The sequence below is a fragment of the Sarcophilus harrisii genome, chromosome 5, assembly GCF_902635505.1.
Source record: "Sarcophilus harrisii chromosome 5, mSarHar1.11, whole genome shotgun sequence".
NCBI lineage: Eukaryota > Metazoa > Chordata > Mammalia > Dasyuromorphia > Dasyuridae > Sarcophilus > Sarcophilus harrisii.
The window spans coordinates 91,898,472-91,959,419 of record NC_045430.1 but is presented as its reverse complement, the minus strand read 5'-3'; the positions used below and the strand labels follow the sequence as shown (position 1 = coordinate 91,959,419).

Here is a 60,948-nt window from a genome sequence, read left to right as displayed (position 1 = left end):
AGATAGATAGGTTGATATAGATATTAAAGATATAGATAGAATCTCATTTGGTCCTCAAGATCTCTCTATGAGTTAATGCAACTTTGCAGATAAACTGCTGTGACTCTCAGGGTCACACAGCTATTAAGCACCTACTAGGTGCCAAATAAGAGGCTCAGTGAATGGAGCACTGGGTGGCCTGGAGTCAGGAAGATCTGAGTTCAAATTTAATCTTTCTCTGCCTTAATCCATTGGAGAAGGAAATGACAAACCAGGCTAGTATCCTTGCCAAGAAAACCTCACAGACAATATTAGCCTCTCTGGGGCTCAACTATATTGGGGTTCCTTGAAGCTCAACAAATGTTCCAAACGCTGCTAAGTGCTATATATATATATATATATATATATATATATATATATATTACCTTTTTTGGGGAAGGGAATTAAAAGGAAATCAACTTTAATGGAACAAGGATTTGGTTTATTCTTTTCTAGTCATTCCATAGGTGCCCTAAAATCTTTCCACAAAACCTGGTTGAAGAACCTTTCAAGTAGAGGTGATGTAAAGAACTGTGTCCTCCTAATCTTTTGGGGGGAGGGTGTGTGTGTAATGTTCTGGCTAGCTTTCTGGAGGTCTTGAGACCAGCCTTTGTTTCAGCAGAGTAATCACCATGAGAGTAGCCAGGGATAAAGTCCAAAAGTCCTTATTTTCTCCTTCCCAGTCTGTCTCCTTGCTTGGGGCTGGGCTATTTTCTGGAGGCCCTCTGGAATGGGTTTCAATGGAGGAATGTAGGAGAGCCACCAAGCCTCCCCCTGGCTGAGTTTGTCCCCAGTTTATATGCTCTTTACAATTACATCATTACAGTGTACTGAGTATATAAACCAATCATTATATCACTAGGGAACCATTATTTGTTGTAAGATTAAATCAATCATGCTGAACTAGAGAACTCTCCTGCTAAACTAGACAACCGTGGTCTTACCAATTCCACTGAGTTAACACCTTGTTTAAATTAATCCTACTGAGCCTGAAGTATATTTCTCCAAAGTACCTGCCCTTTACAGGGATGGACCTGGAACTCCCCCCTTCAATTGATCAGGGAATCACTCTGGTCTGGAAACAGTCCCCACCCTTATTGATTTGAAAATTATTCTCTCAATCAGTCCTACCCCCAAGCCATAGAAATTATCCTAATCAGGAAGCAGCCCCTGAAAGCTGCTCGGTGAAAATAAGCCCATTTTTTGGTCAAAGGATATGAACTGACAATTCTCAGATGAAGAAATTGAAACTATTTCTAGTCATATGAAAAGATGCTCCAAGTCATTATTAATCAGAGAAATGCAAATTAAGACAACTCTAAGATACCACTACACACCTGTCAGATTGGCTAAGATGACAGGAAAAAATAATGATGATTGTTGGAGGGGATGTGGGAAAACTGGGACATTGATTCATTGTTGGTGGAGTTGTGAACGAATCCAACCATTTTGGAGAGTAGTTTGGAACTATGCTCAAAAAGTTATCAAGCTGTGCATACCCTTTGATCCAGCAGTGCTACTACTGGGATTATATCCCAAAGAGATTATAAAGAAGGGAAAGGGACCTGTATGTGCACGAATGTTTGTGGCAGCCCTTTTTGTAGTGGCTAAAAATTGGAAACTGAATGGATGTCCATCAGTTGGAGAATGGCTGAATAAATTGTGGTATATGAATATTATGGAATATTACTGTTCTGTAAGAAATGACCAACAGGATGATTTCAGAAAGGCCTGGAGAGACTTACACGAACTGATGCTGAGTGAAATGAGCAGGACCAGGAGATCATTATATACTTCAACAACAATACTAGATGATGACCAGTTCTGATGGATCAGGCCATCCTCAGCAACGAGATCAACCAAATCATTTCTAATGGAGCAGTAATGAACTGAACCAGCTACGCCCAGAGAAAGAACTCTGGGAGATGACTAAAAACCATTACATTGAATTCCCAATCCCTATATTTATGCACACCTGCATCTAGGGGAGGGGGTCGGGGGTAAGAGGTGAAAAATTGGAACAAGAGGTTTGGCAATTGTTAATGCTGTAAAGTTACCCATGCATATATCCTGTAAATAAAAGGCTATTAAATTTAAAAAAAAAAAAGAAAAAAGAAAATAAGCCCATTTTTGCCAAACCTCGCTTGCAGCCTGGGACTGGGAAGTCTTGTGCAGAACCTGCGACATGGGCCTGGGCCCCCATCGCTGTTAGGGTATCTCGCCCCTCAAACTGAGGTAAGTTAGCAGAGGAGGCAGGTGAAAAGTGTTATCAACCCTTTTACAATTGAGAAAACTGAGGCTGACAGCACGGACATAACCTGGGGCCGTCTCCGCTGCGTCCCCTAGCGGTGAAAGATAGGCGGCCTGGGGTTTGGCGAGGTGAGACCACCCCCTCCCCAAAGTCAGGGGGGGAAAGGGACGCCCCCTGCTGGGCTCGTGTTCATTTCCTAGTTGTTATTGGGGGTAGGGGAGAAGAGCACTCAGCCGACTCCCGCTCCTCACACCGCGCCCCCTCCTTCTTCCCCCGCCCTTCCTCAGTCTGTCGGTGACGTCATTATGCACCACGTGCAGCTCCCTGACGAGAGCTCGTAGTCCGTGCTTCCTGCCGCGAGGACAGCCCGCGCCTCGGATTGACGTCAGAGGACGGATAAACAACGTCGCCGTCGCCATTTCTTCTCCCGCCTCCTCCCCAAGATGCGGTCTTGGCTTGTGGGCGCCGCCCTGTGGTTAGTGTGGGGTAACTTCACGTATGCGAGCGACCATGGGACGCTCTTCGACCGGAGTAAGTCTGGCCCGCCCCCTTCCTCTCCGCGTCCCCTGGGCGGGGCCCAAACCAGTCCTCCGCGGCTCTGGGTGCAGTTCCGCCGGTGTTTGGAGGCCTCCCGCCGCAGGGATGGATTTAGCTGAAGTTAACCTCCTTACTTTATAGAGGGCGAAATTGAAGCACAGACCACTAAAGGGACTTGGCTGGGGTCACAACTAAAATGTCGTGCCTGCGGTAGGATTTGAACGCAGGTCTACACCCACCCTCACCCCGTGTTCTCTCCACCACCTCTTAATTCCTTATAATTGGGCTTGGTGTCTCCATTCTCTCAATTCCACTTGTCTCATAACGTGATCACCAAAATTAGGTAATTTGACTAGCGTTTATTAAGTATCCACTGTATGCCAGGGGGTGTGCTGTGGCGTCCAGGGTCTGCGAACTCAGCCCCTGCTTGTAACCGATTTTTGCTGTCCATAACAAACAAAAAAGCAGGGGGTGGTGAGGCAGGTCGGGAGGATAGTTTGCTGAGCCCAGATTTTAATAAGCTTAATACTGGAGGAGGCAAAAATCCCCACCTTCAAGGACTAACAACTGTGCACAGGAGAGAGATGTACAGGATAAATTGGAACTAATTAAACGAAGAAAGAAATTGGCATGAAGAGGGATGACCTTTTGGAGGCTATAAAAAGATTAAATAAAGATTGTTGGATTGTAACAGACTGAGAGGTAGATTTCCTGAATGCATTAAAGATTAATTAAGGGGAGGTTCTTGTGGCCACAATAGCCACAAAGAAACCAGTAAAAGATAAATGAAAAAGCCAGCAGTAAGGGAGCTGAGTTGAGTACCAAGAGATCAGCCAGCTAGAGAGACTCACAAGAACTGTTGCTATGTGATAGGAGCAGAACCGGGAGGACAGTAACAAGATTATGAGATGATCAATTCTAATGGACATGGCTCTTCTCCACAATGTGGTGATTGAAGGCAATTCCAATAGACTTGTGATGGAGAGAGCCAGAAAGGACTGAATGTGAATCATGGCATAATGTTTTCATTTTTTATTGTTGTTTGCTTTTTGTTTTTGTTTTTTCTCATTTTCTTTTCCCTGATTTTTCTTGCGCAGTATGACAATTGTGGAACTATGTATAGAAGAAATGCACATGTTTGACATATATTGGATTACTTGCTGTCTAATGGAGAGGGATGAGGAGAAGGGAGAGATAGAAGCTGCTAAATCTCGTGTTATCTTGACTGTGGCTCCATGATACTTGAATTGTTTCTTTCTGGCTGCTTGCAATATTTTTCTCTTTGCAAGCTCTGGAATTTGCTATAAAAAATAGTCCTGGGAGTTTTCATTTTGGGTTTTCTTTCAGGAGTTGATTGGTGAATTCTTTTAATTTATGTTTTACCTTCTGGTTTTAGAATATCCTGGACGTTTTTCTTTACAATTCTTGAAGAATAATATTTAGGGTCTCTCTCTCTCTTTTTTTAAATCATGGTATTTAGATAGTTCAGTAATTTTAAAATTATCTTTCCTGAATCTATTTTCCAAGTCAGTTGTTTTTCCCAATGAAATATTTCACATTGTTTTCTATTTTTTTATTCATTTGATTTTGTTTTATTGTTTCTTGATTTCATAAATTTATTAGCTTCCATTTGCTCAATTCTAGTTTTTAAGGAATAATTTTCTTCAATGAGTTTTTGTGTTTTCTTTTAAAGCAGTTATTTTCTTAAATGGTGTCCCTCCCCCCACCCCCAATTCAGCCAGTTCTATTTTTTAAGGTATTTTTCTCCTTATTGGCTTTTTGAACTTCTTTTACCATTTGACCTAGTCTTTTTTTTTTAATTAAAGTTTTAATTTTCAAAACATATGCATATATAATTTTCAACATTTACCCTTGTAGAATCTCGGCCTAGTCTGTTTTTAAAGATGGTTTCTCTTCAGTATTTTTTATATATTCTCTACCAAGCTATCGACTTGTTTTTCATGATTTTCTTGCTTCACTCTTATTTCTCTTCCCAATTTCTCCTCTGCTCTTTGTTGGAATCTTTACAAAGTGTTAAGCCATTAGAGTTGATAGACAATAATTATCTAATTTAGCATGGTTCAATATGATTGATTTGATCTTAGAAGGAGATATTTTGAGCCAGAACTTGAAACAAGGTACTGAGTACAACTGATGGAAACAATGCTTGTGTTCACACCTTTAGAGAGCTCATAAGTATCTAAGTACTCAATGAAGTTCACACGTTTGGGAGAGTTCAGGGTTTAGAAAGAGATATCCGAATTCACACCTCCCTTAGGGCCAGAGAGCACTCTGGAAGATAACCCAGAATCCCTCTCTCTCCAGAAGGAGGAGTTAACCATATATATATATATATATATATATATACACACACACACACACAGGAAGCTCTTAGAGCTTGAGAGAGTTTCTGGGGAACATTGACTGGGGTTGGAGACAGAACACTCTGGGAGATACAGAAGCTTACTCGCCTCAGTTGGAGATTGAGAAGCCAAGAGTTGGAGTTGAGCTGGAGGCGATAAAGTACAAAGCTGCAAGATCTCTTGGAACCAAGCGGAGAGATAGGCCTCTGAGCTAACGGGGCTATATTGAAGGACACAATAAAAGATCTGAACTCTTTTATCACCTGGCTGTGTTTTGGAAAAGAAACACCAATAGCTCTTATTACTCAGTTTTTAAAATCCTTTTTGAATACTTTCATGGTCTGCAACCAATTCATTTTTTTTTCTTGGAAGCTTTGGATGTAGGAGCTTTGATTTTGTTATCTTTTGAGTGTGTATTTTGATCTCTCTTGTCACCATAGTAACTTTCTATGGTCAGAATTTTTTTCCTCTTGTTTGTTCATTTTCTCAGCCTATTATTTGACTTTTAACTTTTTGTCAATGTACAGCTCTGCTTTCAGGGTATTGGGTGCATTGTCCCAATCGTCAGGGGTTTTGTGCAGCTGTTTTCAGCAATGCTTTCAGGGACCTGTAAATTTTCAGTTCTTCCAAGTTGGTATGATAAAAGGATAAGTTACTCTTCTTCTGGCCTGTGCTCATCTGTGGTCTGTGAGTGAACATTCTTTTTTGCCCTAGAACTGTGAAAAAGGTCCTGTTCCCCTATCTGCAAGCTTTAGTCTGCTAATGCTCTTCCTTGCCCTAGGACTGCCAGTCAGGACTGCAATCTGGATCTGAGTACAGACAAAGTAACAGTGTCCTGCCTCAGTGCTAACACTGTAATCACCTTCTGACTAGTTGTTTGACACCCTGCCCCAACCATCTGTGGGCTGAGAGCTCTGGAGTGCTGCTGATTCAATGGCTCCCAAAATCTGCTCCTGGTTTGCTGGGACTGTGGTGGTGCTGCCTACTTTGGACTGCATTCCAGTCTCACCCAAGTGCAACAAACCTTTTTTGCTGACCTTCTAAGTTATTTTTGCTGTCTGTGGTGTGAGAGGTTTCTATTTGGGGGAAATTTTAAAAGATATATATATATATAATATATATAGTACCATCAAATGACTGTGAACTGCTGGTGTTCACTGAAATGCTATAGATGCTGAACTCATATGAAAAGTGAACTTGTTTGTCTTCCCACAAGTATCTTCTGGGTAGATCTTGGAAGTATGTCTGGGAAAATCAAAAACTCATGTGTCTCTTGGGGGAATCTTTTTCATAATCTTAGAACATATATGTAAGAGGTTTTCTATTCACAGAATCCTCAGATATGAAAGGACTCTGAGAGCACCTAGGCCAGTCTTGATAGATTTAGAGCTAGGAGATGCGGAGAGGTTAGGCTGATTGTCCAAAGTCACAGATAGTAAGTAAAAACAGTAAAAGGTTGGATCCTTGGATTTCAAATGTAGCATTCTGTGGTGGTGTACCATTCTGTCCCTCACCTGGGGGATCTATAGCATCCTGGACAAATGTGATTTTGTGCTTTGAGATTTCCAAAAATGGATCAGTCACTTCCTTATGAAAAAGTTCACAATTATTACACAGGAGACCTGGGTTCAAATCCTGTCTGCCACTTAGAACTTGTGAGAATTTCACCTCTCTGGCCATCAGTTTCTTCATCTGTAAAAATGAGGCAGTTGGATTCATTAATTTCTCAGATGCCTCTCAGCTCTGCCTTTATTAATCTATAATTCAGTAAGATATAAAGTAGATAATTAGAATAAGCTATAAAGTAGATAGAGATATGGAGCGAAAACTCAGGTTATATAGATATGGGAATCCCATTCATAGAGATGATAGTTCCCTCAGCCATAAGAGCTAATGAGATCACCAAAAGAAAGAGTTTAGAAGAGAAGAGAGGACCCCAGGATAGAGCCAGAGGGTACTCTTATGATAGTTGGGGCAGAATATGATGAACTTGCAAAGAAGATAGAAGGAATTGATCCAACAAGTAGGAAAAGAACCTAGGGAAGATAAAGTGTCCATAAGGATCACATGTTGCAGAAAGAGAAAGAAGGATATGGATTGAGAAAAAGCTATTGGATTTAGGATTTAAAAGATTTCTGGTGACCTTAAAGAGAGAGAAGTTTAGATTGAGTGTGAGAAAGACAACTCATCTCGATGGTATTGATGAGATTAGATTCAGGGAACTAAAATGAGATTAGGGTTTTCTGGTGGTCAGAGAGTTAAATGATAAGGTTAGTGGCAGGTTTGGGGTTCAGGGAACCAAATGGCTCCTCTAAATCCCCTTGGGATTCGCCACATGGGTAGAGTTTTGGGGAACCCCCTTCTGATGGCGCAGAGGTCTTTAGTAAAGGAATTTACAAACCCGAAAGGGTAGACTGATAAAAAGAAGTTTATTATAGGCATTGGCAAGTCAGCCTTTGCTATACATAAATAGAGGAGGAGTCCTGGCAGAGAAGAAAAGTTTGTAGTAGAGACAAACAGACATAAAAGTCTTGTTAGGGAAATAGGTGAGGATAAAGAAAGGGTAACACTGAAAGAGAATATTCCAGCAGGCAGAGTTTGCTATGCCAGAGTTGGTATATTAGCTCCTTTGCAAGGAGAGGGTTTAAAATTGTCTTTTTTAAATAATGGAAACCTTTGGCTACAAGCTCTTAATAGGGGTGGGTACAGCTTGAGCTGAATTTGAATAAGAATTGAATGAATGTCTTTAATTTAATAGGAAGCTTAATCAGTAGTAATTATCTATGGGGTGGTGCTGGTCTCTCCGGATCTTTTATGGAGGCCAGGATTCAAGGAGAATCTGTCCTTCAAGGAGTTTTGGGACTCCCTTCATTATGTTCTAGGACAGGGGTCCTCAAACTTTTTAAATAGGGGGCCAGTTCACTGTCTCTCAGACTGTTGGAGGGCTGGACTATAGTAAAAACAAGAACTTTGTTTTGTGAGCCTATAAATAAACTTCATAGGCCTGGATGAGGGGGATAAACGTCCTCAGCTGCCACATCTGGCCCATAGGCCGTAGTTTGAGGACCCCTGTATCTAGGATTTGGCTATGAAAGGGAGAAGAGCTATAGGGCTATATCTTGAGGTTGAGTTAAGTGAAAGTTGTTATTTATTTATTTGTTTATTTAAGGATGAAGGAGATCTTAGCTTGTTTGTAGGTAGCAGAGAAGGAACCAGGAAATAAGAGAAAAAGGTGACCCAGAGATTATTTTGTTTGTTTGTTTGTTTTTGGTCCAGGGTTGAGGGAGAATATACATTTCTTTGTTCAAGAAAATTGAATAAGTTAAAAGAGAGGTGTGAGATGAGAAGAAAGTTACTTAAAATGGACCAGGGGTCACAGAAGTCACTGTGGAAAAGGAGGGCAGAGCAGAATAGGCAGAAGGGGTAGGGTTAATACTGAGGTTGACAGAGATGAGAGAATGGGGAATGACAGAATGAGAAGATTTTTGCTGAGGTAAGAAATGTCTCCATAAACTGGGATTAGAAGGAGAAAGATTACAATTGGATGGGGATATAGACTCGTTTGACTGAGATTTCAATCCTGAACAGTCTGGTTTTGGCAAAGGGCAGCATCTGATTTGTTTAGGCCTCTGGGATAGTAAATAACTAGTTTTCCAGGGGCCTAAATTCTTTTGCCTCATCCTGATGAGGTCCAAACCTGAGCTTGGAGGAGGGAAAGAAAAAAAGGCAGAGCAAGTCCACGTGACAAGAATTCAGGAACCTGAGTTTTTATCTATGGCACAGAATAGGAAAGTTTAATTTTGAATATCACTAAGAAAGAGACTCTCTTAGTGGACAAAAGCCAGGAGATTTTGTAAAGAGGTTTGTTGGTGGTACTCATTTTTATGGGCAGATCCTAGAGGTTGGGCCAATTGAAATATTGGAGAATTTTAGAATTGAATGGGTATCTGTAGCCTGATCTTTGCCTCTATAGAGAATTTAATCAGTAATGAGTGTTATCAATGGGGGTGGTGCCTGTCTCTAAGGATAATAGAATGAAGCTATTTGCCTCTGTTGGGCTCTTTTCCGGAGGCAGGGTTCAAGGAGGCTTTCTCCTTGAGAGAGGAAGTTTTCCTTGTCTCTCTTTGTCAGACTCCCTTCAGCAATCCCAAGATAGTGTAGATATATTACATAATTGAAACTGTCCTTGGAGCCAAGCATATTGGATATTTGTTTCCTAAATGAGATCTTTTTTCCCCCATATTTGTCATGTTGTACAAGAAAAATCAGACCAAAAGGGAGAAAAAAAAACAAGAGAAAGAACAAAACAAACAAAAGGTGAAAATGGAATGCCGAAGAAACTGAGCAAGACAGAGATTAGAGACCAATTCAATAGTTTATTAAATGGAGAGAAATACTGGGACCTATGGATCCATGGTTGATCCCAGGGCTAGACGAGACTATCATCTCAAAGAGTCTAGTCCCAAGGATCGGGGCAGCAAGCTTTTTATAGACTAACAAGAACAATGACATAATGTAGGTACCTAGGTGGGGATAACCTAAAGGAGGGAGGTTACTAATATTCTAATGACATCTAAAATGAATAACCCTTTATCTTGTCAAACATTAAGAAGGAATGTCTCTAAAACCTTTAGCTCAAACATTAAGAGGTAAAGGTTATAACCTGAGTCAGAATAACTAAATAGGACAATTGGAGGAACTGGGTCACGACATTAAAAGGGAACTTTGGCATAACAAAAATACTGTAATTTGATCCACATTCAGATTCCTTACTCTCTTTTGATTTGGATTTTTTCCATTGTAAGTTAATTAAAATTACCTTGAATGACCACATTGTTGAGAAGAGCCAAGTCCAACACAGTTGATCATCTTATAAATTGTTGCTATATACAATGTTCTCTTGGTTCTACTCACTTAACTCAGTATCAGTTTATGTAAGACTTTCCAGGCTTTTCTGAAATCAACTTGCTCATTTTTTCTTACAGAACAATAATATTCCATTACATTAATATAATATAATTTATTCAGGCACTTACTGGGACATTCACTCAATTTCCAGTTCCTTGCCACTACAAAAAGGGTTCCTATAAACATTTTGCACATGTGGGTCTTTTCCCCTCTTTAATGATTTCTTTGGAGTCTCTCAGTAGTGATACTGTGGATCAAAGTCCTATAGAGCTGTGCAGTTTCAAATTACTCTCCAGAATGAAAGGATTATTTCACATCACCACCAACAATGCATTAGTGTCTCAGTTTTCCTACATCCTCTTTAACATTTATCATTATCTTTTTCCTGTCATCGTAGCCAATCTAAGAGGTGTGAAAGAGCACTTAGAGTTGTCTTAATTTGCTTTTCTCTGATCAATAGTGATATAGAGCATTTTTTTCCCTATGACTACAGATGGCTTTAATTTCTTCATCTAAGAATTGTCTTTATATATTGGATTGCTTGCCATCTGGGGTGGGGGGAAGGAAGGGAAAATCCGAAACACAAGGCTATGCAAGGGTCAATGTTGAAAAATTATCTGTGCATATACCCTTTGATCCAGCAGTGTTACTACTGGGCTTATATCCCAAAGAGATACTAAAGAAGGGAAAGGGACCTGTATGTGCACGAATGTTTGTGGCAGCCCTTTCTGTAGTGGCTAGAAACTGGAAACTGAGTGGATGCCCATCAGTTGGAGAATGGCTGAATAAATTGTGGTATATGAATGTTATGGAATATTATTGTTCTGTAAGAAATGACCAACAGGCTGATTTCAGAAAGGCCTGGAGAGACTTACACGAACTGATGCTGAGTGAAATGAGCAGGACCAGGAGATCATTATATACAATATTTCAGAGTCTGATTCTTTTTGTACAGCAAAATAACAGTTTGGTCATGTATACTTATTGTGTATCTAATTTATATTTTAATATATTTAACATCTACTGGTCATCCTGTCATCTGGGGGAGGGGGTGGGGGGTAAGAGGTGAAAAATTAGAACAAGAGGTTTGGCAATTGTTAATGCTGTAAAGTTACCCATGCATATAATCTGTAAATAAAAGGCTATTTAAAAAAAATTATCCGTGCATATATTCTGAAAATAAAAAGCTTTAAAAAAATTTTAAATTGTCTGTTCATATCCTTTGACTATCCTAAATGAGATCTTGACAGCAAGCAGTCTGGGGTCTGGGACTCTGATGCTGTGCAAAATCTTAGAGATTAGAGGCTTGGTTTTGAAAGCATTCATCCTGAGAAGGCCTGCTCCATTAGTGGGAACTCTCTCCAGTAAATGATCAACAAGCATTGATGAAATACCACTACATTCCAGATATTGTGAGAAGTGCTAAAGATACAAAGACAAATGTGAAATAGTTCCTCCTCTCAAGGAACTGTGCACATATACCTATGGAAGTCTATGCAGAACAAATACAAACTAGATACACAGTAGATAAATATAAGATAGTAAGAGAGAGAGAGCACTAACTACTTGAAAGTTTTGGAAAAGCTTCATTTAGAAATAGATACTTGAATTCTGTCTTGAAGGAAGAGAAAAATTACCTTAGGAGAAGGAAAGAAAGTGTATTTCAGGCATGTGAAAAGCCTAACGTAAAAAGCAGAGATGGGGAATGGAGCTCTGTGTGGATGAATAACTGAGAGAAGCCCACTTTGTTTGGACTTTTGACGTGCAGGAAGAAGATAATGTAAAATTAAATGAGAAAGATAGGTTGAAACTGTTATGGGCCAGAATTTGAAACAAGGTGCTAAGTCACTGGAATCGATAGAGACAATGCTTATGTACTTAGTTCACACATGAGAGTTCATACATTAGTTCATACCTTTGGAATTCACATCTTTGGGAGAGTTCACACATTAGAATTCACACCTTTAAGAGAGGATATATAAGGAGGAGCTCCCACAAGCCCACTAGGGACTTTGGGAGATTCAGAGCCAGGATTCAGTGTGAGATTCACAAGTCCAGGAGATTCACAAGTCAGAAAGACAAGCCCATGAGAGTAGGAGCCCACTCTTGGAGGCAAGACAGATTCATTCCATATTTCATCTTTCTGCTGGCTAGAGGCTTTGGATTCAGAGAGAGCTAGAGGCTGAAACTGGAAGAAACAAAGAACTAGCAGCAAGAGCTCTTGGAACCAAAGAGAAAGGCCTCTAAGAAAGCTAACCGGGCTATTTTGAAGGAGGCAATAAAGGACTGGACTTTAACAGCTGGCTGCATTTGAGGTGATTATTACACTGAACTGAAACTTAGGCTGCCTCCAAAAGCCTCCCAAGAAACCTGCTCCCAGAGAACCATTATACTTTAGAGAAGAGAACATTACATGGAATTGGGTTATAAATAGCTACATGAAGGAGTTTATATTTTGTTCTATAGGCACTAGGGAACAAGCTAAGTTAACTGAGTAGTGAGTGACAGTCATATTTACAACTACAAGAAAATCACTGACAAGTGTGGAAAATGAATTGGAGTAGAGAAAAATGAAGCAGGAAGACCAATTAGCTAATCCTGTTTCTTGAAGTAATTCAAGAATCCAAACTACAGTGATAGCTCTGTGACTAGAGGGTAGTCAGATTTGAGAGATGTTATGGAGATAGAAACTACAAGATTTAGCAGCTGATTGGCTGTGTATAACAAGAGAATGTGAAGAATTCAAAATAAGGGATGATTATGAACCTGTGAAACTGGAGGAATTGTGATACCTTTGACAAACATAGTGAAGTCTCAACTCATTCTCAGTTGGAAATGGAAAGTTGTAGCATTGTTGTAGTGAGTTAGGCAAGCCAGTGATTCAGATTCTAGATTGGAGAATTGTCAAATGTCTAGATTGGATGAAACACTTGGTTGATCAAAAAAATGCAATGAAAATAACTTTTTTTTTTTTTTTTTTTTTACAATTAGGAATTTTTTTTTTTAATGCAGTTAATAATGAAAATAAAACCTATTCCACTTCACATTATACCTTCATAACTAGCTCCTATTTTAATCTGGAAATTTTTAAAGTCTCAGACTACAAGGAAGCTGTGCCTATTGTTCAAACTCTAGTTCTCTAGACCAATCAAATCTGATGGATGGCCTCAAGTCCTTAAAGGAAAATCTCCTTGGTTTACAAGACACAGGTACTGTTCCTACCACAGATACCAATAAAACAATTCTTATCAGATATCTATGACATCCTTGAAGCAGGGGAGGGGAGAAGGGAATAAGCCTTTATTAAGCATCTCCTATGTGCTGGGCACTTTACTAAGAACTTTACAAATATTATCTCTTTTGAGATAAACATTGTCATTGGAAGACAGCTGTCAGGTTTTCCTGTAAATCATTTATTTTCTAAACTCATCTAAATACTCCATTTTACATAAGAAAACTAAGAGCTAAAGAGGAAAAAGGGTTTAGCCAAAGGCACATTGTTAGAATGGCTGCTGTTGAAATCTGGCTGATTGAAGTTATTACTTGAAAAATATTGAGAATAATTACATCGAGGCAGCATGTATTGGGATTTTCAAAGAGAAGGATAGTTTCTGTTGCTGGTGAATGTAAGCGAGTAACAACCCTGTTGTGTTTGGACAGAATTACTTTAGCACTTAAATTGATTCAAGTAAAACTTCCATAATTGGGCATACAGCTTGCACCTCTGTTGATAACTTGGTGAATATCCCTTTGTACTCTTTACCAGTTTATTGGGAATGGGGTGTGGGTGGAGACAAAAGGGTTTGTGTATGTGTGTGTGTGTGTGTATAGTGTGTCTTTGCCTACCTCTCTTGGAATCATGTTTACTATGGTTATACTTGATATCCACCCCTCTCTCAGAGAAGGGCCATTATATAATACAACATAATAAATCCATCACATAACTGCTCATTCAACAGTTCAACATCTGCCAGGCCCCATGCATCTGTTGGTTTTATTAGTTACTTATGCCTACTAAACTAAGGGAATTCTTTTTGTTAAAGTTAAAATCTCTTCCAGTTCTCTATTTCTGCTGAATAAATGAATACCATAAATTATAAATACCATCATTCTCCCAAACATTGACATGATCTCAGAATTATCTTTTACTTTTTTTCCTTTCTAATCCCTTTTATCTAGTAATTTGCCATATGAATTCTACCTTTGCAATATCTCTCACATCTTCCTTCTATTTAAATTTAATTCAGGCCTTTGCTTTTTTGTGTTTTGGAGTATTTATAATGGTCACATAAATAGTTACCTGAGACTGAATATGAAGAAGAAAACACTCAGAAACCTGATAACTATATTAACATTTGAAAAGCTGTCATATGGACAGAACTATAGAGAAGCAAATCTGGGTCAGATATCAGGAGAAACTTTTTTAGTACTGAAAACTTCTTAGAGGGGCAGGTAGGTACCCTGGAGTCAGGAGGACCTGGTTCAAATCCAACCTCAGACTTTTCTTACTAGCTATGTGACCCTGGGCAAGTAACTTAACCATGGTTGCCTCATACACACAAAAAAAGAACTTTTTAGAAGCAGAATGGAATACTTTAGGAAGTAGGCTACACTGTGTTGGCAATCTGTAAACTTTAGAGCTTTTCTTTGCTAGCTGTGTAATAATCCCATTGAACTTTGATTTCTCCATTTTTTAAATGGGGATAATAATCCCTGACATCTCAGAGCTCATAAGGTCCTAATGAAAGAATGGGTTAGAAGGAAATCATTATATACTTCAACAACAGTACTATACAATGATCAATTCTGATGGACGTGGCCATCTTCAACAATGAGATGAACCAAATCAGTTCCAATGGAGCAGTAATGAACTGAACCAGCTACACCCAGCGAAAGAATTCTGGGAGATGACTATGAACCACTACATAGAATTCCCAATCCCTCTATTTTTGTCCACCTGCATTTTTGATTTCCTAAACAGGCTAATTGTACACTATTTCAAAGTCTGACTCTTTTTGTACAGCAAAATAACGGTTTGGACATGTAGGCTTATATTGTATTTAACTTATACTTTGACATATTTTACATGTATTGGTCAACCTGCCATCTCGGGAAAGGGGTTGGGGGAAGGAGGGGAAAAGTTGGAACAAAAGGTTTTGCAATTGTCAATGCTGAAAAATTACCCATGCATATAACTTGTAAATAAAAAACTATAATCTACAAATAAAAATAAAAGAAAGAATGGGTTAGAATATATCTTGAAATTGGAAAATATTCTTGAATTCATTTGATAGAGTCTCTTTTGTTATACTTGTAGACAAGATAGAGAGATATAGGTTAAATGACAATGTAGTTGGATAGATTTTGGAACAGATTGAATGATTGGAGTCTAAAGTACATTGATGGGTCAGGGAGATATTTAGTGGACATTTTTCTATGTGACTTAGATAAAGGCATGAATTTTCTTATTAAGTATATATATCCTATTAAGTTGTCAAGGTGTAAAATGTTAGATGACAAAATTGAATCTAGCAAGGTAAAATTTAATTGGAATAATTGTAAAAATCCTTTGTTCTTGTTTTAAAAAAATCATCTTCACAAATATTGTGAAGGATGTGAAAAATATGCAGAAGGATGTGGAAGGATAGATGGACAGCTGTTTTTGTGAAAAAGATACAATGGACTATAAACTCATTATAAGTCAGCATTGTGATGTGATGGTCAAAAAAGCTTATATTTCTGGTTATGTTCCAAGAGGCAAACAAAAGGAATTAATAGTTCCGCTGTGTGTTTAGTTCAGGATGCCACATTTTAGGGAAGACACTGACATGGAAAGGACTCAGAATAGTTTGAACAGGATGATCAGGGAACTAGATCATGTGATGTTGAAGATCAGTTGAGGGAACTGGGGAATATTTAATCTGGAGAAGAAAATATTTAGAGTAGGACATGATAGAGGTATACATATTTTAAGGGTTGATAATATAAAAAGCTATTGAATTTTGTCTATTTAGCTCCAGAGATAAAAACAATGGGTGAAAGTTGCCAAATGGCAGATTTAGGCTTGATAGAAGTAAAAACAAGCTTAGAACTATTTTAAAGGGAAATAAATTTGTCTTGGGAGGTAGTAAATTCTTCCTCACTCTGCAGAAGTTCTTTTAAGATGACTACTTGATAGGGATTTTTTTAGTTCATTGTGATTTTTTTAATTTTTGAAAAAGTTTTTGTTTTCTGTTTTTCACACTTATCATTTTTCCCAGTATTACTTCCTCTACCTTCTAGTGAGCCATCCCATGTAACAAATGACTTTATTTTTTTATTATTAAGAATAATAATAGCAAAAAAATCTAGTCAATCGATACTTTGAAAAAAATCCGAAAACATGAGCAGTGTGTAACACACTTTTACAAAATGGTGACTATGGGTATCCTTTTATTTTGCTTCTTTTGAAAAATACCTAATTTTTTTTTATCATTTTGTTACATTCACTTTTGATAGTGTGTGTTTTTCCAAGTGAATTATACCATCTATAAAAAGGGATAGTTTTATTATTGCCCATTTTGTTTCCTTCAATTTCTTTTTTTTCCTCTTATTGCTACTGCTAGGATTTTAATACAATATTAAATAATAATGGTGTTAATGGGCATTCTTTTTTCACTTCTGATCTTTTTGGGAAGGCTTCTACCTTTTACAGATAATGTTTGCTGATGGTTTTAGGTACATGTTTCTAATAAAAATGAGTGTTATATTTTGTCAATAGTTTTTTTTTTCCTGCATCTATTGATATAATTTTTGTTTTCAACATAATCAATTATGTTAATATTTTCTGTATGTTAATTCATCCTTGTATTCCTGGTATAAATCCCACTTGGTCACAATGTATAATCTTTGTCATATATTGTGTAGTCTTCTAGCTAGTATTTTTGCATCCATATTTATTAATTGTTCTATAATCTTCTTTAGCTGTTTTTGCTCCTCTTGGTTAGATATCAGTACCATATTTGTTTCATAAAAGGATTTTGGTAAATGCCTTCTTTGCTTATTATTTCAAATAGTTTATTTAATATTGGAATTAGTTGATCTTTAAATGTTTGGTAGACTTTACTTATAAAATGATTGGTCCTGATGGTTTTTCTTAGAAAGCTCATTTATGGGCTGTTCAATTTTTTTTCCTAAAATAAGCTTATATTCTATTTTCTCTTTTGTTAATTTAGATAGTTTATATGTTTGTAAATATTCTATTTTATTTAAATTGTTAAATTTAAATATAATTCAGCAAAATAATTCCTAATAATTACTTTGATTTTTTTCTTCATTAGTGCCATATTCACCCTTTTCATTTTTGATACTAGTAATCTGGTTTTATTTTTTCTTTTTTAGTCATATTAATAGTTTATTTTTTTTTCTTTTATAAAACCAAGTTTTAGTTTTATTGGCTAATTCAACGGTTTTCTTACATTCAATTTTATTAATCTCCCCATTGGATTTTTGGTTTTTTGTTTGTTTGGTTTTTTGAGAGGCAACTAGGATTGAATGACTTATCCAGGGTCACACAACTAGTATTAAGTATCTGAGACCAGATTTAAACTCAAGTCTTCCTGATTCCAGGGCCAGTACTCTATCCACTGTGTTGTTTAGCTGCTCCAATTTTGTTAATTTTACCATTAAATTTTAGAATTTCCAATTTAGTGTTAAAATTATTTTTAAATTTTTAAAAATTGCATATAATACAAATTTTCCTCTGATTACTGCTTTTTTTTTTTCATAGCATAAGTTTTGGTAAGTTGTATCATTATTGTCATTCTTTTTAATAAAGTTGTTTATTGTTTTAGGACCTGTTCTTTAACCCACTTATTCTTTAAGATGAGTTTATTTAGTCTTCAATCTGTTTTTAATCTATGTTTTTAGGGTCTCTTATTAAATATTTTATTACATTATGATCTAAACAGGATACTTTTAATATTTCTACTTTTATTCATTTAATTATAAAATTTGTATGCTGTAATACAGAGCCAATTTTTGTAAAGGTACTATCTGTCGCTGAGAAAAAGTTGAAGTCCCCTACTATTATAGTTTTACCTTCATTTATCTTTTCCTTTAAAAATTTGGATGTTTTAGCATTTGGTACATATAGTTTTAATATTGATATTATTGATATTACTTATTTATGGAACCTTTTATCATAATGTAGTTTTCTTGTTTTTTTCTTTTAATTAAATCTATTTTAGCTTTAACTTTGTCAGAGATCAGGATTGCTGCACCCTCCTCCCCTTTTGTGTGTGTGCATCGGCTTTATTATTTACTCTCTCTCTCTCTCTCTCTCTCTCTCTCTCTCTCTCTCTCTCTCTCTATATATATATATATATATATATATATATATATATATAAATGTATCTTTTTTTTCCCCTGAGGCAATTGGGGTTAAGTGTTGAACTGGCTTCCTCCTGATTTCAGGGCTGGTGCTCTATCCACTACACCTACTAGCTGCCCCTTTAAAGTCCTTTTTAAACTCTTCCAAGAGCTCCTTTTGGGTTCATGACGATTTTTCTTTGAAGTAGAAGTAGCTGTTTTAACTTCACTATCTTCTGAATGTGAAGCCAAATCTTTTCTATCATCACAGTAGTTACTATAGTTGAATTCTTTCTCTCCTGTTTACTCATTTTTAAAACCAGCTTATTTATTGGCTGTTAACTTTGTGTTAGAGATACAGGAGAATAATGTCTCAAGCTTTAGGGTTTTTTAATATTTTTTGAGTTCTGTATGGGAACCTGGTCCTTGTACCCACCCCTGAGCCACAACCAGAGAGCCCTCAGCAATGCTGTAACTGTGAACACTTTTATTCCCAGCAGTCCCTTCTCACATGATGGCTAGTCCCAGTTCACCCTTCTGTCCTGGAGCCAAAACTGGGTTCTCTGCTCTCTGGGGAATACCTGTGGCCGGCCTGGTCCAGTCCTTCTGCCCTGGCCAGCATATGCTCACTTCTTATTTACCACCAAAGCCCAGGGACCACATCTCTCAGCACTCCTGATGAGCTGTCTGGCCCCCAAACAATCTGAAGCTCATGGAGGGGAAACTTCCTCTGACACAGCTGCTGCCAAAGGATTATTTGTTGTTTTAGTGTTATCTACTTGGGGGTATCTGCACTTCAGTCAGGTCAGGGTATCATCCCAGGAGGTCAGGTCTTTTATAAGGTCCTGCCAATTTGTCTTAGGCAGATAGTTAATTTACTTTGACTAAAGTTCACATTGAAGCATTATTTTAAATTGTGGGGAATTTGGGAGAACTCTATTCTGACATCTACTCTCATTTTGTATATTGTTTCTGTGACTATGCTTCCTTCAATCTGCATCAATTTATGTAGATCTTTCCATGCTTCTATATATTCATCCCATTTATCATTTTTTAATAGCTTACTAATATTCCATTATATTTATGTACCACGATTTGTTTAGTCGTTCCCCAACCAATGAGCATCTACTTTGTCTTCCTAGATTTTCCTGGAACTGTTCGGTATATAATTTAAAAAATTTTTTCCCCATTATTCAATTTTATTTTCAGTTGTAAATTTTCTCCCTTCTCTTTTTTCTCCACTCATTGGAAAGGGCTTTTACTATTAATAATGCCTTTTAAATTATTTAAATACCTTCATCCCTTAAACATATGTTGTACCAATTTAACTTTTAAAAGTTTTGAATAAAAATGTATTATATTAATCCATTTATTGTTTTGAGGACAAGTTGAAAAAGTAAATAAAAATCTCAGTGTGATTTCCATCACAAAATGTGACAGTAGCAGGAAGTTGACCCATAACAGGAAATGAGTAAGAACAGAATCCTCTTAGGATATAACTGTCTAGCTTGCTAGGGTTGATTGAGGTTCTGCTTTCCTTCCAAAATACTTTCCTCTGACTTCCATTTCTAGATAAGAAGCTGGAAAAAGGACTTAGTCCTAAGGATCCATGACAAATTTTCTGTATCTTTGTGAGCCCTGTGATTTAACACAAAAGGCTCCTTTATGGAACAGAACAGAAAAGACTGGACTCCATTTTAAAGATTCTCTACCTGTTAAAAAGACTTTTTGGGTTACTGATAGAATAAAATTAACAATATCAATATTAGTTTGTGCTCCCAAGTGATTTCTAGTCACCAAGTTGGAACTAAGCAACTTCTTGCTTGTACATCATGTGAGCTATACAATCAACATATGTGCACTGCAATCTCTGATTGCAAGTAAAGACCTACTAGATTGCAAGTAAAGACTTCTACTAAGGAGAAGAAAATGTTTTATTTAAAGAATATCTTAAGGCCTCATTTCTAAAATATATAGAGAATTGATTCAAATTTATAAGAATTCAAGCCATTCTCTGATAAATGGTCAAAGAATATGAACAGACAATTTTCAGATGAAGAAATTGAAACCAGTTCTAATCTTATGAAAAGGTGCTCTAAATCACTATTGGTCAGAGAAAGGCAAATTAAGACAGCCTTGAGGTACCACTACATACCTCTCAGATTGATTAAGATGACAGGAAAAGATACTGATGAATGTTGGAGGAGATGTGGAGAAACTGAGACACTGATGCATTGTTGGTGAAATTGTAAACTGATCCAACCATTCTGTAGAACAACTTGGAACTATGCCATCTAACTGTGCATACTCTTTGATCCAGCAGTGTTTTTACTGGACCTGTATCCCAAAGAGATCATAAAAAAGGGAAAAAGACCCACATGTGCAAAAATATTTGTAGCAGCCCTTTTTGTAGTGGCAAGAAACTGGAAACTGTTGTGGATGCCCTTGAGTTGGAAAATGGCCAACTAAATTATGGTATATGAATGTTATGGAATATTATTGTTCTATAAGAAATTATCAGGAGGATGATTTCAGAAAGACCTAGAGAGATTTACATGAATTGATGCTGAGTGAAATGAGCAGAATCAACAAATCAATTATACATGACAACAAAAAGATATAAGATGACCAATTCTAATGGAGTGGCTCTTTTCCACAGTGATCTGATAGGCCGGTTGCATTGATCTTGTGATGAAGAGAATCATCGGTATCCAGAGTGTGTGGGTCTGTGGGGACTGAGTATGGATCACAACATAGTGCCTGCTTGTATTTTGTTTTCATTTTTAATTGTTTTTAATCTGATTGTGTGTGCGTATGTGTGTGTTCAGCAAGATAGTTATGGAAATATGTATAGAATTGCACACATTTAACATATATTGGATTACTTGCTGTCATGTTTAAAATATATTGGATTACTTGCTGTCTAGGGGAAGGGGTGGGAGGAAGAGAGGGAAAAAAATTGGAACACAAGGTTTTTCAAGGATGAATGTTGAAAATTATCTATGTATTTGTTTTGAAAATAAAAAGCTTTAAAATAATTTAAAAAAAAGAATTTCTTAATTTTTTAAATGTGTGTGATATGGATCCTTTTGACTGGTGAAACCTCTAGACTTTTTTTTCTGAATAATATTTTAAATATACAGAATGGAAATACATAAGATCACAAAGGAAGCCATTTGTATTAAAATAGTTATCAATGTATTAAAACCAAAAACAAATTCATGAACCTCCAAGTTAAGAATTTCTGATCTGAAGGAATCAAGCACAAGAAAATACTACTGGAAAAAAATAAAAAATCCTCACAAAGGGTCAAGAATAGGAGAGATTTAAAGCTCTATAAAAAGAAGACAGATATCTCCTCACCTGCATGAATTTACAACCAGGAGGAGTTACAAGCAGGAGGAGTTCTGTTCAAACTTAAATTCTATTTTATCTCAACTGCCCATGGTGGACCCTTGGGGAACTCGTATTCCTTCACATTCTTCTCCCCCATTTGAGCTGCCTCTTCCATCATTGATTCTTCCATTGTTGGAGATAAAATAGGTGGCTACTTCTGCTCCTGTTCTGGCTTTCAGAGTATCTACCCCACTATTTTTCTCTGTCCTCTCAACTTGCTCAGGTCAGAAACTTGGAGGCCTTGCCAAAACCCACAGAGTCCACTTCAAACCTTGAAATCATAGTTAGGATAGGAATATAAGCAAAACCTTTAAGCCCCCGAATTCTCAGGCAAGTCCAGTCCATTCTTCTAATCCATTCCCCAGAAAGGCCATAGCAATAGCAATATAATTGATCCTTCAGTATTACTGGCCGTTTCAAAATAATGCATTATTTCTATTTCTAGATTGTGGAAGAGTACCATTGGTGAATGCGATGTCAGGATCTCGAGTTGTAGGTGGTCACAGTGCTGAGCTTGGAGGGTGGCCATGGATAGTAAGCCTGCAGGTTAAGATGTTTCCTAGAGCTGTACATGTATGTGGGGGATCCTTAATAAGTGAAAACTGGGTCCTCACAGCTGCACACTGCCTTAAAGATATCAGGTATGTATAAAATACTGCATATTTTGATAAATTAAGAGTTTAGAATAATGTAGGACATTCCATCCAGTCCTCTATCATTTTCTTTTAAGACACATTCATTACATAACTGATAAGGCTGGCAGGTTTTATTATAATTTGAAGTGAATGTATGGCTTTTATATTAATTTCAAACATTGCCTTCAGAAAAATCCTTGTAAAAATCATCATTTAAACCTTTTTATCTTATACTTGACATATGTCTCTAATCTTTCATCTTTAAGAAAAAAGGCTATCTGGAGCCAAGATAGTGAAACTTTTTCTATCAAGAATAAATGACAGGGAAAAAAAGATCAAATTGGGGTCACAGACAAGTCAACTTTATTCAGGTAGGGTATATAGGTTTGAGGCTTTTTTTTTTTTTTTTTGAAAGAATGGAAAAAATATGAAAAGTCAAACTCATTTAATAAGGAACATTTTTCAATAAATACATTTAAAAATATTTCAGGGAAGGGAAGAAATAATGGTGAAGAAAAAAATGGTCATATGAAGGGGCAGAAACTAGAGGTAGGCTTTGAAGTTTGTGTAGTTAACAAATTATAATCTCTCTAGACTTTCCAAGGTAAACTTTGTGATATTAAGTTTGTTAATATTGTGTATTCTTCACATTACTAATTCATTGCTTAATGGTTTTCACGGAAGCTTTCTATTTTTAACTTCAAGTGATTTAAGGGACTTGAGGAAGATTTTCTCCTCTTCATGTCCAAAATACTGCCCTTGTTTTGTGTAGCATTATCCTCTTACTATAGGGCTCTTAAAATAGCAAATAAGCCAGAAAAGGTAAACTAATAAATTAATGTGAAATTATCAGCTCTCTTACCTCCCTGACAAAGGCCAGAATAGCAGGAAAGTATTGATCACTAGCAAGGAAAGGAAGAAAAAGGGAGATTGGAAGCATTGAAGATTATTTGTATCTAATTCACAATTTTGCCTAGGAGTAATCCTACTGGGGAGTTTCTGCCCTTGTCTGGATTTCATCTGACCCTGCTCCTCCCCAGTCATTGAGGGTTAAAACCTTAGTCATTTTATATTTTTTCCTCTCTTTCTCTTTTACCATCAATGCTAAGTCATATTGATTCTATCCCAGAAACCTGAGATTCTGTCTCTGAAATCAGCTCCCTGTTTTCCACTTCCCTTATTACCATACTATTCTAATAGTCTCCTTCATTTTCTCTTCTTTCCAAACCATTCTTTATGCTTAATCTTCTAATTTTGCAGGGAGAGGCAGAAGGGGTGAAGCAATTGGTATTACAATAATTTACCTAGTATCACACAGCTAATAAATGTTAAGTATCTGAGACCAGGTTTAAACTCGGGTCCTCCCTAGTTGTCCCTTATGCTTCATATTCTTAATCTTATTCTACCACTCCTCTCCTTGTAGAACTCCTTTTAGCAGAGCAAAGATTTCCAGATTGGCACCAACTTAAGTTTCTAGCATTGTTTATTCTTATTTCTTTTTATCCCTCTAGATTTTAGTCAAATTCAACTAACTGTTCCTAAACTTTATCTTAACCTGCCCTCTTTTGTACATGCACTCACTCAATTCATTTTCCCATGACTAGAATGGATTCCCCTACATCATCACCCATCAAAACCTTTCCCACAGTTCTGATCCTTCCCATATGTTCCCCAAACCTCTCTCCTGTGAACATCTCATGTTTTAACTTTTGTTTGTGTCTTATCCCCTATGAGATAATACATTACTTATGTTAGAGACTATTTCTTATTTTGTTTTTTGTCCCAAGTGTCTCACATATCACCAGGAATATCATAAATGTTTAGCAAGTATTTGTGGAATTGAAATGAATTTTGATATGGTTTGTTTGGTTTTTTCCCTTTGTATCTTTAGCTTATCATAAAGAAAGATTTTAAAATTAAAAGCTGTCTTGTATCATGTAACATTAGAAACCAAAAAAATTATTTTTATATATAATTATTATATAATTATAGTTTACAATATAGTTATATAATTACTCAAATAAATATATTTACTCAAATATAATTACTCAAATAAACAGTGTTATAATAAAGGAATTTGCTTTATTCCAGAGAGCCACAATTTTGGAGAGCTGTGGTTGGAGTTCATAATCTTTTTCAGAGACATCGGAACACTAAGAAAATAAAAATTAAAGAAATTATTATCCATCCACAATTCATCCCGGATACATATGAAAATGATATTGCACTTTTTCATTTAAAAAGAGCTGTGAGTTATAATGATTATGTTCAGCCTATCTGCCTACCATTTTTTAAAGAGGTATTTAACTTGAATACTGACACAAGGTGCTTTGTAAGTGGTTGGGGCAAAACAACAGAAGAAGGTAAATATTGGCTCAATTTTATTGTTATATAGTACACCTTAATTCCAAATTACCAGTTTAGTTCTAAAAATTTGGCACCAACCTTCTAATTGATTCTTTTTCTAATATGTTGAAAAATGGCTATTATATAAAAGCTTTCAAATTGCCACAGGAGGAGAATGGGCTCTTATGCCCTCCCTGGCTGGGGCCCAGCCCACTCTTTTTCCTCTTGTCCTTGTCTGTGGGACTTCAAGACCCCAATCTTTGCCCTGGTCTAGGGGTCACTTGAGGCCTTTGCCTGTGGAATGCACAACCCATGAAAATGCCAGAAATCAGACAGCTGTTATGGCTGTCACAGAGATCATGAAAAGCAAGGGGAAAAAAAGACAAAAAGACACCAGTGTTCTTCCAAAGTGAAGTAATGAAAAGAATAGAGTCCTTTATTATCATTAACTGTATCCTTAAATGCTTTCTAACCACAATGTTGCCAAGGAAACACAAAATGAAAACAAAAAGTAGATCAGTGTATGAAGGGACTATGTGAAAGTTGGGTTCAAGGAGAAACTTTAACATTCTCAGACAAAACTGTCTCTTCTATCTGGGCAGGTGGCATATCATTCCTGCAGATTCATTCCCATAACATCTTTTGCTCCCGAACCTTTCCAGCCTCTGCTGACCAATGAGCAGGCTGAAGTGGGGGGTTTTGCCAGGTCAGAATGACATGAATTACTGCAAACTGAATGCAGATTGAGCAGGCCAGAATGCTTGGGCAAAGTACAGTTTGGAAATATAGCAAGCTATGCACAGGCTAGGCAGGTTACCTGGGAGGCCACAAATTCCCCCTTTTAATTTTTTTATTGCAAACATATCTGGTGATTAATAACACGGTTTGCTTACATAAGCTCACTATTACTTGACAAAGCCAGGGCATCAGGCAGCAAAATGTAGGAATAGGATGGTGATGACAGGGCCAAGGAGTAAGGCAGAGATTGCCAAAATGACAAGGCTAGCTAGAATAATTTATAAATTTTATCAGCAATGCCCTTGGGGTCAGATTGACCTAAAGAAGTCCAATTCATGTCCTGAATGATTTTTTTCAAAGATTGCTGCATTAACACCTATTTTAGAAGGCTGGAACACACAAAACAAACAAGCTCTTAATTGATTCCAAGAATAGTTTAAAAAAAAAAAAAAAAGGTTAGATGCATTAACTTTTACAGCAGTAACACACAAAGGATGAAATCTATAATTACATCTCAATGTAAGCTGTCGTTCTAAGTAATCTACATGATCTCCTAAAGCTAACACAGTATCTCTTATTTCAATATTAAGTCCTAATAAGTTCTGGTTAATAGATTCTTGTTTTTGCAAAGCAAGCAATATATTGCAAGCAATATAATAATATTGCAAAGAGGTTACAAATTGAGCTGTCTGTTCATTTTCAAGAACAGCTTGTACAGAAATAGCAATGGAGGTTGCAAAGGCAATAAGAGATTCTAGAAGCATAACACCTGAAACAATACATGAAGTACATTGCTTTTTTCTATTGTGCTGAAGGTAATACAATGTTTCTTGGGCAGGGGAATCATACCGTTGAGGATCAACTACAGTCAATATTGCAAATGGGGTATGTGTTACTATATAGATGTGAATTTGCTTTTCAGGCCACAAAGTTTGAGCTTTAATATACATTCCTTAAAAATAAACATTGCAAAAGCATATAATCCATACAAGTTACATTCCATAATCCTTGTCCATTAACATTGGGATCATAATGAAATTGTAAGGATCAAGTAAAAGGCATAATCAGGTGTGGTATATACTATAAGAGGCAATGATTTTTTTTTTTTTTTGTACTTTATTTATTTATTTATTTTTATTTAATAGCCTTTTATTTACAGGATATATACATGGGTAACTTTACAGCATCAACAATTGCCAAACCTCTTATTCCAATTTTTCACCTTTTACTCCCCCCCCCCCAATCCCCTCCCCTAGATGGCAGGATGACCAGTAGATGTTAAATATATTAAAATATAAATTAGATACACAATAAGTATACCTGACCCAAACGTTATTTTGCTGTAGAAAAAGAATCAGACTCTGAAATATTGTACAATTAGCTTGTGAAGGAAATCAAAAATGCAGGTGGGCATAAATATAGGGATTGGGAATTCAATGTAATGGTTTTTAGTCATCTCCCAGAGTTCTTTTTCTGGGCATAGCTAGTTCAGTTCATTACTGCTCCATTAGAAATGATTTGGTTGATCTCGTTGCTGAGGATGGCCTGGTCCATCAGAACTGGTCATCATATAGTATTGTTGTTGAAGTATATAATGATCTCCTGGTCCTGCTCATTTCACTCAGCATCAGTTCGTGTAAGTCTCTCCAGGCCTTTCTGAAATTATCCTGTTGGTCATTTCTTACAGAACAGTAATCTTCCATAATTTTCATATACCACAATTTATTCAGCCATTCTCCAACTGATGGACATCCATTCAGTTTCCAGTTTCTAGCCACTACAAAAAGGGCTGCCACAAACATTCGTGCACATACAGGTCCCTTTCCCTTCTTTATAATCTCTTTGGGATATAATCCCAGTAGTAACACTGCTGGATCAAAGGGTATGCACAGTTTGATAACTTTTTGAGCATAGTTCCAAACTACTCTCCAAAATGGTTGGATTCGTTCACAACTCCACCAACAATGCATCAATGTCCCAGTTTTCCCGCATCCCCTCCAACAATCATCATTATTTTTTCCTGTCATCTTAGCCAATCTGACAGGTGTGTAGTGGTATCTTAGAGTTGTCTTAATTTGCATTTCATAAGAGGCAATGATTTTACAACAGGAGTTATAGCATTGTACTTAAAAAGTGAGATACAAAACATTAATAGCTGGTGCTAAAGTGGACAAATAACATCCATGAAGAAGGGTGCTCGATTCCTGAAGGACCATGAGAGATTAGTGTAACCAAAGTAAGAAGGTCCTTAGGGTCTGATTGCCAAAAGGTTATTTGAGGCACGCTTATGGGACTATGAATACCAAACTACAGCGGGCTCCAAGTAAAGGCAACAAACAACTTGTTGGTACTGCACTGTGCTAAAGAAGGGAATTTTAAAATAGGGAACTTAGGACGAATAACAGCAGATTCATTGTAACAAAAAGAAGGTTGGGACCAAGAATAGGTATGTTGGGTTATTAACATGTTGAGCTGCAGGAAGAATAACATCTAGGGAAAAGAATCCATTATTTACACGTATATTTCCAGATGATAACCATGATACCTTTTCTATCTGGATTCTGGGACCCACCCCCCAGTGGAAACAAATGCGAGGTGGGCTCACACACCAGTATAATTAAAATGTAACATGACATTCTCATGAGACAATTGTTTTACAGTGGGAGGTATTAATATGTCCGTAGGTCGGGTGGCTTCTGGAACTGTCATCCATCTTAAGGATCTTCCCAAGTCACCAATGAAAACCACGGGAGTGTATCCCATAATGCCCCACAGAGTTCCATGGATCCATGCTCTGATGATAGAAGAACGATGAGGCACAGCAAGATCTTCATGGTGGCTTCTCAGGCACGGCTTTACTTTCCACAGGCTGTACTGCTCGTCTCCAGAATCTGTAATGAGAAGAACAGAACCCTTCTTCCATCCTTCCATTGTGGCTGAACCGTGCCACAGCCTTGGGGTCAGCTCTTTCCACATGACTTGTGAAACTAACAGTGGGGGTAGGTTATGATGACTGGTGGAGCGCTCAGGTGACTCTGGTGGGTGGAGAAAAACTCTCTCTGCAGGAGAAATGTTTGAGTCAAGAGTTAAAAAGTTCAGAGTGAATAACACTTGTGCTAATCGTGCAGCTGGAGAGAATGAATGTTTAAGGATATAGGTTTTGCTGTCGTGGTGGCAGCATTCAACAATAGCTTGACCCTGGGGGTTATGAGGTATGAAAGGAAGCACAAAACAATTGAAAAGCAGAAGAAGCTGACGCCAGGCCATTGGCTGTTTTAAAAGAAGCCAAAATGCCTAAAGTTGCGGATGCGGGGAGAAAATAATTTTTAACAACTGACGTGTTCTCTGAGGAATGAGCTGAGGCCTATGTAAATGAAGAATACATATCTATGGGAACATGGACATAAGGAAGGCGACTAAGCATTGACACATGAGTAACATCAGTTTGCCAGAGATCATTAGGGAACCCACCGCAAGGGTTAAAGGAGAGAGGGAGAATGGGTGGAGAAAATGGTAAACAAACAGGACAACTTTTCACTGTGTCCAGCTTGCTCTCTCTTAATGTGAAACAGGTGGTGAAGTGATTTTGCTGAGAGATGTAAATGCGCATGTGCAAGCTAAGCTTCCTGAGAGTACCTAGGAGAAGAGAGTCTGCAATGGCATTTGGTTCAGCCATTGAGCCAGATAGATTTGTGTGAGAGGGAATATAGAATGGTGACGTCCAGGAGCATATTAAGGCTTGACAGTCTGGAAACAATTGAAATACATCATTGGAATCTCTACGGAGGATAGCCATCTCTAATTGCTTAACAACATTTATTGCATACGAACTGTCAGAGAAAATATTGAGAGGGCTAGAGACAAAATTTAATGCCTGGAGAATTGCAAAAAGTTCATTAGCCTGTGTAGAAATAAAAGGTGTGTTAACACAAAAGATTGAGATGAATCAGGGAAAAACAGGGAAGCTTTATATTTCTTTATGGCATCCATATACGCATGAATAGTCTGTGACAAGGGAAAAAGACTTGTTATTCTAGAATCAATCCAAGACCAGCAAGAAATAGTGAATATAATTGGAATTTTAGAGTGAGATAATGGCATCAACAGAATAGCGTAGGCAAGAAGTACTTGCCATTTAGGGTCTCCAAGGAGAGTCTCCAGTTGGTGGTTAGTATACATCATGTCAACAACATCTGGAAGTGAAGCTGAGCATGAAATAACTCTCTTAATTGCTATTTGTAAGAGTCACCCTGCTGAAGAAGCTTAAGTCAATATCATTTTGTTAGGTTGAAATGCAGGAAAAAACCATTCTAAAATAGAATCATTTTGGTGAAGTAATATAGTAGGATACTTGAGTATGGGAAGAAGAGACAAAGTAACTGGAAGGGCTGGATCATAATGAAACACTGAGTGAAGAACGTTTACAACTTGCTCCAAAGCAGCTTTAGTTGATGAGTGAGAAAATGGAGAGAATTTAAAGCTGGATTCCCCCCAGAGCAATTCATACAAAGATTTTAATTGAGCATTAGTTAATGGCAATCTCCCTTGTAACCACTGGATATCACCCAAGAGCTTTTGAAAGTCATTGTTCTTATTTCTACCTTCTGAGGTGAAATGAATTCTGGGGACACCCTGAAACCTAAATAGTTAACAGTAGTAGTTGTCTGTATTTTGTCAAGAGCAATATATAATTGTACTGCTTCTAAGGCTCCGATTGTGTGTTGTAGCATGTCCTCAGCAATTGAGGATGTTGGAGCAGCACCAAGAATATCATCCATATAAAAGATTGTTATAGAATCTGGATATTTTGTCCTAATTGGCTTAATAACTTCTGCAACATACATTGACATAGTGTGGGACTATTTTTCATGTCCTGTGGCAAAACTGTCCATTGATACTTTTCATAAAGAGCTTCAAGATTAGGAGAGGGAACAGAAAAAAAAAACATTTGTCTGTCCTTGGCATAAACAGAATAAAAACAAATCCTGAATATCTATGACCCATACTGGCCAGTGTGAAAGAATCTTATTCGGAAATGGGAATCTGGGCTGTAAAGAACCCATTGTCTCCATTTGATCATTAATTTTCCTAATTAACCTTCTCCACTTTCCTGATTTCTTTTTTATCACAAATACTGGAGAGTTCCAAGGACTGTTGGAGATCTCAATCTGTCCTTGTTGTAATTGAATTTGTATTATGTCTCTTAAAGCCTGCAATTTTTCTTTGGTGAGGGGCTATTGCTCTGTTCATAACTGGTTAATGTTTTCCATCTACTTGGGACAGGAGCAGGTTGGGCTGTGGCCTTTAGGAAAAAAACTTTGTGGTGAGGCAAATCCCTAGTTGGCTGAGTCAGTCCCTGCCCCATAAATTTACTGGCAGGTAGTCAATAATATAAAATCTGATTTTCCCTTGATGTCCATTTTATACCCAAATTAAGGGTTGAGTACTAACGCAAGGTACTGTGGCAGCACCAGTTCCCATCAAGGCAGTATCAGCTGATTGAGAAGGCCATTCTTGCAGCCAAAATAAAGATGACAACACGGTTTTGTTTGCACCTGTGTCTATAAGATCCTCAGACATTTTTTCATAAATATTGTCATCATTGGATGAGAAGACAGAAATATTACTTTAGACCAATAAACATGAGAATGCACTGCATCTAATCCTTCAGGATCAAATTTCTTGAAATTAAGAGGCTATTTGGTATGGAAAATAAGACCATAAACTAACACTTCCCCCTCATGAAAACACTGCTCTGTGGGTAGGATTAATGGTAGCCACTTTTTTCAAAATTTCTTTAGGGCCACAGAGGATGGGGTGAATAATGAAGCCTTTAAATACAACATTCTCTGTGCCTATAGTAATGCCTAAAGTAGACAGAGGAAGAGCTGAATTTTCTACTATGCTAATCGGGGAAGTAGAAAAAGACTTGATGTGAGCAGAAGCTACAAAAAGTGGAACTGATGCCACAATGAACAAAGCTTTAAACTTTCCCCTGTGTGGGTTTGTAAAAGCTTTATCTTTAAAAATTAAGGCTTTTGTGTCTGCCCCTTCAGCCACTGCTCAGTGTACAGCTGACTGAGCTTGCAGTGGCTGTGATAGAATCATCATTCCCCAAATTGTAATAATGATTGTAAAAAAGCCCTCTTGTCTTTTGAGGAGATGTCTGATGACCCGCCCAAGAGGACTTTTTTACAGTCATTATTACAATTCTCTTTAGCCAATTGTTTAACAATAATATCAGCTGATTGTCCTTCTCCAATTGTTCTATGCACTGCTGTTAATGAGTCTAGTAAGAAAATCACTGAACGTCATGGTAGGTCTTTGTTTTATATGTGTAAAAGACACTTCTATCTTTTGCAGGTGGAATTTTTTTTTGCCAAATTCTTAAAAGCACAAATAGCAATTTGTTGATAAACCTGCATGTTATAATGAAATTGTTTTCCTAACTGACCATATAGACCTGTCCCTGCTAACTGTTCCTGGGTGATATTAATATTGTTGGTTTGATTATTTACTGCCTGAAGTCTGCATTACTCACCAAATGCTGTGGACCAAGCTAGAAAGTCCCCTGAGTCCAGGCAGATTCGAGCCAGGGTTCGACAATCATGTGGAGGCAAAATTGAATACTGAACTTGCTCTAAAAGACTCCTTACATAAGTAGATATGGGCCCATAATCTTTGGAAGAGGTCTTTAACTCTTTAAGAATATTCATGGGCAAAGGAACATAATCCCGTCCAGGCTGTCTTGGATTGTTAGGATTTTGAGTTTCAATGAGAGGGAAATTCTCAAAGAGAGAATCCGCTGGAAGTAAACTTTCCCCTGTGGGGGTCCGTAAAAGTTTTTGAAGAAGAGTGATAGGCTGCTGTTTTGACTGAAGCTGCTGATCTTGCCCTGAGGCAGAAGCAGAAGACTGTGGCTGTTCTCTCTGGGAAGAGTATGGAGGCTTTTCTTTTATGTGTAAGGATGCCAATTCTGTTTGAATTGTAACTGTCTCTGCTAAGGGAGGTACTTTATCAGGATCTGTCTGAGTTTCAGCCGAGAGGTGCTTAATTTCTCAGAAACAAGTGGGATCAGCCATGCACAATTTTTAAAAATATTATACAGCTGAAAACAGTAAATGGCAAACTTATCTGGCCCTACCTTTTGGTAGTGTTCTGTTAATTGCTCTCCCACAACTTTCCATTGTGACAAATCTAAAGTTTCTTCAGCTGGGAATGAAGGAAAACCCTGCTGAACTAGGTCCAAAAAGTGATGATGAGGCCCTTCTCTCTTACCAGGGTTTTTAAAACCTTTTCAAAAGTGTCTCGGCAAAGTAGCTTAAATACTGCATGCCCCAGATTATATTTACCCCCCACTCCCATATGGTGATGTTCCTGAGTTTTAAGGTCTTTCAGAGCTGACCTCTGTGGAACTGGCTTGTGTGTCCTGGGCTCTTGGAAATCCCTCAATTGTCTCTTGATTATGCTTAATTGTGCCTTAATTAAGGCAAGCCATTCTGCCAGTCTATGGAATGCACAGTCCATAAAAATGCCAGAAATCAGACCAGTTGTTCTGGCTCTCACAGAGATCATGAAAAGCAAAAGAAAGAAAGACCAAAAGACACTAGTATTCTACCAAAATGAAGTAGCAAAAAGAATAGAGTCCTTTATTATCATTAACTGTACACTTAAATGCTTTCTAACCCCAATGTTGCTAAGGAAACACAAAATGAAAACAAAAAGTAGATAAATCAGTCAGTGTATGAAGGGACTATGTGAAAGTTAGGTTCAAGGAGAAACTTTTAACATTCTTAGACAAACTTTCTCTTCTATCTGGGCAGGTGGCATATCATTCCTGCAGATCCATTCCCATAACATCTTTTGATCCCAAAGCTTCCCAGCCTCTGCTGGCCAATGAGCAGACTGAAGTGGGGGTTTGTGCCAAGTCAGAATGACATGAATTACTGCAAACTGAATGCAGATTGAGCAGGCCAGAATGCCTGGGAAAGTACAGCTTGGAAATATAGCAAGCTATTCACAGGCTAGGCAGGTATGATTACATCACCAAGGCAGGTGTGATTACCTGGGAAGTCACACTTGCCTTCCCACTGTTATGTGGATCCCACAGTCTTGATGGTCCCTGTGTCATAACACTGGAAGAAAAAACGGTCTGAATCCCGCAACTCTGGCAACCTCCATCATGGCATCCATCATCTTCAGGCATCCCAGCCTTTGCAACTTTTGTAGCTTAGGATTTTTGAGATTCAGAGGATCCCATAGAGACGTAGACATCAACCTCTTTATCCCAGAAGACTCCTTCCCCAGTTTTCTCCAACAGGAGCAGAATGAACAATGGGGTCTGGAAGAAGCTTCAGATTCCTCCACTCTCTGGCAAACAGCTCTGTCTGAGAAATTTGAGCTTACTTGGTCATCACTAGTTTTTTGGCCAGGTCCTGTAAAATATCCTCTTGCCCTTCTTTGGAGTGGTGGTAGTGATGGTGGTGGTAAGGGTGAAAAAGAAGATTGAGGTCTCGTGATTAAGTACTAAAGATAGAAAATTAATCTTAAAAATTAATTTTCTAGTTAATTAATAAAAAATTAAGCTTAACTTAATTGAGATAAATCTCTGCTTTTTCCTTGAGAGAGACCATGGCAGGATACTTATTGAAGTTCTTGCCTTGATAAAGAAAAGAAATCAAAACCCAACAACTATATTACAAACAATGACAATTTTGACAATTGTGGGGGAAAAAAAGGATAATAGTGCCCCAACTGGGCTTGTAAACATAACTTCATTCCCTTATCTCCAACCACAACAAAAAAATAATAAAATCTAGTCCAACACAGCTACAGTATTTTCAAGCAAAAAGAAAAATTGCTATTACAAATCCATAATTGGAAATTCCTTTGTTTTTGTTTGTTTCTCCCAAGAGGCTCAAAAACTTCTTTTTCCTGAGCAGAAATAGTGATATAATCTTTTTCAAATAGTGCCTGTGTTCATGATTTCTGGAGAACTGTGGTACTTAATACTCTGCATCATTCTTTTACCATTCAGAAGTTTACCCCAGAAGTGTGGGAGCAAGCAGATTAGATTCCTGCATCTATTTTTAGTTTTCTGTGTTTTTTATCCACTTGAACATATGACAAAGTTGGGTGTTTAAAAATACGATTATAATGGGCTTTAACATTTTCTTGCAATGCTCCTTCCATCTCCTGATTGCACATATCCTATCTAAATCTTAAGGACTGCCATAATGGGCTTTCTGACACAGGACACGAATTGTATCTCTGAACAGGGATTCCAACAATAGGATGGCAAACCAGCTCTCCAGTCTTTCTCTCTTCTTACCTAATTAATTTTTACCACCCAGAAAACCTTCCTCCTCTTTCTCCAAATCAGTATTTGTCCCTCTTTTGGTTACACAATAATTGTATAGTCAGTTTAATTTGCACTGTTAATATGTTGCTTTATAAGCATTTTTCAGTCTTTCTACATATGGATCTTTTATCCTTAACTAGACTGTAAATTTAGAAACAGGAACCAGAACACATATCTTTTGTACTTCTTCCATAGTGTCTAGTGAATTGTTCAATACCTAATGTATACCAGACAAATTATATTGAATGACAAATTGGCTAATAGTAGATGCTATAGGGGAAAAAAAAAACAAGTCTATCATTGAGGAATTTATATTCTAGTTAGAAATGTATGAGGTCAAGGCTTATGTCATTCCTTTTGTATTCTGCTTAACACCTAGTACAGTACTGAGTATTTAGTATGTCCATATGATGCCATTAGAGTGGTCTAGATTCCTGGTGGTCTAGAGGTTAGTCGCTATAAGAGAGTTATCAAGAATCCCCATTAAATTGGCCGCAGGTTCTAGGAGTGAAAGAATTCACTCATTCCCGAATATTAGTTGCAAAATGAAAGTTTATTGTTGGATAGTAATCAGTTTACCCAGAGACTGACTTCTAAAGTCTATGTTCCAGATCTATGGAAAACAGTGTTTTGCACTGAGAATGCAGTTCTCAGTGGACAGAAAGTCCTGGCAGCTGAGTGAGCCGCCGAGGTCCATCTGCAAAGACTTTAGTTGATGGACGCTTATTATATTGGTTATCTTGGTGGGGAAGCCCAAGCTAGGTGGCCCAAGCAAGTCAGAATGGGGACTGGGACAAACAGAGCAGATCAGAACCAGTAGGGACTTGGAGAGCCTAAGTTGGCTCAGATCCAGTGGGGGCTGGGACAAGCCTGGATCTCCTATTGGAATTCAAAGGGATGCTTTTGACCAGGATTTGTGAATCAAAGGCTCTGGTATCCAGGAAAGATAACTTTATCTGGGGAGGATATGCCTTAGCCAGGAGAGGCTGAGAATCTGAAAAGAATCACAGATCAATCTGAAAGGAATCACAGATCAATAGGAAAGAGTTTCTTAAAGGGACCCCAACCCGCTTCACATATTAAATATAGTGATTGAAGATATCCAGACATGAAAGATTTGCAAATACCTTCCTGGCAACAAAGCCAAATTAAACAGAATTCACTTATTCTATTCTAATTCTATTCTAATATTATATTAATAGAAATTCTCAATTAATTTAGCATCACTGGCTCCAGATCTCACCCTCTGCAAGAAGCTTTTCCCAGTTTTTCCTATAGTTAGTGCCCTTCCTCTGTGACTACCCCAAAGTTATCTTGTTTGTAAATAGTTGTTTGCATGTTATCACTTTATTTAGACTATGAGCTCCTAGAAAGCAAGGGCTGTCTTTAGTCTTTTATTGTATATCTAGTGCTTTATCACAATGGAGGCACTCAATAAATGTTAGTTGGCTTAATATGTGTGTGTGTGTATGTGTGTGTGTGTGTATGTATATATATATATATATGCATTACATATATGTAATCTTATATAAACATGCATACAATACCCACAAAAATGTTAAAAGGGATCTCAGAGATCATCTTGTGCAAGACTATTGAAGTATGAATTCCCTCTACAAAAGCTGACCAGAGTATCACATAATTGGTTATGGAAGGACAAGTCATTTAAGCCTTTAATGCCCCTAGGCAGAGACATCACACATGCAATCCTTAGAACTCCCTAGTGGGCCAAAATCAGAGTAAAATACAATTGGGAAATTTTGAACAAAGTAAGTAAAAATATTATGAAACACAGATAATGTTGATATATGGTTTTCTAAGTCAGTATACAGCCATGGGGATCCTCACATATGGATTAGTTTCTCTGGTTTTATTTGAGTTTGACACCACTTCCCTAGGCCCCTTTCTAAGACTTTGAGTTGCAGAGCAGTTGTTGATCTGGATTGCTAGAAGTTCCCAAATGGAAACTTAATATTAATAAAACCACAAATCTTAACAAAACCCAAAAATTCTTGGGAAGTTTTTCCTTATATTAAAGTGAAATCTGCATTCAATTTTTATGAAAAAGAGGCAAACAACAACAAAATACTAATACCAGTTTTGAGTTTTTTAAAAGGAGCAGCTAACTCTGTCTATGTAGTCACACACACGCATACACACACTGGGATAAGGGGTTCCTAAAGTACAGTGGGCTGACCTTGACACCCAAAGCTGCTGCCCCTCAGCCCCATGTTTGGAAAGGGGATTTGTTTGAGGAAGACAAGCTGAAGATGACCTTAGGGCATGGCACTAGGCAGCTGCTGCTGGGAGAGAAGGCCTGAGAGCCATTCAGGAAGTATGGACTTATTCAGTCCTGGAATCAAGCCATAGAGCCAGGGATTTGTAGCTCCAGGGTGGTGAGACCCAACTAACCAATCAACCAGAGCACATGACTGATCTGGTGACTTCTTTCACCCAGGAAAACTGCTTGTCTCTTTTTCACTCAGTGTGTTTTGGGGTTTGTTTCCTTATTCTTTATTCTTACTGTTTTAAATTTAGATTTATCTTTTGGGAAACATTTTGCCAGCAGAAATGCTAAATTGTGATTATATTTTAAGGTTTACAAATAAAAGATAAAAAGAAGAGCCCTATTAACTCTAGGAAGACAAAAACTTCAATTTACATTGAACCTGAATGCTTCAGAACAAATTTGGGATAGTTAAACAAAGTGAAGTATTAGCCTATTAAAAGCCTGGTATATAAATTTGGGATTCCTATGGCTTTAGACTGAGAGCTAGTCAGGACAGGGGGCACAAGGGAGCAAAACTAGAGAATAAATTGGGCACTTTTTTTTTTTTTTGGCTTGGCCTTTTGTCTTTTAGGTCCTTGGAAGGCAAGTCACACCCCTAAGGGAAGTAAATTGCTAATAAAGTTTTCTTCCCCTAGTTCTCCTTCAGAAGAGAGGAAGAATCGTGGAAGCAAGCTCAGTGGGGCTTCTGTCTCAGTCGATAATTGTCTGCCCAATCTACCCAGCTCCCCAGTGCCATCTGCTGCCTATACATAATCAAAAAGTATTATGAGTCTTCTATGGGTGTAGTTTTTATTACAGTTGCAAAGAGCTTGTTTGCTGGTCCACAGGATACAGAGGGAAAAAGAGGAAGCAGAAAATAAATTTGGTCTACAGGTCAACAAAATGATAAAAATAGCAGAACAATGTTATTTTCCCTGATTATTTGGAAAATCAGCTGAGGGTAATTTATAATTAAGGATAAAAATAAAGGTCCAAGCCTAAGAGACATGGAGAAAGAATCAGTATTTAGTGAGGCTTGAATGTTAATTTTCTTCCTTTCCCATTTAATGGGAAGGAGTCCAGAAGACTGACAACTGATGGGAGATATGAGGGAAGATGGAAAAAACCTAGTTCATGATTTTTAAGTTAGTGGAAAGTCCAACTAGAGATGTTGAGTAGGGAACTATACTACTGTTTTTCTGGTCTGATTATGCAGGGTTTGTACTATAGAGGGAATAAAAAGTTAGGATGTTACAAGTGTGATCTACTTAGCTGTTTCTATGATCTTTATAATTTGAATAGAAATCCATTATTAGTTTCTTAGGAGGTCAATGTGGAAATGATATAAATGCTGCTCCCCTGCCTTTAAAAAGATTTTTTTAGGCTATATATGTACATTCATTTTTTAAAATTATTTTTTAAATTAAAGCTTTTATTTACAAAACATATACATGGATAATTTTTTCAACACTGACCCTTGCAAAACCTTTTGTTCCAAAATTTCCCCTCCTTTCCCCCATCTCCTCCCCTAGCTGGCAGGTAGTCCAATACATGTTAAATATGTTGAAATACATGTTAAATTTAATATATGTATACCTATTTATACAGTTATCTTGCTGCACAAGAAAAAAATCAGAACAAGAAGGAAGAAAAAGAAAAACAGGAAAAAAAAAAATGCAAGCAAATAAGAACAGAGAGAATGAGAATGCTATGTTGTGTTCCACACTCTGTTCCCACAGTTCTCTCTCTGGGTATAGATGGCTCTCTTCATCACTTCTTGTTGAAGAGAGCCATGTCCATCAGAATTGATCATTGTATAATCTTGTTGTTGCCGTGTATAACGTTCTGCTCATTTCACTCAGTATCAATTCATGTAGGTCTCTCCAGGCCTTTCTGAAATCATCCTGCTGGTCATTTCTTACAGAATAATAATATTCCATAACATTCATATACCACAATTTATTCAGCCATTCTCCAATTGATGGGCATCCATTCATTTTCCAGTTTCTAGACACTACCAAAAGGGCTGCCACAAACATTTTTGCACATGTGGGTCCCTTTCTCTCCTTTAAGATCTCTTTGGGATATAAGCCCAGTAGTAACACTGCTGGATCAAACTGTATGCACAGTTTGATATCTTCATTTAAAAAAAAACCCAAACATTTCCATATGAGTCATGTTGGGATAGAAAAATCAGAATAAAAGGGGAAAACCACAAGAAAGAAAAAAAAAAAAAGAACAAAAGGTGAAAATGGTATGTTTTTGTTGTGTCCTGCTTTCTAGAGCTCTCAAGTTGAGGTGACAAAACGTACTTTTGCTTTCTAGAGCCCCCACACCAGGGTGATTAAAATATCCTACTTTCTAGAGCCCTCAAGTTGGGGTGACAGAATATACCATTACTTTCTATAACCCCCATTCTGGGTTGATGAAAATATCCCTTCCTAGTGGAGAAGTGAAGAGGCAGGGCTTCCCAAAATGGAGTCCATTTATTTCAAGGGCTTTCCCCTTTTTATAATGTAACAAAAACAACACTGTACATGTGAAACTACATAACTTGTTATGATACGTAGTTTGCCACCTGGTATCACTCTTCCATCTGGTATCACTCTGCTTCAATCCCAACACAGGGTTGTCACTGCCCCCTGACTTCTCAAGAAGGCTGAGAACCCTTGGGGAAGATAGGGAGCAGAACCAGACAATGTTAACAGGTTCCCTCTGGGCTGAAGGGTTTTATACCTTACTCAGAGTTTTCTCACTGTCTGGGACCCTCTACATGCTTTGATTTGCATTCACTCTCCATACTTATTTCTCTGGATGTGGATGGCACTTTGCATCTAAAATTTCCTGCAACTGGCTTAGATCACTGAATTGCTGAGAAGAGTTAAGCCTATTCTAGTTGATCATCACATAATCTTGCTGTTTCTGCATACAATTTTTCCCTCTTTATTTTCCTGATTCTGCTTGCTTCACTTAGCATCAGTTCATGTAGGTCTCATGTAAGTCTTTCCAGGCTTTTCTGAAAACAGCCTTCTCCTTGTTTCTTATTGAACATTAATCTTCCATTACTTTCACATACCATAACTTATTCAGCCATTCCCCATTTGATGGGCATTCGCTTATTTTCCAATTCTTTGCCACTACAGAAAGAGCTGCTACAAACATTTTTTTGCATTCATGGGTGCTTTTCCCTCTTTTATGATTCCTTTGAGATAAGACACCCAGTGACATTATGGGATCAAAGAGCATGCACAATTTTATAGTTCTTTGGCCTTTTCTTATTCTCCAGAATGATTAGATCAGTTTTTTCTTTTCTTTTTTGATAATAATAGCTTTTTATTTTTTCAAAATGCATGCAAAGATAGTTTTTAACATCCACCCTTGCAAAAGCTTGTGTTCCAAATTTTTCTCCATTCTTCCCAAGTAATCCAATATAGGTTACATATGTGCACTTTTTCTAAACACATTTCCACATATATCATGCTGCACAAGAAAAATCAGATCAAAAGGGGGAAAAATGAGAAACAACAACAAAGGTGAAAATACTATGTTGTAATCCACTTTCAGTGTCTACAATCCTCTCTTTGGATGCAGATGGTCCTTTCCATCATAAATCTATTGGAATTGTCTTGAATCATCGCCTCTTTGTTGAAGAGTAGCCTTAATTTGCCAAGTTATCTGTGGCAAGTATTTTTTCAGGCATGGGGGTTTAATCTGTGGTTGCTTTCCCTGTAGATTCTCTTGACAAAAGCTGCTTGGTTAGGTTGGAACAATAAGTAGTAGGGGAAGGAAAGGAACAAAAATTTAGTGCCTGCCACATTGTGGCTAACATTTTCACAAATATTGTCTTATTTGATCCTCAAAAACACCCTGCAAGGTAGGTGCTATTGATATCTTTTTTACAGTTAAAAAACTGAGGCAAACAGCAGTGAAGTGACTTACTAGTCACTAGTAAATGTCTAAGGCAGAATTTGAACTCAGGTTTCCTGACCTCAGGCCACTGTGCATTCATTGCATTACATAACTACTTCAAAGTCATATTAAAATTTGTCCTTCAGTGGTACCTGGAGTGTTATCCTCTTCCTATGCTTTCTGCTGCTCATTTACCTTTATTTTGGGTTTAAGAAATAGCAAAGATGGAAGGTGTGTGGGTGGATTAAAATTATTTTCTTTGAAAAATTAATCAACTCACATGACTACATCATTGAGAGATTTTATAGATTAATTCCGTGATTTATTCCACATAAATGTAAATTAGGATTGAATTTAGCATCAGATCTTCCCAATTTCCATAAAAAATCTGCTAAGTGCCAAAATAACTGTCTCACTATTTGGTGAAATACTTGATCTCCAAAATAGTTTATGGATTTTTATTCATAGGCAATGCTTCAGACACTTTACAAGAAGCTGAACTACATTATATTCCCCGGAGCACCTGTAATAAAAGGGAAAGTTATGGAGGACGAGTTGTTGAGACTTCATTTTGTGCAGGTGAAGAAGATGGAATTGTTGATACTTGCCTGGTAAGGCTCAACAGTTTTTCTTGAAAATATAATTTAATGCTGTACTTACTGTGCAACCCTTGTATCAGACATAAAAGACCCTTTGGGCAACTTCTCCCTTCTCTGGCTTATTGCCTTCATTGGAGTAGAATCTGTGAGAATAAATACTGGTTTCCTTTGCAAGCTTATAAGGCTTAAAATAAAATCGTGTTGTTTTAAAATTAAGAAATATATAATTACAACTGTTGTCTCCAAAGTTACTGATGTTTTCTTAATTACCAAATCTTGTGACCCTTTATTTATTATTCTCATCCTTGACCTCTATAGAACTTGACACTATTGACCACCCTCTCTCTTGCTGTATTTCTCTTTTCTGGGCTTTTGTGACACTCCTCTTCTACCTATATCTGATTTCTTCTTGTCAGCTTCCTTTGTTGGATCATCACTCATGTCGTATCCTGAACTGTGAATGGATCTTAAGGCCTAACTTGGGCAATCTGCTTTTCTTTCACTATTACTCTCACTTGGTGATCTCATCCATTCCCATCAATGTAATTTTGTCATGTCATCATTATATACATAATTCCCAGATCTTTCTCTCTAAACTTTCTCCTAAACTCCAGTCCTTCATAAACCAAATATGTATATCCAGCCCAAGTCTCTGCTAAACTTAAGTAGTGCATTTCCAATTGCTTATTAAAGATGCCAAACTAGGTATTTTGCAGGCACTTCAAACTCAGCAGGCCCCAAACTGAACTCTCATCCTTTCCCCAAAACCCTCAAAGCCATGATTTAGAATTGCATAGAACTATAAGCTGAATTATCTACCCAAACTCTCTCATTTTACAGATGACAAAACAAAGGCCTAGAGAGGTTAAGTGACAGGGCCAAGATTTGGATCTAGGTCTTCTGACACTAGATCCAGTGCTGTCTGCCACTGCACCATTGTGTCACTTCAAAATTCAGTTCATTGCCAAATGTTCCTTCTATTTCCACAGTGCTTTCATTTCTCTCCCTTTCTCTCCATTCATGTTAGTTTAGACCCTTACCATTTGAACTGTGCCAATAGCCTCCTAATTTGTCTCACTGCCTCAGGTCTCCTCCTCCTTCAGTCAATCTGCATACCACTGCCAAAATGATTTTATGAAGGCCATGTCTCCTCACTCCTCACTAGGCTACAGTAATTTTCTATTAGCTTTAATATGATGAAAAATTTGGAAATGACCAGATTGTTTTGGTCCAAGTCTAACTCAGACTAAAAGTACCCTATGTTGTAATGAAATGAAATGTTCATAAGTGATCTAATAGTTCAAAAAAGGAGATTTACTTAGGCATAACAGGGGAACAATATTTAACAAGAATATGGCCAATGACAAGAATTGGAATATTGCTTCTAATGCACTTCATTGGTATTAAGGTATTAGACTTTTTTTTTACATGAATGTACATGTTAATAAAAATAATTTTCAAAATAAAACAGAAAATCTCATTTTTATCATATCTTGAGTACATTTTAATAGCTTCCCCCCCTTAGTTAAAATGTGTCCTTCCCTCTCACCTCCCTTCTTCAAGCCTTCATGTTAGTGCCAGGTAACTCAATTACCAAAAACAAAGCAGAGGGAGATTCAATATGTGCAGCTTGGGTAATGGCCATTTTTTGGAAGTTATTCACCAAAAATGTTAAAGACCATGGCTAAGTGTAAAGGGGAAGGTCGATTCTCCTAGAGCCCCCACAGCTGTGAATCATGACACACTTGAAGGAACTGCAGATCAGCCTTTACTGGGGCAGATGTTGCTTGTGAATTGGGAATAAAATAAATCGGGAGAGAAAAGGGAAGAGGAGAGAGGTCAGAGAATGCAACTGCTTCTCAGTCTCCTTGTATTGTTATCATCCTCTCACATAAAGGGATCTATTCTACTGGTCAGAAGTAGATCCCCAGCAGCCACTAGCAGGTGTCTCTCTTAACACTCATCAGCCACTAGCAGGTGGTGCCCATAATAAAAGAAGAAACACGCTTTTTAATGAGGAGGAAGCTGGAGTTGCCATCTTTCTGTCAGTCAAGAGTGGGCAAGGACTGTTGGATGTTTTGTTTTTACTGCTGGAAAAGTACGCATTTTTATCTGGTTTCATGTTGAGATGTAGCTTTTCATATCTGAGTTTTGAGTGTCCAAAAGAAAACTGTCCATTTAAACAGTTTTTCTATCTTATTTTATTCTTGACCCAGGAGATCATTAGATTCTTTGCTTTTCCTCTATCTGTATGGGAGGAGATAGAAGGATTCCCTGTCCCCAGAACAGCATGTACAACCACCCATTGGAGGTGGGTTTGTTAATGATTGAGGGTAGAGTGGATGGAGAGTTCTTGAATTCCCTTCATCCACAGAATGAAAACCAGATCTTCCAAAGGAGAGGATGGGGCAAAAGAAGGTCCCTTAGAATTCACTTCCTGCTATTTTGGAGAACCATTCCCTGTTTTACATTCTTATCCTGCTTCAAACTAATATCTTTGCTCCCATCTCTGGGAGCCTCAATGGGCTGGGACTGAAAAGGCCAAGACTGCAGGAACTAGCCTGGATGTTTGTTTCACCTATCACAAGGTCAGAGAAAAAGCCTCTCTCCGTTGATGATTGTCCCAAAGCATATTCAGCTGCCAAGTAACAAATGCCTTAAATGAATTCAGGGCTACAGGAGCCCTTTATTTGGGAGGAAAAAAGCCTGACAGGCAGCACTAAATGAGGTGAAGAAAAACTAAGATGGAAAGCTAGAAAACAATGTAACAGCTCCTGGAAGAATGACTGAATGTGGAATAACAAAGTCCAGAATTTCCCCAAGGACTGTATTATAGCTCTCAAAAATTTTGTCTATGATAAATCATTACAGCTAGGGAAACTGAGGGTCAGAGAGGGGAACTGACTTGCCTATGGCAAAATCAATAGCTTTGACAGCTCTAGAAATGACTTGTACTTTTATAAATTTGACTCGGCTGTCTCTATATTTGAGAAATGAAGCGTTCATTGCAGAAACTTGTGGTAAAAGCATTCCTTATCAACAGATAGGCCTGACTCAGACATCCAAATCCCCCCACTATCTAGGAAGTGAAAATTCTTGTGACTGGAGCTGAGGCTATGTTTTTTTTTTTTTTTTTTTTTTAACTTTTTATTGACAGAGCCCATGCCTAGGTAGTTTTTTTACATTATCCCTTGCACTCACTTCTGTTCCGACTTCTCCCCTCCCTCCCTTCACCCCCTCCCCCAGATGGCAAGCAGTCCTATACATATTAAATATGTCACAGTGTATTCTAGATACAATATGTGTGCAGAACCGAACAGTTCTCTTGTTACACAGGAAGAATTGGATTCAGAAGGTAAAAATAACCTGAGAAGAAAGACAAAAATACAAACAGTTTACATTAATTTCCCAGTGTTCTTTCTTTGGTTGTAGCTGCTTCTGTCCATCCTAGATCAATTGAAAACTGAGTTAGGTCTCTTTGTCGAAGAAATCCACTTCCATCAGAATACATTGAGGCTATCTTCTAACCCAGCTAGGTCTAGGACTCTGATTGCTGTTTCAGCAGAGCTATTCTGGAGGTATTTATATTTTAGTCAGGACAAATTTTGTCCTGATATCTTTCTTGGATTTTCTCCAATTGTCCTAGGAAAGTCACTGTTCTGCCCCAATTCTTGTTTATTTTTACTGTCCTATGTTTTCCCTGAGGTACTGTTTTGTATTGTTTTTATGGAGGAGATTTGGAGAGCTTGGAATTTTCTGAGCTACTCAGACATTTTCCCAGAATCCTCTCTGTATGATTCTTTTGTATGTTCTTATCACTTCTTAATCTCTTCTGTTTCTGTTTTTGTCTTTTATCATGACTGTTTTTACATCAAACTTTCCCTTAAGATCTTTAATTTTTTTGAAGAGATATATCCTGTCTCATTCTGTTGTTTTCTTGCATCTCTTTGCATTACTTATTCAAAAAAAATTCTTATATCTCCTTGCAATTCTCTGAAGTCTGCATTTAGTTACATATATCTTTCCCTTTCTCCTTTCCTTTTTGATTTCCTTCTTTCCGCAGCTATTTGTAATCTCATCAGACAGTCATTTTGTTTTAATGTAGAAGTTGTTAAATTTTGTGTTATCCTGACTATGGCTACATGTTATTTGAATTGTTTTTTTTCTGGCTGCTTGCAATAATTTCCTCCTTGACTTGGTTGGTCTAGAATTTGGTTATAATATTCCTGAGGGTTTTAATTTTGGGATCTCTTTCAGGATGTGATCAGTAAATGTCTATTCCTCTCCTCCATCCATGGAATTATACTTAATTTTGCTAGGTAGTTTATGCTTGGTTTTGATCCTAGCTCCTTCACAAAGCCTTCATTCCTTTAAAATGATAGATACTATATCTTGTGTGATCCTGACTATGACTTCATGTATATTTACATTTTTTTGTTTTTTTAGGCTTTTATAGCGTGTTCTGTGAGATATTTTACATTTTCTTCAAATTTTTTAGGCTTTTTTCTTTTTTTTTCTTTTATTGTGAAGTTTTTTTGTTTGTTTTTAAAAATATGCATATATATATATATCACAGAATCATTAATTTTCATTTGATCAATTCTAATTTGCAAGGAATTATTTTCTTGAATGAAGATTTATAGTTCTTTTACCATTTAGTCCATTTTGATTTTTAAGTATTTTTTCAGTATTTTTGTTCCTCTTTTTCGACGATATTAAGTCTCCTTTCATAATTTTGTTGTATAGCTCTCATTTCTTTTCCAAATTTTTCATGTACCATATTTGATTTAAAAAATTTTTTCTCTTTAAAAAACCCACCATAACTCTTTATTTTTAAAAAAAAATTGAATAGCCTTTTATTTACAGGTTATATGCATGGGTAACTTTACAGCATTAACAATTGCCAAACCTCTTGTTCCAATTTTTCACCTCTTACCCTCCACCCCCTCCCCCAGACACCATAACTCTTTAAAAAAAAAATTCTTCTAGAAATTCTTGTTGGGCTTGTGTTCATATTTAATTTTTCTTTGAGACATCACTTATAGATGTTTTAAGTTATTGTCTTATTCCTTGGTTATGTCTTTCCTGTCATTCCTGTCAAAAGATGTCATTGCTTTTTATGGTCACCTTCTTTTTTTTAGCTTGCTCATTTCCCCAGCCTGTTTCTCGACTTTTTAATTGATGTTAGAGTTCATTTCTGCTCACCTGGGGAGAAGAGGAGATTAGGGAATGACTGGTCTGAGCCTCTCTCTTCCTTCTGCTGGATTCACAGTTCAGTCTGGAGGGCCTGCAAGTTTTGCTTGCTTCCTGCATGGTGGGATCTGAGGCTTGTTCAGCATCCTCTCCTTTTGCACTCTGCAAATTTCTTAGACTTGGTTTTGCTCTATTGGCTTGTATGTGGTTGAGTTTTTATAGACTACAACTGAACTCAGTCACAGTTAGCCCACTGGATGGTTCTGCTGGTTCAGAGTGATTGAACAATGGTGGGGGGTTAAAGGTTGGAAGCGAGTCTCAATGTTGCTCTTAGGCTCACAGCTCTGTTTCAGCAACTCATTCCATACACAGGTAGGACCCTTGACCCTCACAATGGTGACCACCCTTCTCCATCCTGAAACTGGAAAACAGGGGACAGAACTGCCAAGTAGCACCCATTCCCCCTCCCGACGCTGACCCCGGTGTCTCCTGGCATTTCTTTCTGGCTGGGTGTCCGATCCCTTTATCTTGGTTGCTGCTGCTGCTCCTGCATTGCACTCCTGGCGAGTCCCCAGCCCAGTATCTGCAGACCTCCTTTTCATCTTTCGAAGCTGCTCTGTGCTGGAATACTGCAGCTCGGCGTTCAGTTTGGCATGTGTTCCAGGTGGTGGAGAGCACTGTGAGGATGCTCACCACTCTGCCATACTGACACATATTGATGCTAGAGGGCGGGAACTCTGAAAAGTGTCCTGGGACCTAGGTCAGCATGGTACTTGCAGTTAAGTGCCTATTCAGTGTGAGATAATGGTTCTCTCTGGTGATTAATGGTTTCCGTGCTCGGTGTGGTGTAGTGATGTAATTGTACTCAAGTATTTAAGGGCTGGGGAGGCTCTCCGCCACAGTTCTCAGCCACAGACACAAGGACTCGGGCTAAGGCTGAGGTCCTCCAGAGAGCTAGTCCCACCATTACACCTCCCCCAACCATTCTTCCTGGCTTAGTGAGGCAGAGGCTTTGAGAGAAGGAGCAAATAATACTGAGAATTGTTAATAACAACAGCTGGTATTTATATAACATTATATGATTTGCAAAGCACTTTACAAATCACTCATTTGATCCTCACAGAGCACCTACCAGTGAGGTAGGTCCTATTTTTGTCTCCATTTTATAGATGAGGAAACTAAGGTAAACACAGGATAAAAGCTAGAAAGGGTCTTGATTTGAACTTGGATCTGCTGACTCCATGTTTAGACCTCTATATACTATTCAATCTAGCTGCTTCTACCTTCAAAGAATTTACATTCTATGTAAGATGGGAAGGTGGAATGGGGCAAATATGTAAACAGATAAATAAGTACAAGATAATTGAAGGAGAAGAGAGAACTAACAAGGAGAGGAGTTAGGGAAGTTCCTTGTAAAAGGTGACGCCTGAATTAAATCTTGAAGGAAGCTAAGAAGTCTAAAGACAAATCCTTGAACAACAAACCTACTGGCACTGGTGGGACTCCAACATTGGGAGATTCTGACTTCTAAAGAGAGATGCCAGACTGCTTCTTTGATCCTCTGGCTCATTATGTCTCTGCTCCAGAGGAGAACCTAAGGACTCTCTTAAATAAAATCTGCATTTGGTTTGTACCTAGGGTTTCCTCTAAAGGAATTGAGTCCCTTTAGAAAGCTACTAATTGTACTAATTGACTAAATTACTAATTGACAAATATTTAAAACATGCTACAAAAACCATCACTCCTATTGTACTATAGAGAGCTTGACACTTAAACAATCAAAACATGAAACATTTTGTCATACTTACGATTAGGCATTTCATCTCCACTCTGGCTTTGTCCTATCTAGGCAGAAGAACTTCACTTTAAGGTCCTCATCTTCTCATGAGCCATTATATGTGTGGCTCATTCTACTTTTGGTGATCATCTCTTCTGCCAGTCACCTCAGTGAAAATGGACCTTTTAAGTTCATGAAGCTGGAAAGATCTATCCCAGGGCATCGCTTAGTCATGTGTGCCCAGAGAAAGAAACTCAAAGCAGAGGAGGTAGTTAGGATTTTGAGAATCAGGCTTACCTAGTGAATCACATGCTTAAATTCTCTCACCCTAGAATTGTGACCTAGAAATATTAGGAATAGGAAATAAGAAATATTCACAAGCACAAAAACAAGAACTTAGAAAAAAAAGTAAGGCTGGTAATCATTGATACCAAAGTCAAACTTAGAAGATTCAATCAAGAGAGAAATCTACATTACATCTTAGCCATATTAATATTGTTGCCACATATGTGTTTTTCACCCATCTCATTTGGTGTATTCCATAATATTTCTCTCATCAGTGCAACTTGACAATCATCTATTAAATATCTATTATATCTAATATACCTTTATAAAAAACTAGGTTATTAGGGATGTTTGGATCTTTGCTCCAGGATGGGAAAGCCTAATAGTACATAAACTTGCTTGTTCCATTGTTTTTTCACTCCCTTGCTGGTGATAATGATTATATTATCTTGGGTGTGCTTCCTCCCCTTTAAGCAGCTTAAACCTCATGCTACCTTAGCCTCCCAGTTGCTTCCCAAGTAAGCTTACCCTTCTTCTGACACTGATAGTGACCCAAATTACAGTTTCTTCTTCTATAAACTTAAGTGGGTAACAATGATTTTTTTTCTTTCATTTTTTGGGGGATGGTAATGAGGCAACTGGAATTAGGTAACCTGCCCATGGTCACATAGCTAAGAAGTGTTAAGTGTCTGAGGCTGTTCTAATGAGTAAACAAAAATCACATAATGTTAGATGTTTTTAACCAAAAACACAATGGAAAATTTAGGTCCCCTAGTGCCAATGCAAATTGAAGTTGGCCCCTCTATTGGGGGTGGGAGAATTGAACTTAATAGACATGAACATTTAGAAGCTAAGAGTAAATTGAAAATATATAACTTACATATATTCAAAATATATATAAATTATTGATAAATAGGTATGACCACAGATCTTTAGCCTCTACTCCATGAGTATTTCCTCACTATTAATTGAAGTTACTTTGTTGTTCTGTAACTTAAAAGATACTCAAATAACCATTGTTTTGTGTATGTTTGTGTTTGTTTCTATAGGGTGACAGTGGTGGGCCTTTAATGTGTTACCTTCCAGATGCCGGCAAATTTTATTTAATGGGAATTACCAGTTTTGGACATGGTTGTGGCCGAAAAAATTACCCTGGTGTTTATGTCCAGGTGCAATTCTTCAAAAACTGGGTGATAAAGGAAGTGCTTCAGGCAGCATCTGCAGACAGAAATAAGACAAATATTAGACAGGGGCAGATCGTTTTCATTGTAGTCTTTTTCAATTTACTAGTGGCCACATAAATTGGCACTAAGACCATAACTTATTTTTGTAACTTGCCCTTTTTCATATACTCATCTTGCCCCAAATGCTAATTAATTTTTATGAGAAAACTGACCTCTTTGAAGTTCTCATATCAACATTTCTTGCTAATATCAAAGAGGTTTTGAATATATAGTTCCAAAATTAGATATGGAACCACAGACTTTTCCCTGAATAGTGCTAATGATATAACTTTATTATGTAATAGTATACTTTATATTTGTAGTACTTTTCTCAGGGTTTATAAACAAATATACACTTAGATATATTTTATTATGCACATATTTATGTAAATAAAAGGAACTCAAACATAATTTATAGTTGGTTATTTATTAAATTCAGTGTGGTATAGTGGATAGTGTGATAAATCTGAAGTCAGGAAGAACTGAATTCAAATTCTGTCTCTGAAAAGACTGTAGGCATGAACAAGTAAGTCAGTCTTTCTGAGTTTCTTTGTCTGAAAAATAAATAAATTTTAAAAAATTATTAACTGTCTATTATATGCCAGCTACTAGCATATAGTATTGCATATTTCCTACTAAGATTATTATAAGATACTTCCTGCTGCTCTCTCTAAAAAGGGAATTAACACATATTGTAGGGGAGTGGAGTTGAGACTAGAGGTGAATATTTTAGTAATATTGATTTGATTACTGTTTGGTATGTGTATGTAAATGTGTACAGTATAAAAGGTCAGCATGTCATGAAAATGGTCAGGATAATTAAGTCTAGAATACATTGCTCACTAGTCAGAAGCTCAGGGATCTAGAGTGGGAGTTTACTGTGCCTGCTCAGATGTATAAGCTGGAACATAAGAACATGGAGTTTAATAGGTGCTTTCTTAGCACCTCAATTTCCTTCAGAACTGTGACTTTCCTTATTGAACTTATTGAATGACTACCCTGACTGCTTTGTCTTGCTCAGTAACTTCTGTGGTTCTTTTTAACTGACTGACTATAGGGGAAATCTGTCTCTGTCCCTCTCCTTCTCTTTCTCACTCCAATGCACACTCCTCTCAATTAAATATGTGGCTTGTGAACCCCTGGTCAGATTGCTCTGCCACCTTCAGTCTGGATTTATAAATCCTCAATAATCAAAATGTTTCTTTTCTGCGTTTAATTCTCTCTGCTTTCCCATTTTCACAGAATCATTCAAGAAAGTAGTATTGGCACAGACTCAGAACAACTGTCTGGATTTTAATATAGTATCACCTGAAGAAGACAAAACAATATACTGCTTAAAAAGTTAACAATTCTAAATGCAGGTGTATAGTTTGCTGTTAAAAATGGGGTAGGGAGAAAAACAGCATGACTGGCTTCCCCTTTATCTTATGCTCCTTTGGGGAATGGGCCGAAGAAAGTTGTTATATGAGCAGATAAAAGGGGAATGGATCTCCAGTCCCACAAGTACTAGGGGAAGGAAACTTCAGTTAATCTTACCCCAAAGTCTTCCCTTTCAGTGAAATATCTCTGGCTATTCAATCTTCCTTTTGCTACTATAGTCATGGAGCAATGTGTGGCCAGCATGTGGCTCAGTCCTCTGAGGGAAAAATTCAATTTATGGATCCTTATGGTTTGTTGTCTTGACTCTTATGATCTCTCTTTTTGCCTGAGGGTAGAACTTATTTTTCCTAAAGCAAACATGAACCTAGAAGTTTAATCCAGACTAATTGCCTGTGTCTTTCTGGTTCCCAGAAGTCAACATACTCACTAATCTCTGAAAAGAGAGCTATAAAAAATTTATAATAAACAGCAGTCTCTTTTGCTGCCATGTTTCTCTGGTGCCAAGGAGATTGTTTTTAGTGGCTGAGATTGTTTCTGGATTATTTTGGCCTCTCCATTTTGATGCCTACTTTACATGTGTTATATTTATCTAAGACCTATGTCTCTACTTTGATTTATTTCCAAATTTTCAGAGTCAGCAACTCATTTCAATAGATTTGTAATTATAATAATTGCAAGCAGTGTCTTCTCAGTACTATCCTTTTCTTCTAATTCGATGTTGACTTTAACTTTTGTGCTGATTGATCGCTATATCAATTCAGAAATGATTGCTATATCAATAAATCAGTTATTTACTATATCGAGTTGTAACCAGTTATATTTTTGGTAAGATTGTTCACTACTCAACATACCTAATGTTTTTCAGTTATTTTCTTGAAGAAATTATTCTTAATATATGTTTGAAAATTCTGAGTAGTCATCTACAAATCTTTAGTCACAGGAATTATATTTTCCTATCCTCTCTTATCTTTCTTTGGCTGAAATCACCAAGTATCAAGGTTGTGTTAGGAAATAAATTCTAACCTCTGGTATCTAAATCATCCTCAAGGCTGGATTTAAGGGAAAGCTTAAACTGTTGATATCACTGCTAGGTCTGCTGAGTACAAAATAAATATCAAAAACTTGGCATTTTCTCTGATGCTTGGAAGACCACAATGGACAACTCAATGAGGGAATTTTGCTGAGCTGAGTCAACTCAAAGCATCTTCAGTGCCTATCTTTGTTGAATATCCCTTTCCTGCTTTGACTCAGTAAATCTCCTTTTGTTAATTGTTGAATCATCTATGATTGTCTTTTATTGCATTATTTAACCTAAACTTCTAGGGTACTCGCCTAAATTAGGCCTAGCCTGGAATAAGAATGGCAGGGGATGATGGACAGTGCAGAGAAAAGTAACCCAGCCTGGCCTTTATGCTTCTGGTGATGCTTTTGGTGATCATGAGGGACCTCCTACCCCTGGAAGAGTAAATAGTAAATTGCCCATGGCTATTCAGCAAGGAGAGACAGATGTTCTATTTCCTTAAAAATTTTATCTTGCGCTAATGTAGAGCTCTGTTTTGCATAATTTCCTATGTGTAATGTCTTGCTTTCTCCATGAGTTGGGGATGGGGTGGAGAGAGGAAGAAAATTTAGAACTAAAAATGAAAAGAAAATTAGAAAAGAAAAATATATATACATATATTTAAAGCAAAGTGTCAAGCCTCTTCTTAAATATTAGAAATTTTCCTACCTAAGTGCTCTGAGCAATTGTGATTGTATTCCTAATTTTTTATGTAATATAAACTCCATAAATCAGTAGAAAAAGGAGGCCATAATATTACCACTAAACTAAAAAAAAAAATGAGCTTGTTGTTGTGCCAGGCAATGAATGAGCATTTATTAAGCTTTTATGTGCCAGGTAGTATGCTAAGTTTTAGACAATCCTTGCCTTCTCCATGCTCACAATCTAAGCTTTAAACAAGAAACAAATATCTACAAAGAAGCTAGATGCAGGAAAATGGAACCAATCAAAAGAGGGATTGGGAAAGTCTTCCTGTAGGAAATGGAATTTTAAATAAGACTTAAATTTGGGGGATAAACATTCATTGTTTGATAAAATTTGAAGGAAAAAGTAGAAAGCATTCTGGAGGAAATAGACATAGACCAATATCTTACACCATTCACCAAGATAAGATCAAAATGACCATAACTGAGATAAAAAGAGAGATATTACAAGAAAATTTGACATACAAAGACCATATCATCAGATTTATGGATAGGTAAACAATTTATGGATTAAGAGATAGAGAGCAGAGTGAGATATAAAATGCATAATTTTGATTACATTTAAAAAGGATTTGTACAAATAAAACAAATGTAGCCAAGATCAGAAGAAAAGTAGAAAATTGGGAAAACCATTTTTAGACAGTTTTTCAGATAAAAGTCTCACATCTCAAATATATAAAGAACTTTGTAAAATCTTGAAGGAAGCCAAGACAGCTAGTAGGTGGAAAGGCATAGGATAGCAAAGAAATGGACTGTCTTCTTTGAGGAACAGCCAGGAGGCTAGTGCCACTGGATCACTGAAGTATGTGGTGGAGAGTAAGGTGTAAGAAGACTGGAAGTATGTCTTGTATGTGAGAGAGACAGACAAACAGACAGACATGGTCAGATCTGCTAGGGTGTGTCTAATTAAAGCACAAAAGACAAAGGGTTTCTCCAGGAAAGGGTGGTGAAAACTTACTATTCACTTGATTTGATTACCAAATTGATTCATTTGATTGAATACCAAATCACTTATCATTCAACTCTCTGGAATGCCACTTCCCTTTTTTGCTGTTCCACCTTAGGACTTTTGTTACTGGATCCACTAGAGAAAAATTGACAGTTTTTCCCCTCTGTTATTTTAGGCTATAATAGTATAATCATTTTCCCCTAATTTTCTTAAAAAATCAAATAAGCTCTTTTGAAAAATGTTTATTTGAATGCTTATTTTTATTTTTATTTTTTTTATTACTGGACCCAATATGAGTATTGCAGCTATTGTGAGAAGTTTGTATTTTGGAACTCTAAAATACTAGTGCCTAGCAGTTTGCCCTAGGACACATTATGATCATTCAAAAATGTTTACATTTTCCTTTTTATTTGGAAGTGCACCTAGAATGCTTGTTATATTCATGACCAGAGTTCAAATAGTTTTTCTGACATCCTTCTGTATTGCAGATATATAGGATAAGATTTGCCTACTGGCCTACAAACTCTAAATAATCAACCAGGAGTACTTCCTTTTCTGAATGTTTTTCTTTCTTTTTTTTTTTTTCCCTGAGGCAATTGGGGTTAGTTAAGTGACTTGCCCAGGGTCACACAGCTAGGAAGTGTTGTGTCTGAGATCAAATTTGAACTCAGGCCTTTCTGTCTTCAGGGCTGGTACTCTATCTACTGCATCACCTAGCTGCTCCCTGAATGTTTTTCTTTAACTTACTTGTTCTGGTGAAGTTAGAATTCCATTAGGATTGTCCTAAGAGTAACAGCAAGTTTCTTTGGTATAAGAACCCAGAGGAATTTGACTACATCCCCAAGGAGATTACCTAAAGTATAGGAACTCATGTAGAAATTTTGGTGCACCTGTGTAGTAAGACATCTAGAAATTTGGTCTAGACCCTAGAATCTAGGATGTAGACTTATTTACTGAGGAAATCAGGAAGAGTTTAATCCAGCACAATTTGGTTTTTCATCTGAAGATGAAGAGGTCATTTCATTTGAAAGGGAAAAAGTTCCATGTTTGGGGGACTGGGGGTTAGACTTTCTTTTTGAGATAGAAAAGTCATCATACACAAAAAGAATAAAGTCTTTTTAAATTCATAGGTTTTCGATAGAAACTCTTGTTTGTAGACCCTTTATAGGCAGCGCCATCTATGAAATAACCCATTTTATAAATGGAGATTGAGTGGAGAGAGCGTGTTTTTTGGCAATCCCACTCGTGGGCAGTGCCCAGCCTCCCTGCAGCTGTCCACGCGCGCCCACCCCGCAGCCTCCGAAGGTCAACTGCTGCCTCTGCGGCTGTCACCCCGGCCCCCTCCAGCTAGTTCTCAGTGCCATGGTCAAGGTCGGAAACCGCAAGAAAATGAGGCTGATTTTTCTGGGCGTCGCTCTGTGGTTAGCAGGGGTTGTGTTTGCTTCTCCTCACCATCAGGTGTCGGTCTTTAACAAGAGTAAGGACCTTTTTCTCCTTGGAGGAACTGGGAAAGATGGAGGTGTCTATCTCTGCTGAGGGAGGCAAAGGCACTTAGACGAATGAACTGAGACTGGAAGAGCCGGATTAAAATTCAGCCTTTGACACTTAAAGTGACCATAAACCTCAGATTTCCGCTCTGTAAAGCGGCTGTAGGATTTAATCGGGAAAACACCGTATAAACTTCAGCTGTAGTCTCTTTTTGGAAAATACCTGCCTCAGCATCCCTGTAAATTATCATTTGGCACGTTGCACTTTGTGCCAAAAACTAAAAGGGTGCTCCAGCGTTTTCAGCCAGAAATCACAAAGATAACACTGGGAATGTTGGTGTTTAGATCATAAATTCCATATTTTACAAATGAGGAAACTGAGGCATAAGAGAGGGAAGGTATTGAGCTTCCTTCTAAGGTTTTTTATTTTATTTTTCCTTGTTGCGTTTTAAAAGAAAAAAAACTTTTCATATGTATTTTCTGTCTACCATCTCCAATGTATTATATATTATTAAGGATTATATCCTTAAATTAAGGATTATAAATACAAAGTCTGAAAATGCTACTGCTGATAAATGTGTTAAGCTACATAAGCTTACATCAAGCTATTAAATGCTTACTTTGTGCCAGGCATTCTGCCAAGGGCTCAAAATAACTGTTACAAGCAAAAAGGACATTACCTCCCCAAGGAGCTTACTTACATTCTTCTCCTTCTTGTTATTTTTTAATTAAAAGAAACTTTTTAGGAGCTTATGTTCTTTTTTTTCTCTTTTTTTATTATAGCTTTTTATTTACAAGATATATGCATGGGTAATTTTTCAGCATTGACAATTGCAAAACCTTTTGTTCCAATTTTTCTTCTCCTTCCCCTCACCCCCTTCCCCAGATGGCAGGTAGACCAATACATGTTAAATATGTTAAAGTATATGTTAAATACAATATCCATACATGTCCATACAGTTATTTTGCTGCACAAGAAGAATCAGACTTTGAAATAGTTTACAATGCAGGCAGACAAAAATAGAGGGATTTGGAATTCTATGTAGTGGTTCACACTCATTTCCCAGAGTTCTTTCGCTGGGTGTAGCTGGTTCAAGTCATCACTGCTCTATTAGAGCTGATTTGATTCATCTCATTGCTGGAGCTGGCCACGTCCATCAGAATTGATCATCATATAGTATTGTTTTTGAAGTAGATAATGATCTCCTGGTTCTGTTCATTTCACTCAGCATCAGTTCGTGTAAGTCTCTCCAGGCCTTTCTGAAATCATCCTGCTGGTCATTTCTTATAGAACAATAATATTTCATAATATTCATATACCTCATTTTATTCAGCCATTCTCCAATTGATGAACATCCACTTAGTTTCCAGTTTCTGGCCACTACAAAGAGGGCTGCCACAAACATTCTTGCACATACAGGTCCCTTTCCCTTCTTTAAGATCTCTTTGGGATATGAGTCCAGTAGTAACACTGTGTGGATCAAAGGGTATGCACAATTTGATAATTTTTTGAGTATAGTTTCAAATCGGGAGCTTATGTTCTAAAGAGAAAATATAGCACATAACAGGGAACTAGAAGGTGGGAGGTTGTCCTGAATTTTTTCTTTTAATAATTAAGTTTGAAGATGATTACATTAATGCATTTTTTAATAATTGCTAGCTGATGCAATAGATAGAGTACCAGGCTTGGAGTCAGGAGGACCTAAGTTCAAATGAAGCTTCAAGATACTACCTTTGTGACCCTGGATAAGTCATTTAACTCTGTCTGCTTCCATTTCCTCACCTGTAAAATGAGCTGGAGAAGGAAATGGCAAACTATTCCAGTACTTTTACCAAGAAAATCCAGGTTACAAAAAATCAGACACGACTAAAATGATTGAACAACAACAACACATTAATGCAATAAAACTCCAGCCAAAGAATTAAAATGTTTAGATCTAAAAGTAAATTTGGAAATTGTAAAAATCTGAAAGTATTCTTAAGTTACTGTCAGATATGAATGCTTCTTAACCAAAGCACAAGGTCATTAATTTATCAAGTAACAATTCCTAACTCATTCCCAAGATCCATGACTGGTTATAAAGTATATTAGAATGTATTCCCAGTCTCAGGTTGGTTATTATTTGGGATCATGCTATAGCCTATTGGAGGTACCTGGCCCACATTTTGAAGAATACTAACTTGTGTACTCAGCAGTTGGGGGGATGGGGTAATTAAGAACAATTTGGAAAATAAAAATAAATCATAGTTGATTTTAGATAAATAATGATTTCTGTCATTTCTATTTCTAGAATGTGGAAGAGTACCACTGAAAAATGACTTAGAAGAATCTCGAATTATAGGAGGTCACCAGGCTCAGTCTGGATCATGGCCTTGGATAGTTAGCTTGCAGGTTATATATGCTAACTACTCTACACATTTTTGTGGGGGATCCTTAATTAAAAACAAGTGGATTATCACTGCTGCCCATTGCCTCGAAAATTATAGGTATGTATTCAGCATTATGTCCTATTTCAGCAGTGAGGTAGGCTGCATACATATTTGTATTTTTCAGTCAAGGAAAAAGGCTCAGAGATACGAACGGACTAGCTGAAATTCATACCAGGACTTAATAGCAGGACTGCAGAAGCTCTAATGTAGATTAAGTTCAAGATTTCTTTCCATTAAAGTTCTTCTGGTCACTGCTTTCACATCTTGGCAAATAATTTTCTTCTAGTTGTTTTCTGTAACTAATGCTACTCTGAAGGCTAAAGGAGAAATACTATGAACTCACCAGCCAAATTGTTTTTCTTTTTTTTTTATTATAACTTTTTATTGACAGTACATATGCATGGATAATTTTTTTTACCTTATCCCTTGCACTCACTTCTGTTCCAACTTTTCCCTTCCCTCCCTCCAACCCCTTCCCTAGATGGCAGGCAGTCTTATACATGTTAAATATGTTATAATATAGCCTAGATATGATATATGTGTGCAGAACCGAACAGTTCTCTTGTTGCACAAAAAGAATTGGATTCAGAAGGTAAAAATAACCTGTGAAGAAAAACAAAAATGCAAACAGTTTACATTCATTTCCGTGTTCCTTCTCTGGGTGTAGCTGATTTTGTCCATCATTGATCAATTGCAACTGAATTAGATCTTCTCTTTGTCAAAGAAATCCACTTCCATCAGAATACATCCTCATACAGTATTTTTGTTGAATCATACAGGTCGAATCCTGGTTCTGCTCATTTCACTTAGCATCAGTTCATGTAAGTCTCTCTGTATTCATCGTGCTGGTCATTTCTTACAGAACAATAATATTCCATAACATTCATATACCACAATTTACCCAGCCATTTTCCAATTGATGGGCAGCCATTCATTTTCCAGTTTCTAGCCACTACAAAAAGCAGCCAAATTGTTTTTCAAAGAGTTTAGAACTCAGCCCAAAGGAACAAATTAGATGTGACAAAATAGTTTTTCTCTGATAATATATGTACTTTAGAATTATTCTTTTTCTCTTCCTCTTCTTCCCAAGATGCATACAAGTAGTGTGACCTAGTGGAAAGAATACTGAATTTTGTATTCAAGAACTTAGATTAATATCTTTTCTCTGCTATTCAACTAGCAGAGAACTACTTAATCCTCATTGAATATATCTTCAATTATTGTATAAATAATTCTCATAAAGGTTTGCATAGATGAGGAATAGACATAAAAGCCATTGTTACTGATGTTTTCCTGGTCATCTTTTTCAGAATTAATAGTCAGATTTTTTTTTTCAGTGTCTTAGAAATCCTCCCCTACTTCATATACTTTGCATATCAATCTCTAATATTGAGTGGGAAACCTTTATTATTATCTTTTCCTGTCATCTTAGCCAGTCTGAGAGGTGTAAAGTAGTACCTCAGAATTGTCTTAATTTGCATTTCTCTAATCACTAGCATTTTTCCATATGACTAGAAATGTCTTGAATTTCTTCATCTGAAAATTGTCTGTTCACATTCTTTGACCATTTATCAAATGGAGAATGACTTGTATTCTTATAAATTTGAGGCAATTCTCTAGCCCCAATTATATCATCCTCCAACATGGATTTCCATTATATACATTTGATTCATCCAGTTACTTTTCCAATCTATATATGCAATTCCAAATCTATTTCAAGGGCATTTCTGCTTCCCCTATAGGCACATTTAAGCCTTTAATTTTGGTGTCCAAGTGGAGTGATTTAAACTGCCTTTGCCAAAAAAAAAAAAAAAATTAAAATAATTTTTTACAAATATTTCCCATTTTCTTCTGTTTTGTTTTCCTTTCATTTTCATTCTTAAATGCTGTGTATATGACTTTGTTTAGTTGAATGTCTTTTAAGTTTTATTTAAACTTTCCACTGCTTCTTACTGCTTTATTAGATAATATTGCTCATAAATGTCCACCATCCTTCAGCATAAGATTTTATAAATGAGTTTTTATTCTAGTGTGTGGTGAACTTTGATAGCCAACATTCTTCATTTTGTGAATAAATCAGATACTTTCTAAGTCATTTTCTGGACTCTGGTGTTCTTGTTGGGGTCATTAATTTATATTGTTTAAAATTATTATAATCACATCATTGTTAATTCTTATGCTCATTTTAATGTTTTGATTATCAATTTTCCCATTTAAATAGTTCAGGTTTGTTTCAATTAATAACAAGTAATAACACATTTTATTATTATTATTCTACTTATATTTTGTTAATTCTGATTTTAGCTCTGACAAGTTATTGTTTAGACTGTATACAAGACAGTTAACTCACAAGTGGAAGAAAAAGTTAATATTTCGCTTGTTTGATATATCTGTCAGAGACAAATCTACCATTCTAATGGATACTGATACTACCACTGTAGCTTTACACACTAAGGCATTTTGAACTTCACAAGCTTAGTTCCTGGACAATTCTACCTTAAGATATTCATTTCTCTAAGATCAGGAAAGTTAAAACACAAAGATACAGAGGCAGCCATACGCTGATAGGTGAGAGACAAGTTTGTTGCTGTTCTCCCACCAGCCTTTCTAGATATAGCTGAAAGCAGTTGCTTACACTTCCAACCACTAGGAAAAGAAAAAAATGAGGGTCATCTCTTTAGTATGTCTACTAAATTTTAGTTCTGCAATTGTTGTTTCCCATTTCCAAACTCCTGAATCTATTAGCTCTTTAGATCAGGAGTCAATTAAAGAACTCTTTTA

At 37.1% G+C, this 60,948-nt stretch overlaps 2 protein-coding genes across 2 annotated transcripts in view; both read left to right on the top strand.

Moving 5' to 3' along the window:
- The first annotated feature begins 2,625 nt into the window (after positions 1-2,625).
- TMPRSS12 (transmembrane serine protease 12) lies at positions 2,626-50,548 on the top strand. Its single transcript, XM_023504279.2, has 5 exons — positions 2,626-2,800; positions 22,268-22,463; positions 24,549-24,820; positions 41,549-41,691; positions 49,984-50,548. The coding sequence occupies exons 1-5, from the start codon at positions 2,713-2,715 to the stop codon at positions 50,233-50,235; spliced, it is 951 nt and encodes a 316-aa protein (XP_023360047.1). The 5' UTR covers positions 2,626-2,712; the 3' UTR covers positions 50,236-50,548.
- Positions 50,549-55,530: 4,982 nt separating this feature from the next.
- LOC100925202 (transmembrane protease serine 12-like) overlaps positions 55,531-60,948 on the top strand; it is a 17,633-nt gene continuing 12,215 nt past the window's right edge. Inside the window, exons 1-2 of the mRNA XM_031937897.1 lie at positions 55,531-55,727; positions 58,029-58,224. Of these exons, the coding sequence (XP_031793757.1) occupies positions 55,613-55,727; positions 58,029-58,224 (311 nt within the window). The 5' untranslated portion in view covers positions 55,531-55,612. The remainder of the gene's footprint in view (positions 55,728-58,028; positions 58,225-60,948) is intronic.

Coding starts and splice junctions, on each gene's coding strand:
- TMPRSS12 (XM_023504279.2), top strand. CDS start 2,713: ATGCGGTCTTGGCTTGTGGGCGCCGCCCTGTGGTTAGTGTGGGGTAAC. Junction 2,801..22,267: donor TGGGACGCTCTTCGACCGGA/GTAAGTCTGGCC, acceptor TTCTATTTCTAG/ATTGTGGAAGAGTACCATTG. Junction 41,692..49,983: donor GAATTGTTGATACTTGCCTG/GTAAGGCTCAAC, acceptor TTGTTTCTATAG/GGTGACAGTGGTGGGCCTTT.